The sequence below is a fragment of the Mytilus californianus genome, unplaced genomic scaffold (genome assembly GCF_021869535.1).
Source record: "Mytilus californianus isolate M0D057914Y unplaced genomic scaffold, xbMytCali1.0.p SCAF_11, whole genome shotgun sequence".
Classification (NCBI taxonomy): domain Eukaryota; kingdom Metazoa; phylum Mollusca; class Bivalvia; order Mytilida; family Mytilidae; genus Mytilus; species Mytilus californianus.
The window spans coordinates 71,991,030-72,063,118 of record NW_026262593.1 but is presented as its reverse complement, the minus strand read 5'-3'; the positions used below and the strand labels follow the sequence as shown (position 1 = coordinate 72,063,118).

The following is a 72,089-nucleotide window of genomic DNA, read 5'->3' as shown; positions in this document are numbered from 1 at the left end:
AGTCTATATATCTATCTTCATTTAATATTATTCATATAGACCCATCTACCAAGAAATTTGTTTTACATGCACACGTATAAAAATTGCGGTTTTTATCCAACGCGATTGCCAAATAAACGGATCGCTAGATGTAACAAAATGAATCTTAATTATTAATCTAATATCAAACAGAAAACAATAAACTTGCGGAAAAGATGGTATACCGCAAACATAAGGTGCAAAAATTGGTACACCATATCCGGATTTCGACAATTAATGTCTCTTCAGTGATGTTAGGAATCGAAACGGTATTTGGAAGGCCATATAAATTATCTCAAATTAGGATTGACTCTTGAATTTTGAAGAGTCGAAATAGGATGAACGGATTATATAAACCCGAAGGCAAATATAAAACAAGCCCAAACGAAAAAATATAAACAAGTCTAAATTGAAAACAACGTTCAAACCTATGATTGCGTTGGATAAAAACCGCAATTTTTATAAGTGTGCATGCAAAACAAATTTCTTGGTAGAGGGGTCTATATGAATAATATTAAATGAAGATAGATATATAGACTTAACCACAATTATGAATTAACTTTCATTAGGAACGTTCATACATGAAAATTTGAAACTCAAGGGTATACAGATACACGAATACGTGAGTAAGCTATATGACCAAAATGGAGTATAGATAAAAGCCAAATTTCTAACAATCGAATAATGTATACATTTGTTTTTATCAAAGTGTTAAATTTACTTCTGGTGTCTCTTTTGCAGAACATAAACATGAATATGTTAAGTTTATCCTATAATAATAAAAAAAAGATACTGGTCCTTTAACTGAAAGAATAAACCAAATTGATAGAACAGCTATCACATAGCATATTTCAGATGGTAAAATGTTCGGTAGATAAATGCTTTATATAGTGGTATACATAATTGATTCTAAGTTTCAAAGTAACTATATCAGTTGGTTTTAAGTGAGTGCTAAAACCAAAGCCTGGTTTTAAGTGAGTCTTAAAACCAACGCCATTGTCTTGCTTTAATGTATTCCCAATCACATGTGAGGAACAGCCTTTCTAATAAAAAGATAATTGCAAATTTATTGATGAATGCGATCTAAACATAAGTAAGCGTATCGTACTCTGGTTTTGTCATACGAAATTTTAGATATGATTTTAAAATCCAATGTTTGTTTTTGAATTGATATTATATATAGTTTATATTGTAGTGCTACCACTGTATACTTCACGAATCATTAAAAACTTTAAAAAAAAATCCTTCTGGTTGACACAAATAATTGAAAAATAATTGTTTCTTGTCAAGGTTGATATTTATTACATTATTACATACAGACCACACGATGGGGACTGCACTATAAGGTAAACATTGGTTATCTTATTCGAATTACGCCTTTTCTAATACATAACATACTATTACATAATTACTGAAAGTACACAGAATAACACCCCCCCACCCCCCCCCTTCCAAAAAAAGAATAAAAAAAACATTTGTATGTCAAAAAATATTCTAGTACTAATCAAAATTAATATTTAACAATGTATGCCATTTAGTTCATTGGCAGCGCTAACGATTCAGCGTAAGTATGAGACATGTAATATGTAATATGAACTCAGTATGACAGGTTCTTTTGATATAACATTTACATTACACTTATCCGTTTGAAAAGTTTAAATAAGCATTTCATATAAACTATTTAAAACATGATTTAAATCTATTTTAGTATACTTTGGTAATATCTAGTCATCCATGTTTTGAAGATGACGGGTTTAAGAAAAGACACGATTTAGTTTTCCGAGTAATTGCAGATACATTATGTAGTAAGTACATTTGTACATATTGCAAACACGTCAAACACAATGGAGTCTTTAAGTATTATAATTAATGTGTTGTTTACGCTAATAACAGGTTATAAAACCCATAAACCAAAAAGTCCTAATTCAACCCGAAAAAGAAAATACAAATAACAAGTTTTAGCTTTCTAAAAAGCATTGGGTTGCTTTGCTGTATCAAACTTGCAAGTAAGATGGTGTTAATGTGGTTGTTTACTTATGGAAAATATGTTATTTATCTCCTTCGTATCGTTCAGAATCTAGATCTCATAAGTGCTGTCGTAAATTCATGGAAAGTGTCCGTTGTTAATCTTCGATTTATATGTTGTAATGTACTATTATATTATTTATTTATGTTTATTTCCGTGGTGAGTGTTTTTGTGTGTGTTTGTACTGTATTCCTGTCACGCAGTATTGTAATTTTAGCGGTATTTGTTATGCCATATAAGCGGGAGGTTTGGCTAATTTAAAACCAGGTTCATCTCACCATTTTTTCTTAAAACGTCCTGTACCTAATCGGGAATATGGCAGTTGTTATCTTCAGTCCGTTTCTATTAATATGACGCCCATTTTCAATGAACTAATACACATTTTTATTTAGGGGCCAGCTCAAGCCCGCCTCCGGGTGCGAGATTTTCTCGCTGTGTTGAAGACCCATTGGTGGCCTTCGGCTGTTTTCTGCTCTTTGGTCGAGTTGTAGTCTCATTGACATGTTCCCCATTTCGATTTTCAATTTTACGTTGGCGTTTGTTTCTGTTGTAGTTCAATGCTTCTGTTGTTCTTTTTTTTTCTCTTATAGTTGGTGTGTTTCTCTCGGTTTTAGTTTGTTACCCGGATTAGTTTTTGCTTAATCGATTTATGACTATTGAACAGCGGTATACAACTGTTGCCTTTATTTTGTATTGTGTGCATGTCGTTGATTTGACGTATTATGGTATACGTGTACTGCAGTTTGTCAGTGAGAACTCTCAAATTTGTTAGAGTAAATTCCCACAAAAGTTAAACGAACCATTTGTTTTGATAGAAAAACAAGCTTCCTTTTGATTGTAAAATTCTTTGAAGGCGTCATTCCAGAGATACTGTTCGATGTGAACATTTCTGATTTCTTATCCCGCAGTTATGACCCTTTGGCAGTCAAATAAATAACCGGTACTAGTTTACATGCGATGCACTAGAGCTAGTCTGCTTGGATCAATTTTCTTTAAATTACAGTGTTGTTGGTATTTGTAAATCTAGACTTACTTTGGATTTTTGGACTTCAAACAGTCATTATTACGCGATATTCAATTACATATGTATATCTTCATTCCTGTTTAATACAGACATTTTACTAACGTATTAGTATGTGGTCTTGATGGATCAGTTTATATATATATCATTTGGTTTGATAACATAGAATACAAAATTCTTGAAAATCAGCAGTGACATATATCTTAAGTGTGTATGTTTATGTAAAAAAGTAGATGTATTATGATTGCCAATGGAACAACTATTGAACTAAGTTTAAATGAAGTGGATGGAAACAATCATAGACAACCGTACGGGTTTAAACAATGAAAAAAACCCATACTGTATAGTTGGTTATAAAAGGCACTGACATAAAAAATATGAAACTTCAATTGAAAAAACTAACGGCCTAGTTTAAACCAAAGAATTTACGAAAAACAAATATGACAGACATGAACCAACAACAAACACTGATTAGTAGGCTTCTGACTTCGGACAGGCACATACAGAATGTTGCAGGGTTAAACATGTTTGTGAGCGCTCAACCATTATCCTAACATTAGACAGTTGTGTTACAGAACATGATAAGAACATACTATAACAATCAGTTGAAAAAGGCTTAATTCCTCAGATCGGTACAAAACAGAAAAACATCTAACAAGAACACAGACCGGACGTGGTAGGGTATTTATACATCCTTAACAACAAAAAAGACACAAAATACAGATATGAAAGTACTCGCAGGAACTGACAAGTAGTTTAAAGCCAATATAAACTTATGGTTAAAAAATAATTATTCATTTGTATTTAGTGTAAGGACGTCAGTAGTAGTCAGAGAAGACAATGACCTTGTGCAATGTCAAAATATAGGTATCGATTATAGATTATAGTACCGTGGTGTGCATAAGTGTATATCAATAATATGTAGTATGGTTTTAATTTACTGATAACAAAATAAATATTTATACCAATCAAACAAATAATCAAAATCTAATTACAGTGTTGAATTTGTAACCTTTAAAAATACAGTTATTTAAAGGATTAATAAGTTTACCCGAATCGTATCTAATTTTCCGGGCTTTGTAAACAAAATTCCCATAAAAATTAGATGTGCTATTCCGTTTGAAATAAGAGTTTTACAAGTACAGCCAAACTTGTTATCCTAATCTTTGTATCTATGAAAGAATTTATGAAAAAGTTTGAAGTAACTTGTGGTAACGAAATCCCTGACTTTATAATTTACCAGTAATACATAGATTACGCTTATTGAAATACAAACATCACTACACATACTGGCACAGAGAACGTGTTGGTATATATAAACACCGTAAGATGTTGCCAACGAACCATCATCTTCCAAAAAAATAAATTAACAATAGAGATAAAAAAAAAAACGTCCATTTATTTTATTGAAAGATGTACTCTCCAGCGTTTCACATTGATACGTGTCCTTTAAACCCTTATTTCGATACTCTCAATGTACTACAAGCTTGGTTATTATTACTGCGATCCTTGAACGAAAATTTGGACTTTGATTTTTCTTTAAATTCAGTGTTATACAACGTATACACTAACCTATTCTTTCTTTTATGGGAATCTAACATATCTAAGCGGGCAAATGCCACCACGCTTTACAAGTTTGTATATGTGGTCGTATAAATGGTCTTATAAAGATATGTAAGGTTTATTTTTAGATTTAAAACTTTTATTTTCGTAATCCGGTTAATTTGATGTCAATACCTGGATGATGGGGGTAGCAACGTGACGAGCAGTAATTGAAATGATTCAAAGTCAAGCTTTCTTTAAATTGAAATTATCCATAAAATTTTACAAACATACGAATACTTTAAATAAAGATAAATGGCTAAGCTAGCAATCAACGTATTTGATCGACAATCCTCGAATGAAATTTATCTTTGTCGATTTTGCATCATGGGTACATATAAAGAGAGGACTTATTTTTTTTAAATATACATTCAGTTGTTAAAAAAATTCTCAAACATTATTATTACCAGAAACTCGTATAATATGACCTGTGTATTAACATAATGTACCATGTCAAAATCGTTATTTTTAATAAAAACGACATGAATTGATCGATTTTTTTAAAATATTAACACATACTTTAAATAGAAACCTGATATCTATATAAGGTAAAACATTAAGTGCAAAATTGATATAAAAATAAATCAGATGAAGCGTTTTAAATGCCCTATTTGGATACACAAGAAAAAAGGTAATGTAATTTCAGTACATTAACTCACATCTACCCTGGTGGATATATGTTACTTAACTTAATACACTGATACTGGTAGTAATAATATTTATATTATTATCATAAAGTACATTCCTCTTTCTGTAAAGTTTTATTCTATATTTCGTCCGAAAAAAAATAGTTTAACTTACTTTTGGAACATATTATCATGTCATAATCTTTATGGATTAATGTTAAAATGTCATTGAATGTACGAAAGTATTATCCAAGGTTTAAGCATTGTGCATATCGATACTTGTATCTCTAGTATGTTGTGTTAGATTAGCATAGTTTTATGGAATGTCATTTCATTTTTAAAATTACCAGCAAATATTAGAAACATTGTCTTGTTTTATGGGGTCATTTACAGTTTGCAAAGTTAGGTTCAAGTAGTATGTTTTTATTTCTTGTTCACTGTTCAAATCAGAAAATTAATCAGATTGTAACCAAGTTGAGTCATTTTTCATAACCAATTACTATTTACTAAGCAATAAGACAGCAAATGCAGTAACATTTAAGACATATTGTGAGGCATGATAAGAATGTGAAGGCATGTCTTCTTTGAAAATTAACCGTTCTTTTCTTATCCCAACAATGCAATTTGAAGTGATAGTTGTTTGTGTTATAGTGATTAAGATCTTTACACATGTTGACATTTTTTTGCATTTATACCTATCATGTCCGTTTGTTTTGATCACACATTGTTGTCAATATAATGGGATTATATATGACTGTCATACAAGTGAGCGGTTTAGCTACCTATAAAACAAGGTTTAATCCACCAGTTTCTACATAAGGAAATGCTTATACCAAGTCAGGAATATGACAGTTGTTTTGCATTGGTTTGATGTGTTTGAGCTTTTGATTTTGCTATTTGATCAGGGACTTTTTGTTTAGAATTTTCTTTGGAGTTTGGTATTTTTGTTATTTTACTTTTTGCATAGAAGGTGAGGCAAAATTACAGGAGACGATCACCAGGTTGGTTCTTCATTCGCCGGTGTTTCCTAAATTTGTATTTCCTAAATGCATGTAATTACCAGATTTAAACATCGGTATACTACTGTTGTATCTATGTAAAGCCAGTGTCTTTCAGATATTATACAAGAATACAACTTTTCATGTGTCTTGCTTAGCATATGTAGATAAAAATTGTTAAAAAAATGCTAGAAACAGACTTAAAAATCGGAAATGATTGCAAGTAGTTAAAAACATTAACGGTATCCCGTGTAAAACTCAAATATCTAAATCTAGGAAAGACATTTATTACCGTTTGCGTTTGATTTATTTGAAGTAAATTCCTTTGGGTAAATTGCGGCACTATGTTTAAAAAATTCTGGATTATTAAACTAAAAAATATCATGAAGATAACGATAAGTGTTGTTGAATTTATCAATTACATGCAATTTAGACAGAACTTTTGCGGAGTTTGGTCTTAAACTGTGATTCATAACAGACCAAAAATAAGTCTGTTAGTAAAAGGGCACAATTGGTGCCCATAAAAATACCTATAACCTGTTGAAACACTTTATTGCCGAAACGTACATCAATGTTGTAAAGAAGAAAATAACAGTTTCAAATATCGCAGTCCCCAAGGAAGTTTTGGGAATAGAAATATAGTCACCATTGGTGTTCCTCCGACCGGCAGTAGAACCCTTGCCAAAGTGGGGCGTCCGTTTGGCTGTGTGGGATGTATCAAGTTTGCAGTACGTTCGGTCAGATTGGGGACGTGAAATCCGATGCTTCGTGTAGAGAGAGTGCCACGTTCTTTGCACGTTACAAACAACTCTTTGAGTGGTCCGTAGGTTGCACGTTACAAACAACTCTTTGAGTGGTCCGTAGGTGGCCTGTTGCAAGGCTAAATGTCTGTCCATATCCAATATACCATCATTTTTAGTGGCAGTCCAAATTTTCTCGACCTTCATCCCGGACGGCCTCTACTGTACAACCTACCTATTGTATTTATTGTTAACTTTTTCTCGTCCTGAACATGCATAAAATATTTGCCACTGGTCGTTAAGAAACCAACAATCAATCAATCAATCAAATATCTCAAATTACCTCCATTAAGTATATCTAGCATATCTACCTTTCACATTAGAGAAGAATGTTTTAAATGAGTTGCATCAAATATATTTGCAATAAGATTTTTGAAATTACCATTTATTCAAATAGGAAAACTTTCGTTTGAAAATATTGTGTGGAAGTGTAGTGTATAGAGTTAAAAAGTCTAAACTGTAAGCAAAATCATAAGTACCACCAAAAGCACGTATTTTATCTAAAAGATTCAAAGAATTCTACTATTTTCATGTGTTTTATTACAAAGGTTAACGATAAGTTTTTTGATAGTAGTTAAGGAACTTGTTAAAAGCTGTGACATATTTGTTGCAGAACACTTACTAGAGGTCGAGATGAAGCATGTTATATGTGCTTTTTGTGTAGTTTAGGTAAAAAATACATTGTAGGGACCAAATGTTCAGAAGACGCCTTAAGCTGTGATGTGGTTATGATATGATAGTTTGCTAAATGACTATCTGTGAAACGCACTGACCTTAATGTAGAAAATTAAATTTTGTAATCTCATTCTTATAATGTCTCAGAGTAACAAAAATAAATAATGAGTGATTACATTAACAATGCCGCACAATGAGAACTAATCTATGTTTAAAAAAAAAAGAAAAAAAAACACGGATCAAAGAGGACCTCTGTAATTAACTTGCATTCAGTAAAGTAGTGAGAATTGGTACTGTATATCATTGGGAATACAAAACGTTACATTCAACATACTTAGATTCATATTTTCAGTTTTATTTGTAGTAGAAATAGAACTTTATAGACACAAAATCCAACTATTAGATTTAACCATTACCACTATTTGTTTACCTTCTTTATAATTTTGTATAAATATGAACAAAATCGTGAAAGCTATACTTTTCTAAAACGATGCTCTACAAACAAAAAGTGAACCACACAATGACGACAATGCGATGCAAAATATAATTATATACCTCGTTATTGTCTCTCCTTAAGCTCTGTTTTTTTCTTTTGAAGCTCCCAAACAATCGGGATAAGCCTGTTCTGTTCAATAACACGCATGTAACACATTGGAGGCATGCGCTTAAATTACAAAAACAAGCAAAAAGAAATGCAAAAAACAAAAATCAAAAAGAAACACACGGACCACACATTTTAAAAAAAAAACAAAACAAAAAAAACAACAACAACAAAACCCACTAAAAAAACACGAACAAGCAAAAGCAAAAGCAAGCAAACTTTATTGCAGATATGCTATGTTTACTTTGACAAGGGGTATGTATAGACTGGACTACACTCTTTAACTTATTTCATATTTTAATATACACAAACTAATTATCTTTACGGAGAATTAAATATTCATTTATCAACATCGTTTTTTGTATCGTTTAAATTACGATGTCTTTTGCACATTGAACTGGAAACTTTAAATGCACAGTTTAAGATCCCCCTATATTTAGGTAGTGTTTATTGACAAATGTTTGTCCTTTCTTCATGTTTTCGCTTTTTACATGGTGCCTATTTCCATTTTTAAGAAGTTTCAAATGATATAATGGTATAATGTTGACACAAATGATACAAACATTTATATTTCTCCTTTAAAATCTGGACAATATCGTGTTTTAACCGAGTTCGCTTCCACTATAATACATTCCTTTAGTCCTATTAAATCTGATTTCGGGTTTTTTTTTCAAAACTTTGAGGATGATGTTTTATTGAAATACAAAGTCATATATGATATATGTCCTAAACTTAGACCTCGGGTACATGTTTCTCCTTTACGTTAATATTTCAATCTTTTTATTTCTATTTTGATTAATCTGATAAAATAAAAAAAAAATGTGTTTGAGGATACGAATCCCCCGCTCAAGCTTCGAACAAACAAAAATAGGACAGACGGACGACAGAACGGAAAGACAAAAGAACGGAGTTCATGGTTAACACTTAACGCCCCCGCCGCCGACGGTGAAGCATAAAAACGTAGAATATGCAAAGTCACATGTTATAGGGCCCCTGGAATGTAAAAAAAAACGGAACAGAAACGAAACATAACACTTTCCGTCTTGACTTCAACCGTGGCTTAATACGAGACATCAACTACCAAAAGTCATTTATTTTTGTAATTTTTATAATGAATAGGTAAGGAATCGTGTGCTATGTTTTATGGGAAGTAAACAATACAAATATATTTTGTGGTGGAATTTTAAACAATAATAACTCAAGATATCAAATAGTTTTGAATTCAATACAACATTTAACTCCAGTATAAAAAAGGTGAAAAAGTCTATTTGTCATTTTCAGTTTGAACCTGTGCCTTAGCATATGTATAGTATTCCAATCGTTTGAGAAAATATCAAAGCATCGGATTCCAATGTCAACAACACAAGTATTAGAAAGTATATTCAAACAGTTGTCATTGTTTAAACACATTTTGTAGAAAACGATCGCGGACAATTTTAGATAACATCACATTAGGTAAAGCAGTATTTTGATCAACTAAGTGTAACTCTGTTCAGGTCGGGTAAACGTCGAATTATATAATATTGTCTAAGGTCTTCTTGTTTTTATACAATCTTTAAAAAGCGGTGTGTATCCGATCAAATGACAAATAAAGGATTAATACAGAGAAGTTTTACACAGGTAAGTAATGATTTGTCAAAGTACTTTTTTCTATTTGTTCCGTTGTGTGACTTTTTAAAAAAAAAAAAAAAAAAAAGGAAAAATTTGCTCTCTCTATTTCAGATGTTCTTACATCTACAATTGGCTAAATAGTATTTATGATAGTAACACAATATAATTTACTGTTGTTCTGTTAACAAAAATATCAGACACACCACCAATAACTTCTTTAAGACTAAAAGGCAAAACAAAAATGTCATTATTGTTAGTCCTTCACGGATAGTCACATTTTGTACCAAAAAAAAAAAAAAAAAAAAAAAAGATAAAGCAATTGGTGTTTTTATCTTAATTCGAAAAGTTCTCCTCAGATAAAGTTATATTTGTTTGTCATTCTATTTAAAATCATGATCAATAGTAATTATAAACGACCTGAAAGAACAGGTTCCAGCCTCTGTTAGGGAGACATCAAATAATAAAATTTAAGTTTGATTTTCTAGCATTTTATATAATTATATGTTCAAGTATTTATATACTGTCTACTTATACATGTGATTCTTCATGTTCATGTCTTCAAATAAAATGTTCAGTTTTAGCCTTTATAATGAGCTTTCGATATTTGTAAAAGGTTTGAATTTTCAAATGAGTTTGCCTGATAATCATGGAAGAGATATTGTTTGTATTAATGGTCACCGGTGCAGTATAATTGATAACATAATAATATGACTACCACTGAACTGGTACTGTATGAACTATTGATTGTATATTGTTGGTTTAGTGCGTTGTTGGTTGGTGGGACTTATTGACCATATTCATGAATTATTGATTGTATTCGGTTGGTGTGGCTTATAGACTGTATTCTATTGGCGTGACTTATATATTGTAATTTGCAATTATGAACTATTGACTGTCTACTGTTGGTCTGAATTTTGCAAGGTTTTGTTGATGTGAATTATTGATTGTCTTCTGTTGGTGTGACTAATTGACTGTATTCTGTTCGTGCGACTTATTGATTGTATTCTGTTTGTATGACTAATCGACTGTATTCTGTGTTGATGTAACTTATTCATTGTATTCTGTTGGTGCAACTTGTTATGAGTGTGCATTTTTTTCAACTCCTTGCATTATAACCATTTCTTAAATGTCCTTTGATAATTTATACTTTTGCAACAGGCAAACATTCCTTTATCTTCTTATTGATTATCAACTTCGCCCTATAAGAAAAATGAAGCATAGGACAATTTTTGCTGTTTGAAGGTCAAGTTATTTTGACTCTACAACTCAAAAGTTTAAGACGTCAAAATTTTGTTAAAAAATACTTGGTCAAGAAATCAAATAGTAAAGAACTGTTCTAGGGGTCTTAATTCAACTCAATGTGTTAGAATCCACAAATGCCCTTGATTGCTGTGAAGTACCTTAACCATTCCTGGTTCCTGACAATTCATATGAAGAATCAGGTCCGACATCTATGAGGGTCTGGATTGGGTTTAATAATAGCCTAGAGAATAATGGACAAAACATGCAGAATAAATGGCAAAAAGTAAAGAAATAGAGAATAATGGGGTGCTCAAATATAAAGAAAAGAGAATAACAGGTAAAATTTATAAAGAATAGAGAAAAATGAATTAAAATATTATCTTCATATTTGCAAATCCAAGAACCATTACTTCCTGATAAGGACATCTGCAACAAAACTAAAAGTTGATCTGTTTGCACAACTGCTTGGATATCAGAGATATAAAAGTTACACTAAATGCATCATGAAGTGATAGGAGCATAAAAAACAAGGTCTTCTGTCAATTACCTGGTTACAAGGAAGAAGAAACTGGGATATTCTGAAAACTTATGACCATTACACCTTTAATTAAAAGGTCCCCATTTAAAAACAAACAACACTCTTTACCCAACAAGCTTTCCAAATTATCAATATTATGTATGGCAGTTATGGTGTCACTCAGAGCTTGATCAAATTAAAAATTTAGATCCCAAAGCATGCTTAGACTTGTAACCGGTATTTACTTTGTTCTGCTTTTAGAATAAATGAATAAATTTTTTTTTAAATTGGCCTTAAAAAAAATGTACACTTGTAATCTCTACCTTAGATTGAGATTGTACTAGTTCAGAAAAATTTAGATTTCTTTGGTTTCCTTTTTTCAATTTTTGCTTTTAAACAAATATCGTTTTTTTAGAGATATTGGTTCTCAAAAATTGTGCAGAATTAAAGAACATACTTTTTTTCCCCAAGGGCCACTTACTTAATGTCATGGTGATAAGTGGTGCTGTATTAAAGTGTGTATTGTTGTTTTTGGTATAACCTGACGAAATCAGATTTATTTGTAATAGTGTTATCTGTACTTGCAAGAGCTGTGCATATATTCATGTTATAAATTACACTGCCAGTTTTAGATTAACATATGGAAGTTTTTAGTTTGTTCGATTTTTTTATGCAATTCTATTATTCCATGAACCAACTATCATTTTCTTTTTTAACTGAAAGTGTTTTGTTTTGGTTTTTGCAAGAAATACTTTTGTTGTGCAACAAGTCTGCATTGAAGTACTGTTAATGTCTTTGACAACAAAATTTGTGCATTTGAGTATATTTCTGGAATTTTATTGATATATCTTTGTATATTGGAGGGGTTTTTTTGTGTACAATTTTGTTAAAAGAATCTGATGCTTTTCAAGCAAAGGATGCACTTTTTAATTCTGTGTGCTTCGTCCTTTTGGTTTATTTTCTTGCGTTTTTTCTTGCAACGGGTAAATACATTGTTTTAAATAGTCTTTTTGTTTGATTTGAGGTACTGTAGATTATTGCTGTATACATATCCTCTGCTGGGTTATTTAGATCTAGTGTCAAAAATTGATATTTTTCGATTGCTTAGACTTGTCATCTGGTTGTGTTTGTTTTTCAGGCATTTCCCAAATTTGGAATGGTGTTCGTCGTTTATTTCTGATCTGTTTTCGTCGATTTCTTTAGTGAAGTTTCAAATGCTGTTTTTTTTTTTGGTAGCCTGCATTGCTTTAATTTAAATCTGTAATGTTTTGACTGGTTTATTGCACCAATCTGACCTACCTGTTACAACCTAACTGGTTGGTTGCTATGGTAACCAGAAAAAAATTGGCCCTGAACCAACCAATTAAATTGCTGCATATTCAAAGCATCATAATTTCCTTCTTGAAATATTAAAAACAAAACTCTTTGTTCTATTGACTTATTTTTCATAAAAACTATTTGACTTTGATGAAAATATATACGTGTTACATAAATCAACTCAATTCTGATACTTTGAAATGCTTGAAAACTGCAACACAGATCTGTGACTCTGAAGACTAGTTTATGGACATCTGCACTATGCCATCAGCCATTCTTCTTTCTCTCAGTTTTTCATCAGTGGATCTGCCAAATTCAGTCAGGTGGATTGCTGTAGGCTTCTGTCGTCATGAGGTATGATTTTCAGTACAACTTCCTCCATAAACACTTTTTCCCAAAAGATAATAATGGGATAATTATTATGGACACAGCCAATGTGTTGTGTAATATGAATTGCCCCTATACCTCAAGGAGCAGTGGGGCATAATTCTGTTACAAAGCACGTCAGCCAAAATGACAAACAATGTCAATGATTAATTGATTGTTGTTTGCTTGTTTAATGTCCAACGGCAAATATGTCATGCATGTTCAGGACAACAAGACAACTGAATATTGAAATCTTAACCCCCTATCAGAAAAATAAACTCAAACAAACAAAAAAAGAAATGGAGAATGTGTCCATTGGACACAGATGATGCCCCCGCTTGCATATAACGTTATAATGCATAACTCAAGAATGGTAAAAGTGACACCACCCATATTCAAATTTAATCTGTGTTTTGTGGTATTAAGCATTGTGTATTAGGTTCATAACATTTGGTTGAGGCAAACTAAAGTAAGAGAACGGAAACCAATTTTCGGATATATGTACGTACGGACATATAGACAGACAAACGGACAAGGGTAACACTAAATGCCCCTCCGGTGACGTGGGGGCATAAAAATTATTTGAAAGTCAATGAATCATGAAAATATTAAATATTTATCTTAACAAGACCCATATTTGATTATAGAATATTGTTTATTATTGAAGATTGTATTGTGACCTATATGTAATTTTTCTAGATTTTTTATGTATTGAGATCAACTAATAAACTACTGTAGAATAATTAATATTCATGTGATACCATTTTTCGTGGATTAAGTGGGTACAAGTGAATCACAAATTCAAATTTTCAACAAATTACAAATTTTCTATAGTCTTGTATGCAGACTTTGGCAAAACAACGAAATTGAATATCCACGAAAATGTAAGTTTTCCTAAATCCACGAAAATTGGTACCTACGAAAATCAATCCACAGTATATAAACACCTGTTTATTGTTGAAGATCACATGTTGACGTCTGGTGTCTTTCTGTTATAGTCCTCATATTACTGTCCAAATAATATATACCCAAATCCTTTTTATTATATTCAGCAGTCAGAATTCGTCAATATGAATTCCTTAAATGACAACTTCGGCATGAAGAATATCTTAATAAGTGCATTTTAAGTAGCAATCTGACTAAGAATCAGAGAGTGGTGAAAACACGACAAACAAAACCCCACTCACTTTTACATTTATTTAAGTTCGAAATGTACAATGGTGCACGAATGTATTAAAATTGAGAATGGAAATGGGGAATATGTCAAAGAGACAACAACCCGACTTAAGAGCAGACAACAGCCAAAGGCCACCAACGTGTCTTCAACGCAGCGAGAAAATCCCGCACCCGGAGGTGGTCCTCAGCTGGCCCCTAAATAAAATTGTGTACTAGTTCAGTGAAAATGGACGTCACACTCAACTCCAAAACATATAAATGAACTAAAATTAAAAAACATACACATTTGTTTCATTGTCCTGTTCTGGTATTTCAAGATATAATTTGGTTGAAATGCACTAGAAATTAAAAACTAAGGGGAGCTAACTCGGTAATTTGCTATCATTCTAACCAAAAGTTACCTACAGATTTTTCAAATTACCAGACACGCAGAAAGGAAAGACCTACCATTTCTAACTCAGGATGAGGGTATAACTTCAAAATAGGATGTTTAGGTCGGCAGGTTTATTCTGCTATGTTATGAAATTCTTTTTAATTGCCGGATTCTTACAAAGACTTGACACTTAACATGATAATGTGTGGTATATGGAATTTCATAAAATGCCTAATATTCTAAAATTTGGCATTACTTTTACTGATACTTCAATGTTTTATCTGACCTACATTCTTCTAACATAAATTCAATTTGGTTTTCATGGCATACATCAGAGTGTTGTTTCTGCTTCCCTTTCAAGGCAGAAAGTAGATTTCTAGCTTTACAAACATTACCAAGATGTGCAGTCAAAACCAAGTGATAGGTAAACATGTAGCTGTTTTATTCTAATCTTAAACCCTTCAACTTTAAGATGAAGGAGGGGACTATCTAAGTTGTGATAACTTGTGTCTGATCCTTTTTGGTATATTTAATAGCAAATAAAACATTTTCAAATAAAAATGAACCCTTCAACTAATTAATTATACCCCTTTTCTGCAAAAATATTTCGTCAGTTTAGTTTTCCCTCTTAGATAATGTAATCCACCAACCTCCATGCTTTAAATGTTTAAACAAATGTAATATAAAAATTAACTAAAGAAGTAGTTATCTGGGATAGATAATGTAATCCACCAACCTCCATGCTTTAAATGTTTAAACAAATGTAATATAAAAATGAACTAAAGAAGTAGTTATCTGGGAAAGTTTTGTTTGTTGACCTGTCAGTTAGTATTGACTGTACAACACAATAATCTGCCCAAAGCCAATTGACACATTTGTGATGCTTATAAAATGGTCCAATTTTTATTGAACATTGTTTTCCAGAACGGGTATTTAAAATAAATGCAGCCTTATTCATAACTACTATTCACGCTTCATAGTATGTTTTTAGGGCTTTTAAAAAACCAAATGTATCTGAATTCATTTCATTTTAGGACATTCTGATGCAATGAACATCATTAAAATTTTGAAGCTTATAAGAATTTGTCCAAAATACTCTCCAAGAAACAAAAGTTGATGAAGGACAACAAGAACCCCAATTTTCACAGAAATAAGTTGGACATCAACAAAAACAAACGTCACCCCAGACAAACTATTTCCTTTAACCATTTCATTAGAGTTCAAATAAAATGATTCAAGATTTTATAATGCAACTAAAGCCAACAAACCAATTCCATGACCTTATAAACACAAATAAATGTAAAGATCATATGTAACGCCTTACTTTCTTTCATTCATTATTTGTAACTGTGCATTTGAAAATTTGTTAATGTCTCCTGATGACAAGCTTAGGTAATGCCCCCTCCAAGTAAGCCATAAACTTTTGTTTTGAACACTAAAGCATTGAAAATTCTGAAAATCCTTTTTTTTTTTCACTTCTTTTTATATTTAAACTAATTAGCAGTAATCTAAACAAAAGGTGTTTCAGCATAAATCACATGAGAATTTAGATAAAAGCATCCACTAGTGAAGACTTTTTTTTGCATCTTTTTTGTTATTCTCAATTTCTTTGTACAAAGTACTTAGTTACATATAACAATGTTTTTCTATGCAGCTTCAATAGAGAATAACATTAAAAGAAAAGTAAATAAAGAATAAGTTATCACTGTTATTTGATCTTGTTTTCTCCTTAATCCACATGCTTATGAAACTTGAAATTTCTGAGACATGGTTGAAGAGATTTTAAGTGTTCTAAATTTATCTCCCTTTAACAATTTTGTTTCAATCCATCGAACTATGATCTCATGGGCACAACAATTATAATCAAGCTTGTTCAATTGTATGAAACTTTAAAAATCTGTTCACTTTCATTTTTTCGTGATTTTGAAAATATCCCACCTTTCATTTTAAAATCAGCAGCAGACTATCACAAATTTGCAGATGTTCTGTTATGTTTATGTTCAAAACTTTTCCATGAGAACTTATGAAACAGAACTAAAAAAGATCGGTGAATTATTCGTTTATGTATACTAGCTTTCAATCATGTTACACATTAAATACAAAGTACAAACCATTTTATCAATAAACAATGTGTTTATTTCTGAAAAAGAGAATAAATAATTAACATACATACATGTACAATATATAAATACAAAGCAATTAAATGTAAATTTTTTAAAAAATTCAAAGTTCAAAATGCTTTGTTGAAGTATAGGATTTTTCTGAACAAAATTGTTTTATAAAAAATTAAAACTTCAGATGTATACTTACCTGCACATGTTTCGAGTCATAATCACTGAGAGTAAAATAGAACTTGTATGCTTTGCTATGGCTATTCCATTAAAATGAACGTAGGGAAGAATAACGGAATTTAAAAAAATTCCCCACAAACCAACATATCTCGGTGGAAAGTTGTCTCAATAGCAATCATACCAGATCTCCTTATTATTTTTATATCATATCTTTACCAACTTATTTATATACATGATAATTGACCCAATCCCCATGTCCAAAAATAAAACTTCCCAATCCACCTTCATTTTAATTGAATGGTCCTAAATGAATTATGATATCAATCTATTTATACTCCAAAAATTAACTAGTAAGTAACGAGTAAAGCTTGGGATACAGTTCTGGATCTTTACGCAGGAAATCTTTGTACATTTCATTGCATGTTGTGTTGAAATCGTAGATGTTGGTTTGTCTAAAGATGGACCTGGTAACTTAACCTGGTTTCTTGTTCCAAATGACCTCACTCTGTATCCCCTTTTACAGAAAAAAATATAAAATAATGAAACAAATTGATCAAGGCTTTCTATCAAGAGTTATTGACATATGATATACTTTTTTACATGCTGATTTTGATATTTTTAAACCTTCATGCCCCATCTATTTTAATAGTCCCCACTTCAAAAAAATGGAGAATGTGTCTAATAGGCCTCATATGCCCCCGCTTGTAAATATGCATGAGTCAACTTCCACATACAGATGCAGGATTCACGTATTTAAGACCGTTTTGTGATTATAAGCATTGTGTATAAGTTTCATAACATTTGGTTTAGGCAAACTAAAGTTAGAGAACGGAAACCAAATTTGGGGACGTACGGACGGGACGGACAAGGGTAACACTTAATGCCCCCTCCACTACGGCATGGACATAAAAACAACTTATGAGAGTGTTTGGAATACACAACTAAACAAAGGATAATTTACAATAAGCATGGAAAAAGAAACCTAGTGCAGAAGTTCCTCCGGTAATTATAAACTAGTGTAAATTGTTATCTGGAAAAAATACACTGGTGGAAGGAATACAGTTATATAAACACTAGTTTCAAAAATTGACAGACTCCACCAAATCTCTTTTTCTATACACATCTATCCTGACATGATATGAAATTTTCAATCAAAGGCCTACTGCTCACTAATTATACCCCTGCTATAAGTATAACTAATATATAAGTATACAGTAAACAGAAAGTTGATAAGCATAGGATAGGATGTGGAAATATATATATATATGACAATAATTTAATTTTGGATGCAACATGTCTTCTGATTGGCTGAAAGTTTTTTTGTCTATCAGCGTATAGACATAATTTTGTCATGTGACTGTTAAGTCATAAATGTTTTTTCATGATTTACTCCTTAAAAATGGAATTTAGAATTAAATCCTAAGGAATGATTAATATTTTTTCTGTCTATTTGAAATAACCTCAAAAATGTTGTGCACACTTTTAAATAACCCGCTACGCTGGTTATTCAGTGTGCCCACATTTTTGATGTTATTTCTTCATAGACAGAAAAAAATATTACAGTCATTCCTGAAAGGTAAATCATACTCAAAGGAAGCTATGTGCCAAATTTCAGGAAGCTATAAATCATTCATAGCTCCAAAGAAAAATGTGACAACAATTTTGGGAAATCAATCTATGCATGTATACAATCAGTCTTTAGTTTTCTATGATGTGTTTTGAGTACTGATGTTTGTCTTTTTGTCTTTTTCTTTTTTTGCCATGGCATTGTCAGTTTTTTTTTATTTGTGAGTTTGAATGTCCCTTTGGTATATATCTTTCGACTCTTTTATATATAGGAGTTAAGTGTGTGATATGCGCAAAATTTACATTAATCTGTCGGACTGTTACAAGTCCTTCAACTTCGGAATTACACTATTAAAATTTTTGTTAAATCAAAAGGAAGAATTCTTCATTTCAATTTACAAAAATTTTGATTGTGTAATTCCAAAGGGAGAATTCTTTCTATGAATTAACATATATCATACAATTAACTTTTTTTAGTTTCATGATGTTTGGTCAAAGAATTCTCTAATTTTTGTTTGACAGGTAAATGGACAGATAACAGTATATATCATGTATATATGTCATAATATGTCCTGTCACTGATGGGCATATAATTAAACACTACGGTAATACTCTTTAGATGCCCTTTAGATAGCAGCATCTGTGTTCATGAATTCATCTGCTGTGATAAATTAAATAAACAATTCGGAAATAGTATTTAGATACAACTTTTTTTTTGTTTTATTTAAGAATTGAATGCTTCTATTTATAATTTTATTCAGGTGTAAAAGCCTTGACTGAAGCACACTTTGTATGAAGCACGGTCAACAGTTTTACAAACCTATAAAATTATAAAAAGAAGCATTCAACTCTTAGAATTACATTTGTATGCTAAATCAATGAAATCAAGAGTTATATTCAAGCTTTTAGTTTGCTTTTTCTATGCATTGTTTTAACATTGTCAGGTTAGCACGTGCAATCATATAACTGTTGTTTTTTATACAGAAATAAAATGATTTTGGAGTGGCTCATGATTGTTGTCACCAAATCATAATTATGGATTCTTATGAAGTAAATTAATTATTTCTGAGAACAGTTGATCCCTTTGCCAACCAGCCTTTTGCTAAAGACTTGTACGGACTTTGCTTCGGAAAATATAAAAGAATGTTTCAGCAAATAGAAATGAAATGCTCTGCTGGGCACAGCTTGATATGAACACAAGACTATAGACTTTGGTGCACAAATTGTCAAAAAATATCATAAGGACCTATGAGCTACGGTTACTTAGCTACCTTTTTCCTAGAAACGGTTCTAGGGCCATAACCCCCAAAATCAATCCCAACTTTCCTTTTTTGGTATGGAACCTTATGGTACAATATCATAGAGATCCATAGATATATACACAAGTTATTGTCCTGAAACAAGAAAAATGCTTGTTAAGACAATAACCCCCAAAATCAATCCCAACCTTCCTCTGGTGGTATGGAACCTTGTGGTACAATTTTATAGAGATCCATACACTACTCTAGTGATGGTATGGAAACCAAATGTCTGTGTACGACAACGTCATACATGTACCATTATACGGAAATTTTTGCGGTCGTATAAAAACTATTATAATTTCTGGCTAGTTTAATTTGTCACAACAGTTTTTGCTGTAGACTGGGAGAAGACGGTCTGCATTTTCATTTGTAAAATAAAACTGGTATATGAGGATCTACCTCAACTTTTCAATTGATTTTAATTCAGTTAGTATTTCCCTTTCTTGCCCTTTTTGAGGACATCAGTGTTCTAGAAAACTGGCTGACCTCTCAGTCCTAACCACCAAAAATCAGGTGCAAATGTAGGTCAGCCAATTTTTAGTGTAGCGGTTGTCCTGATGTCCAACTTAAAGTTTGTGGTGATGTTATTCTTTTTTTTTTTTTGGGGGGGGGGGGGGGGGGGGGCTCTGGTATTGAGTAACGCTCCTGATTACAATGTAGTACAACAATATTTGATATGATGTAAACAATTGTATATTTGATAAACAAAAAAATATATGAATGGGTAATGATTTTGTCATGGAATATATTTATGGGTCATGATTTTTAAAAGATTTTAATATACGAAAGAGGGTGTTTTGAAATCCCAGCTGTAAGTACACAAAATCCCATGTTAAAACACCTTCCCTCTGTGTGTAAACACTGCTATATTTGTCAATTCTTTTAAATGAACCTTTATTTTAACTGGTTTATACAGGGGAATTCCAAAACACTCAAATTAAATAGTGGTTGTTAAAAATGACAACAAAATATAAAGAGTAGGTACTAAAAATTATGGTACATGTAGAATCACCAATGTAGGTAGGATTCAAAGTATTTTTTATTAGGCCTTAGTCAAATAAAATTCCAAAAAAATTGTCCTCAACAAAGTAGTCAAGGGAAATAAAATGTAACTCCAACTAAAAATAGGTCTATACAATGGACTTTTTTTTTTACATACAAGTAACAACAGTGGCTACCTCCTTTCCTATATATATTTGCTGACAATAACACAAAAACAAAGGGGGAGGGGGCTAATTTTCATGTTAAAATAACTGATAATGTACTTAATTATATTTTCGATAGCATAATTCTTCTATTAAATCTTATAGTTTAGTTCACTGTAAATAAATTTTTTGTGAGTTATCTATAAAAATATTTTTGAAAGCATAATTCTTCTATTAACTCTCATAACTCACAGTGATTAAATTTTTTGCGAATTATCTTTAAAAATATATAGGTGAACTCTTATAGTTCACAGTAAATAATTTTTTTTTTTGCAAATTATCTTTAAAATATATAGGTGAATTTTTCTAATCCGTATAAATATACTAAATTTAAAATCAGAAGACCTAAAACTTTAAACTTTCCAATGTAAGAAGTCATAAAAACTTTAAACTTCCCATGTAAAAAGTCACAAAATCTTTAAACTTCCCATATAAAAAGTCATAAAAACTTTAAACTTCCCATGTAAAAAGTCATAAAAACTGTAAACTTCCCATGTAAAAAGTCATAAAAACTTTAAACTTCCCGATGTAAATAGTGGGTATAATGTTTTTGTGTTGTGATTTTTAATATTCATTATTTTGTATATTTTTGGTGGTGGAACTGTTCGACATACGAAAGTATGGTTACCCTATAAAGGGTTTAAGATCCAGAGAAGAAGAAGCTGGGTCCCTTTCTTAACGAATTTCATTCCAAAATTATGACTGAACAGACTGCTTGGATCTTGATATTAACAACAGAACGAATAACCTCCCTTTCACTTATGACCTTCACCCCGAATTGTCAACAATACCCCCTCCCCCTTTATTTGCAGGTTAAAACAGTGAATATTTAGTGTTTATTATAATCCACTTTCTATCGCTTCTCACCCTAAGAAACTATGAGCTTCCATACGCCTGTTCTGATTACTCGAACAGACAACAACGACTTTCATTTCTACGCCCATCGTTTATTTCCTTCGGCTTATCTCGCTAAAACTATGAGTATTACGAGAAATCAGAATATAAGTATATGAGCTATGAAAGTGAACGAAATCAAGAAACCTAAGAGATAGAATTAACCCTAAAAATGTGCAGATTACTGTTGATTGAATACGAGAGATTTTTCATCAAATGTTCCGTTTATTCAAACCGGATGTCGGATGTAGGCATAATTTTTCGGATTTCAATGTGCTAAACGAATTCTTGCTCAAATCAAAAGTGGGAAAAAATGCCACGATTTGTACATTATTTGTTGGGAAATCACCGATCCTCTTTTTTTAATAATTTCTTTCATTTTTTGTTCTATTTGTTCTGCTTTGTATTAATGCCAAGTATTTATTTAATAACATATAAATTTAGTACAGATAGAACGAAGTAATTTTTTTCTCATTTGCAAATGATTTGTGACATATATTGTTTTTCACTATTTGAAATATAACATCATTGTATGCTGGAAAACTAATAATAAAACGTTGTTCATCATCAACATGTTCAAGCAAATCATTTAGAACTAGTATTTGTTTACCAAGCCTTGATCTGACCTCTTTCTATATATCAGTAAAGTTGTATTAAATATATTTGTCTCTTTTTATTTCGATATTATTGGCACCGATTCTCATTTTACATTAAGCGCTTCTTACCAGAAAATTGTTTAAAAGAAATAAGTAACTTGCGTATTTACCTCTTTTTATCAGTTTTTTTTTTTTCTGTTCCAAAATGTTTTACAAGTATTTGCGTGTAACTGATTTGATACAACAATTAAACGTTTAAACGTCTGTACATTTTGTATAAATTATATATATATATGTTAGATCGAGCTTTTGGAAAACTAAATGTTCATTATGATCCTTCTTTGCTCCAAATAAGTTTTGGGGACTTAATGGAGATAAAATAAGATCATGATTCGTTGACTGTACAGAAAAGCAAAAATGAAGATCAGCGAAAAATTTAAATTTGAACTAGCTTTCAGTAATTGCGAGTACTCTTATATCTTCAGTGGGGGCACTCCGATCTTTTTGTGGTAGTGGTGAGTAGCTAAAACATCCAGTACCCCACAGAGGCGGTTTAATGGAGCATTCATATATGATAAATGCATAGACTTTTTACAAGTATCACTCCAAACGTTGGTTTGCCATCCCCTTTTAAAATCCTGGATCCGCACCTGCTTTACTCTTTTCTCATATTTTGAATAACAAAAAATTCATATCCTATTATATATTTTTTACAAAAGATATACCTATATATAACTATCATACTTAGCCTATTTCATAGAGAGATAAATAGTTTTGACAAATAACGAAGAATTTATAACAGAGGTTTTAATTGCATCTGTAAAAAAATCATCATCTGATTATAGTCACAAGTTAAGATATTTGTGATTTAATCAGCAGCCTTATCAGATATTTTTCCTTAATTTTTCGACTTTAACATATATCATGAAACTGAAAATATCATGAGTGACCTGTTCCAGCGACTCATCCCATACCACTCAGAAAGTGCCCCCCCCCCCCCCCCCCCCATACCCAATTCACCCGCGCCCTCACACACGAGCTTATTACATATTGGTGCATGTTTTGTATACATTTTGTATACATTTTGACTATTGTTTTGTTTTAAGTTAGTTGGGTTTTTTTTTTGTGTGCTTCGTACCGATCTATTGAGTGAAGCCATCAGTTACAACTGATTATTTTACAATAGAAAAACAAAGGATATTTACAGTTTGTTTTAATGTTGTGCTGTTACGTACTCAAATCTCAGGTTATGGGGATTGAGCGGCGCTCACAAACATGTTTTACTCCGTCACATTCTTTATGTTACGCCTGTCCGAAGTGAGGAGTCTGTTAATAGTTTATGTATACAAATTATATAACGACTGTTCCTTTTTGCTATGTATGTATAACATTTTCCTTCCGGCTAAAATGAATGACTAAAATATGGGTTACTAGTATTTGACTTTCTAAATGTCTTTTTTTATACTTTTGATCTGTATGTATAGCATTGTATATATTATTTTAATTTTAAGAGGTTTGCAGTTCATCTATAGATAGACTAAGCTATGTAAAAATAAGGAGATGTGGTATGATTGCCATTGAGACTGGATCAGACAGCACAATTAAGAGATTAAACCATTCCTCTCCAAAACGATTGTCATGATTACTTCAAGAAAACATCGAAGCAGTTAAACAACGGGAGAATGACTGGCTCATGTCATTCCACCAGGACAAATGTAACTTCCTTATATATAGTCAAAACATAGAAAAAACAAAAACATTTCTATTACAATATGGCCGTGATGGCCATATCCTAGAACAAGACCAATCATCAAAATATCTAGGCATTACACTTTCTTCAAATCTCAAATGGAACAAACATATACAACAATCAGCAGCAAAGGCAAATCAATCCTTATCATTTATCAGACGAAATCTAAAAATTAACTCAAAATTAGCTATAGTACTTTTTGAAGGAAAGAGCTTATCAAACTATAGTAAGACCAAAATTAGAATATTGATACACAGTTTGGGATCCACACACCACAGAAAATACATATAGACTGGAACAACACAGGCACTTGTCCTTGAAATATGTTTTCCCTATATACCTTAATATAATGAAGGTATATCAATCAATTAGAACTAGCTAGTACTGTACCAAGACGTTGGAAAGAACACAAATTAGCGCTATAAAAATTCAAATTTAGTTGTTTAAATCAGAATATTGAAATCCGGTCAGTTTATAAGAGGGGCGTAAGGGGGGGTATCTGCACGGAAGAACGCGAAATAAAATTGCCATTTCACGATGAACGAACAATCAAAAATTTCTTGCACGTTGATCTTTTTACCGATTTCACGAAACACGGTGAATAACGAACCTTTTTCACGGCTGCACGTGAAATAAAAATGGCAAAACACGTTGCACGAAAATAACCCTTTACCACTCTTTTATAATTCAACTGATCTGTTCATTAATTTTCACTTCGCAAAAAAATATTTCAAATTTCGAATGTAATTTTAATATCAAGTTCTGCGCAGGCGTACGCACATTGGTCGCCATTTGTATGAAACGTGCAAAGGAAGACAACGATGTGATAGAAGATCTTTGTTGTTGTTTGACAATAAACATTTTGCCTGAATAAATAATAAAGCAAATCAAACACATACATATCCATAGGCATAACTGTAAGTCTGGTAGTAGCGCGTTGTTTAGGTTAAACGCACTTAAAAGTTCGTGTCAAAATAATCTTCCTTGCTTGTGCTACTAAATGTGAGCCTTTGAAAGCTCCCCCTTTTCAGATAGGCTGTTTAAAAAAAAAACTCAGGAAAATTGACATTATGTGAAACCAATTATTTTACGACAGATATGACATGCAGGTTAAAAGCTGCTAGAATAGGCACCAGCCATTCATCTTTTCTGGTGGAAACGTGACAAAAAGGGAGGATATATTTTGTCTTAATTTTTTGATAAAAAAATGTATCAGAAGGGAAGTGAAAAAAATATTGTTACTATTTAGAATTAAGAAACAACGATTTCTTGAAAAAAAAATTCGGATTTTTTATTTTTTTTTTTTTTTTTTAATTTAAAAATGTTTGTTTTGATACTGATAGTTGTTTCAAATTTATTTGGCAATCATACCACATCTCTTTATTTTATATATTTGGAGGAGAAAAATAACCATGTTCCTTCAAAACATAAGTGGTTTGTGCAGCAAATTTAGGCTTCACCACATATCCTGAACCAGTCCATCAGATCAGCAATAGATTTCCATTATTTGTTAACTTTTGTTTAAATTTAAATCAACAAAGCTTGGTGTTTTAATCAGAATTCCATAATCATTTTAGTGCACCATTTCATATTGCATGCCAATACACAGAATATGGCTATCAGTAGACCATGTTTTTAAACTTTCTAAATTTAGTGTTGCAATCCTCAATCCTCTATCTTAAGGCCTGTTGGCATGAATTTTCCCAATGTGCTAGTTTTCTTTTTGGTGCGTTTTTCTCGGCGTATTTTCTTCTCTGTGCTTAATTAGTATGCAGAATTGTTTTTTGACAGTAATGAGGTTAATTATTTGTTTACAAATGTATCCGAACCTCTGAATTTAAATGAATTAGATTGGGAACAATAGATCAAATAGCATAAAACTAACCGTAAATCCATAGATATAGAAATAAGGAGATGTGGTATGATTGCCTAGGACACAAACTATCCACCAAAGTTCAATTGACTAAGATAAGCAATGAGAAAAAAAACATCGCTTTAGTCAGCTACAAAAGACCCTGAACAATTCAAACTAGAAAACTGTCAGCCTGAATGAAAAATGTAAAACAATTCAAACAAGAAAACTATCAGCCTAATTAATATCAATATAATTCGGTTTTATCGTACATGAGGTAGTTGGTGCAATAAAGGGTGGGGGTGGGGGTGGGGGTGGGGGAGTGGTGATTTACCGTAGATTATATTTAAACTACATTACATTGCTTTAAAGATATCATTACTTAATTAACCAGTTATTATTGAGAAATTATTTTTAACTTAACAGGAAATGATTATAATAGGGAATATTACAGGGTTTGCCAAAAATTCAGTGCAACCGACTACTTCATTTAACAATATTAGTCTACTCTTAAAAACAAACTTACAAACAACACACGAGTGAAGTAGCCTGGCATAGTACAGACACAATATGTGGTGTGGGTTAAACCAGTTATACCTGTTCACAAACCTTCCTTATAAGCATATCTATAACTTATGCTGTAAAATAGAATTTCACAATAAAAAATCTACATACTGCAGCTAGCTTAAATGTGTTTGTTTGCCAGAAAAATGTTATCAAAAATTGTACAAGTCATGTCAAGTGTCTTAGGCATGTATAATGTATTTAAGTATTGTTTATACCATCACCTGCATAAATCTAAGAGTGTGGATTGCAATTCAGTTTATTATACTTCATGTTAAAATGCCAGATTTTGATTGGTTAATACAAGGGAGATAATTTACTCTATCCCATTGCAAATACTATATTACCCTTTACAGAGACGCTTGATCACTTGTGTGCTTTATTAAATATGTATGGTTGCTATGTACAAGACATCATAGTTTATTATTTGGAATTTAAAATTTAAAATTTGATAGACAGTAATTTACAAAACATTCAGTATGACAAATTAAATAACATGTACAGATTGAGCAGATTGTTATCCTTTGAAAATCTATTAACCTTAGCTTTGCCTGGGTTGACAATGTTTTCTCGGGGTAACAATCTGCTTTATCACCCTCCTACCGACGAAGTCGAAGGGGACTTTAGGTTTGCACTCCGCCCGTCTGTCTGTCTATCCATCCGTCAGTCCGGCAAATTGTTAACATACATTTACAGACATTTTATAATTATCTGTAAATGAACTTTCAAAGATATGATTTCATCTGTTTGTTATTGGAGAACAAATTTTTAAACATCCGCAAATCACAAATTGAAAAAATTATGTGACATTTCTGGAAATAAAAAATATCAAAGGAAAACATCTGCAGGTCTTTTAAGGTAACACGAATGACGTTACGCCACGAGTTATCGTTCCTGACGTTATCGAATAACGTTCACACATACAAGCCAATGCAGCAGGTTCTGCAATCACAAAGTGATTATTTAAAATAATAAAAAAAATATTTTTGGTAATTCATTATGTGACACTTTTAACGGTAACTTTCCCTAGATGTAGAGTGCTGAGAGTTTTGATGCAATACGTAACGGTTAACTTATTTGACATAGATTGCTTTATCGTATTCCGGCAATTCTTCTGCTCATTGTTAACCTTTAAAAATGTATTACTTTACTTTTAAATATTGTGTTTCTTTAATATTTAAGCATCTGCACGATTTATCTTATATATGTTTTTATGCATAACAGACTGAGTTTTAACACTTTATTTTATTCTTGGTTTATTTTTGCAATAAATACTTATTCATGATGCGCGCCGTATCGCCATGAAATTTTGTTTTGAAAGTCGAAATCTAATCTATACACTTGGGATGATGTGTGAAAAAACAACTATTAATTCGTGTTAAAATGGTCGTCAAAAACACCGCTCGGGCAAAATGGAACAAGGAAATTTATCGGAATGAGAATACGGATAGAATTAGGCGAAAAAGCACAATATAAGCAGACTTTGATACTCATACAGAAAATAGTTTGTTAGTATGGAATGTAAAAAACGTGGTTTAACTTGGTTATTTTGCCGAATAACTTTCCCTATGTTCCAAGTGTAAACAGTCTCTGAAAATCATTGGTTTGTACAGAGTAAATCCGATATAGTTTCGGAAACATTTTAAAAGTAAAGTGCTAGCTTTGTAACCCTATAGACCAAGTCTACACAGGGCAGACAGCAACATCGGAATGAGGCCTGAGAAAGTTAACGTAGGCTGAGAAATACATGGGAACTTGTATCGGCAAAAATAAAATAAAAAAAATTCAGGTCCCGTTACAATCTGATTAAAGCCAGCTTCAAGTATCCACTTGCGTCTATAAACGCAAGTTGATAGTTCGGACTGGCTCTAGTCAGACTGGTTCAGTTACAATTTTTTTCTCTCGAAATTTACAAGCAAACGACTGACTAATTATTTTTCAAACGGCAGAAAGAGACTGAAATAGCTTGATCTTGAAATCATTTAGATTTTTAATCGTGTTAATTTACGCTTGCATGGGTATTCGGTTGTAGTGTGGTTTTTTTGGTTTGATTTGAGTTGGAAATAATTTACATTTACAAGTTCGGAGACAAAACGACTGAAAGAGAATAAACATAGTTGCCTTTTGAGGCCCTGAGGGACATATTGCTCACATACTAGGCGTCAGGAAAAGCCCGAGGAGTTTCACAGTCTTAAAAGGAGTTTTTAGAACAAGTATAAAAGTATATCTATATACATGTAAAAAAGAAGTGTTTTTATTTCTTTGTTTGGATAAATATACTATATAAATATATGTACATTGTAATATAAAATGTATGCTTTAGAAACACGATGAAAAGCGAGACTCGCCGACCTTTCCACTTGTTTCGTAGTGAGTACAAATACATTGAATTTTATATTTCTGACAATGTACATAATTTTTATATTTTGTTTTTATTCTACAATTTACACCCCAAGGATGACTAGGAAATAGAAATATGGTCACTTGGTCTTCTTCCGACCTGCAGTCAGAAAATGCTTCCAAAGTGGGGCGTCCATTTGGCTGTGCGGGATGTACTAGTATCAAGTTTGCACCCACGTCCGGTCAGAATGGGGACGTTAAATCCGATGCCTCGTGTAAAGAGAGTTCTACGCTCTTTGAACATTAAGAACCCTTGAAACAACTCTTTGAGAGGTCTGTAGGTGGCCTGTTGCGAAACAAAATGTCTGTCCCTATCCAATATACCCTCAGTGTCAGTCCAAATTTTCTCGACCATCATCCCAGATGGCCTCTATTACAAAACCTAGCTATTGTATTTATTGTTAACTTGTTCTCGTCCTAAACATGCATGAACTATTTGCCACTGGACGTTAAGCAACCTACAATCAATCCTACAATTTACACCCGTCACTTATAACTTTAATTGTTAAAATTTAAATCATTGCCTCTAATTTTTTCAAAGCAATCGACCGCTTGCTCATTATGGAAGTGGGGTAACATGAGACTTTATTTGTAAAAGGACAAGTACAAATAAAACAAAAAAATATATCGTACATGTTTTTTGTACAAAAGTTGGCTGTTACAAGGATAAATGGAGATATGGGATATGCAATTTATAAGATAGCAACATCTGGACATTTAACGACATCAAAACTAAAGACCTCAAGAAAATTGTGACTAATGCTAATTGGACGAGTATCTTTTTATTTCTAATTTGTAGTTTTAGTAAATGCTGGTCCCCTAAATTGGAAAGTATGTGTAGTATAATTATCACAGTAACATTTCAGTCTCTTAGTACATATTTGTTAAGTCTTAAAACTTTTGTTCTTCTTGAGAAAATTCAAACCATAATGAAATAAGGAGATGCGGTAAGATTGCCAATTAATCAACTTTCCACCAAAGACAAAATGACGGAAATGGTAGCTTTCTTACATTGCTTACATTGCTACTTCATTTTAGATCTCCAAATTACCATTCCATTATATGAACTGCATATTCAAAAATATGTTTTGTCACCAAAATTCCAATAGAGCACATATCATCATATTGTTTCACCCGTGTCCGTTCGACCGTCAATCCCGCACTTGACATATATACATAGGGATTATACATACGGCTAATTATTTAGGACTACAGTCTTTTTGCTTCAGGTTTAAATTATTTACCTGGTGTTACTACTCATATTAAAGGTACGCATGTCGTCTGGATTTTCTTTCTAATTTTTTGTTCATGACAGGTTGCTGGATTAGGCATTTTGATAACATATAAAAGGAACGCAGTGTACAGACTCCGGCTTACATCTCCTACATGTGGAATTTCAAGCTGGAACTTTTATATTTCGCGGTTTGCTTTACTTATAAAGAATAAATATATGATCTCAAGATTTGTTTTGTAAATAATTTTCCACAAATGACAGACTGTTGAACTTTGTGAAATTTTGCATACAGTTTGCAAGGTTTGTCCGACTTGCTCAACCAACCAACTCACACATTTACACCACGTAGAGTACACTACACTAATGTATGTACCAAGTCAAGAATAAGATTTACGTGGAACCAACCAGTTCAAGCAAGTTTCAAGTATATGCTCGTTTGGTGTGAAATTCAGACGAGATTAATGTTAATTCATGTGAGTGAAATTTCCATGTGCAGGACGAAATAAATTTATATCAGTAGAATTTCATATTGCATAACTAGGAAATTTACGAAACCCGACAGGGGAAATGAAAATAAATAAACAACATTCAGATCCTGACACATATTTTGTTTTCCATATCTCTGAGTAGGAATAACGTTATATTCTGTATTCAATAACGTCATACGTTTTCGGTCAAATTCTAGGCATATCGATCAACTTTGAAGCCATTTATCTCAAAAACAAGGATGGTGACATATGAGTTTTTTTACGTGTATGGATTCAGTATGCAATCCTGGATATTATGTTAGTTTTTTGTTTTTCTCCGTATATATGAACATATCCATCCATTGGAAAATCTAAAAAGGAAAGCCGAAAAAAAGCCATTTCTCCTATATACCTATGTAAATTTGTCGCCAAAATTGACGTATTCCTATCAAAATATCAAGAAAACAAAAATGGTGACCCCCATTTTTTATTACATATTCCGATGTAATTCGATTCAAAGAACACGTGTGTCAAAAAGTTTGGAAATCGGGAGATATGCCATTCGGTATCGTGTTACCTTAACAAAAATCATTCCAGACAAAATGCTAAATTGTCAAAAACATTTCTGTAGAACTTCAATCAATTTTATTCGTTTGGTTTTTGTCCAGCCTGCAACATTTTGTGGCATACACCTACATTCTGTAGCATTAACATTTTAGTTTCAGTCTGTGGTTAATTTGTTTTCATGATCAATAACAAATGTCAAACTGTGTATTTTACGAAGTTGGACAGAAGCTGTTTTATGGTCAAAAGACAGTATCCAGAGCAGAGTTTTGAAAATATTTTTTTGTTCTTTCTATATATTACTGACTTTTACCAGTTAACATTTAGTTGTAAAAAGATTCTGAATTTTACTGATAAATGGACTTTACAATTGATCATAAATGTAAATCAATATTATACATATTGACAATTATTGAATATGATTGGATACATTGATAATTCAGACAATTACGATAGTAAAACTATTTATATAAATTTCAGATCCAACAATGACTTAGAGGGCTTTACAATCAACAGCTATGGTGGATGGTGGTGTTGCCACAATGCCCATGGGAAGGCCATTCCCGCCAGAAAATTGGATGAGAAAAGCCGTACACAGGAAAACAGTTGATTATAATTCTGCAGTAATTAAATATATAGAGGTATATATTACTGAATTAATGATATCTCTAATATTGATATAATAATAAGATAAGGTATGATCGCCAATGAGAACTTTCCAACATAGACCAAATGATGTTAAAGTTAGCAACTAACATGACTATAGGTCAGCATACAGCCTTCAACAATGAGCAAAACTCATATGGCAAAGCAAGCTATTAAAGACCTGGACATCACAAATGTAAAACAATTCAAATGAGTAGACTTACTAAACCCATTATCATAGAAAAGAGAAAACTTTCTCACATGTATGTATATCATTGACAAATATTAGCATTATTATGATTTAGTTGAAAATCCCTCATAGTGGCACTGTGAACATTGTGAAACCGTATCACAGGTGACTGAATATACATAGAATACATTTTAAGTCCCCTACCGACAAAGTCGAAGGGGCTTTAGGTTTGCACTCCGTCTGTCTGTCTGTCTGTCCGTCAGTCTGGCAAATCAGTTTTCCACACTTTTTCTCTTCATGTTTGAAGATATTGATTTGAAATTTGGTATATAGTTTCATCATGACAAGTTACAGATCAAGTTCGAATCATGTTCCGGTCTGATGATTTTGTGCAAAGTTATGGTCCTTGGACTTAGAAAATTCACTCAAATAATCAGTTTTCCACACTTTTTTTTGTTATGCTTGAAGATATTGATTTAATAATTGGTATATAGTTTTATCATGACAAGTTACAGATCAAGTTCGAATTTTGTTCTGGTTTGATGATGTTGTGCAGAGTTATGGTCCTTGGACTTAGAAAATTCACTTAAATAGTCAGTTTTCAACACTTTTTTTCGTCATGCTTGAAGATATTGACTTGATATTTGTTATATAGTTTACACCATGACAAGTTATAGATCAAGTTAGCATTTTGTTCCAGTGCAATGAATTCTTAACCGGTAGGGGACTATGTATTGCTTGTTTAATCTGAAAATACAGCTAAATGTTTTTCAGGATCCTAAGGAAATAAAAAGAATATATATGGGAAATATAAATTTTAGTTGATAATTTCATTTAGCTACGACGATCATGGCCGATGGATGATTTTCTAAACCCTCCAACAATTCAATTTTTATTAGTACCTTTTGACCTTCAATTATGCCTAAAAAAATTATATTTAGAAAAGCCCTAATATATACATACTCTATTGTAGAATCGGTGTTGGCAGAGAGATGATAGAGATGTGAGGGCTGTTATGCCAGATTCTTTGTATCAGATAGATGTAAGTGTAGTCTTTATTGCAACAGATATTACAGAGATGATACCATTACATTCATTTGGTTAGGGCTATTACATTAAAAGCATACATGGGACCCAGGGATGGCTCCTTGAAATATCAACTATGTGTGGGTGTCATCATAGTCAATTAAATTTCTACTTAATAAATAATTAAAAAAAATATTGTATGTAGTAAAGTATAGGCATGATATATATTTTTTATTAAAACATTTATGGATAGAAATTCAAGTAACGTGATGTCATATACTTTTTGTGTACAGTGAAAATGTAAATGGAATTCTAAAATTGCATCTATGGGAAGTAACCCAAATTTCAAAGTGCCTTCCCTGGGTACCAAGTTTGATTAAATGGAAAAGCCCTAAGGTTAAATCAAAATACAAACTTCAAAGAGCTGCATGGATTCATGAGTTATAAGAAAATTTCACTAGATACAAATGGCTTTTCAGTAGGTACTTTACTTTGCGATTACATTGGGTTCAAAGTACATGCATACCTATCTTTACTGTTAAAAGGTGTATATAAAAAATCATTTTCTAAGTCAAAGTTAGCATATGGGTTTGTCCATGTAGGCTTAAGTTAATTAGACAAATCCAATTATCATGTAGTTACTAGTAGAGCTTCTTTTAACTATTTGTAAAAAACCTTGGGGATTTCATTTGAACCATATACCCATTAAAAATCAGTAGACCTCTGAATTATATATTTGCAATCTGGTTTCACACACTTTCGTCCACTGAAATGATGAATATTTAGTGGCCGGAATGGCCACTGAATGTCGTAGACATGATGAAGACATGATGAATCACTGGCAAAAAGTTTTATATAAAAAGAATGGATAGATATATGTGAGGGCTCTTCCAGGTAAAAAGTTTCTTAAATAGATGGGTAATTTTAGCATACAGTATACAAGAAAAAAAATTCTAATGGTGATGGGGCATACATGTATAAAAACAATGAACCATTTTCTAAAACAAATAAGAATGTATATAAAGGCATATTTTAACTTTGTTAGGTCAAACATGTGTATGAAATTTTACAATCAAGATCATTGGACACACTTATATTTTTTTTACCATACCACTTAATTTCGAAAATGTTATTACTTTTCAGCTAACTCCACCATCGAGTATGAAAACTAATCCAATGAACTGTGTGACGAAAAAGTTTATACGAACATCAAATAATACATTCAGATGTCCAATATTCTGTCTTGCTGTAAGTTTATAAATATTTATCGTAATTCCCTTCGCCTATATTACCATGATGTAGCTCGAGAGTTCTCAGATAACAGCTTTGAAACATGAGCAGGACAAATCAGATTTGTCTCAATGTTTAAGAAGTTATCAGCAAAACCATTAAGTGTGAGGAGACTTATCAAGGTTACTTTAGACAAGCGCAAAACTGTCGAAAGGAGGGAAACACAACCAGAAATAGCATGATAAACAGATTATCAGGTTTTCTGCATGAAGATATAAAGCAAGCAAAGTCGCTTTGAAGTCTTTTTGCTAGTAGGCTGTGTTCATTTGCCAAAAAGGATCACATAGTGGCTAGTGACTGATATTTTACGATATCAATGTGAAGAAAACCTTTTAAATTAGAAATCTTCCTTCTTGATAACTTTTGTGATTACATAGGAGGGTTTCTGTCTTTTTGAAGTGTACCCGAAATCTCTTTTATTTGCTTGTTTGTAGTGTCATATGAAAGTTTTTATACGACCGCAAAAAAATTTTGGGGTCGTATATTGCTATCATGTTGTCGTCGTCTGCATCGTCGTCGTCCGAAGACATTTGGTTTCCGGACAATAACTAGTTTAAGTGTATGGATCTCTATGAAATTTTACCAAAAGGTTCAATACCACTAAAGAAAGGTTGGGATTGTTTTTGGGGGGTGATGGTCCCAACCGTTTAGGAATTAGGGGCCAAAAAGGGGCCCAAAACAAGCATTTTTCTACTTTCAGGACAATAACTTGTGTATAAGTATATTGATTGCTCTGAAATTGTACCACAAGGTTCAATACCACAAGTCGAAGTTTGGGATTCATTAGGGGGTAATTGTCCAAACTGTTCAGGAATAAGGGGCCAAAAAGGGTTAAAAAAGAACCTATAATGTGTCAAATATTTAATTACAATCCAAATTCAGACCTATATCAAGCTTGAATATTGTGTCCATTTTTGCCCCAACTGTTCAGGGTTGGACCTCTGCGGTTGTATCCAGCTGCCCTTGGCGAAGCAGTTTATTCAAATTTGTAGGTAGTTAATGAATATTTAACCCCCCCCCCCTTAAATTTGCAGGGGGTTCAGATTTTACAGACTAGTAAAATGTTAAAAGTAGAACAGCAACTGAGTGTGAAAAGATCTGGAAGTATATTTAAATTCACTTGCCTTTTGGGGACATAAACATACATATACAAGAAAGGGGTTCAAAGGGAAGTCTTACCAACATGCAGTATTATAATTCATGTATGAATCCTACTTTACAATTAACCATCCTATCCTATGAAAGTTTCTATCTAGAATAAAAGGAAATTGCCACTCCTTGAAAACCAAGTGGAAAAAAAACATTATTCTTATCTTTATTCTGTCCTTATAGAAATTGTGATGTTAAAAAATGAAAAATGAAAAGAGTTTATATACATGATTAAAGAAATGAACTAATTATTCCAATTTCAGTGGACGCCTGAAGGAAGAAGACTTGTAACTGGGGCATCCAGTAGGGAATTCACTTTATGGAATGGTTTAACTTTTAACTTTGAAACTATTTTGCAAGTAAGTCTTGTCAGTTGTATAAAGTCTTTGTTATCTCAAAAGGGGCCCTGGTGGCCAAGTGGTTTTTTGGATTCCGGCTTCCTCCACAAAGAAAAACTGACCGCCAAGAAATAGCACAATAGTGTTGAAAGTGGCGTTAAACACCAATCAATCAATGTTATCTCTAAAATATATATTGAATCTTTTCTTTTTTGGCATAACAGGACCATGTTTACTGTAAAGAAATAATTGTTTGCGAAGGAAATATTTTGGCTTATTATGCTTTTAAGATAAAACCCGTTGTGTACAAATGTGAGAAAATTATGCAATTTTACAGAAGTTTGCAGTTAACAGAAAGAAATTAATATATTTAATAGAATAAACGTATTCTTAAGTTTTTTATAAGGGCTGTTCCATAAAAACATACATGGGACCCAGGGAAGGCAATTAAAATTTGCTACTATGGGTGGGTGCGAAACATTGTGTTGAACAGGTTTTAAATTACATGTATGCAGGACTCTAAAATCACTTCTATGGGTGGTCACTCTGTTTTTAAAAAGCCTTACCTGGGTACCAGAAATTTTCATAAGAGGGGCCCACTGACTGCCTAAAGAGGGGGCCCGCTCCAGTCATGCTTCAGTGATTCCCTATATAATCAACCAAATTTTTCCCACAAAAGAGGGCCTGCATTTTTTTACAATTATTATATAAAAAAGAAGATGAGCCCCTTTGTAATAGTTTTGCAAAAATAATTCAAATGTTATAAGAATAACACAAACAGTTTTGTTAGCTAGAAGTTGGTCTGGGCTTTAGAAATTGTTTTAAAAAGCATTAAAAATTCAAAGTTTAGTATTTGTCACAGTTTCATGCTTGTCTCCCTTTTCTTCATTCTTCATATGCCTTACAGAACTAAGGCAATTTCAGTATGCATTAGTTGTTACAGTGTTCTCCCGAATATTTTCAAATAAAGCCATGGGATTTGAAAAAGTAGTATATTTAAAATACTATAGGGTTATTACACAATATTGAGATATATTTTCCTTTAAGATAGCTGGCCATGGGGTGTACAAATATTCCGCGATAGATTTTTCTTAAACCACTGTAAAAGACTTCTTGGTCAATGTTCTTTGAAATTTCAATATATAAAATGGGAGTTACAGAACTTGTTGTTTGGTTAATAAAAGATATTATAGAACTTTATTTAAGAAAGGTTTCTATAGGGAAAACTAAATTTTTCCTTATTGGGGAAACATTAAACAAAGAATTGGTTAAAATTCGGTAAGAGAATTGCTTCGCAATCGGAAAATTCAAATATCAATAGGGCTCACTGGCTTCATTTTCTTGAAAAATCCCCAAAACACAAATTGTCCTATCAAATTCAATATAATTATCTACCCATGATTTTAAAAGGATTTTTCTAAAATATTTAAATTCAATTAACGATACTTAATTTTTAACCGGATTTTCGAAGGAAATATCGGTTATTAAAATGGGGATGTACGGCGGACGGCTGTGCGGGCCTACCGGCGGCTGCCAAACAGTGTCAGCACAATAACATGAAAACGCTTAACAATTTTTTTTTCAAATTTAAATATGTTGTTTCCTGGGACTTAATGAAGGTCTAGTTCAATTTTCAAGATATTAGTATATCTCCTTTGTGAGTTATCGCCATTTTTAATATCCAAAAGTGGAATTTTAAATATTTTACTCTTGTTATCTTTTTTATGACTTAGCATAATGTCTTATCTCACAATAAAAATTGGAGTGACAGATTTTTTTGAAAATTACCTATTTCCTAAATGGTAATGATTATAAGCTATATTATTAGACATTTTGAAGTTAATTACATTATTAATTATTAATAAGATCTGGGTTATATCTTGGCATATAATATCATTGGAGTGACAGATTTATTTGAAAATTTTCTGTTTCCTGATAAGATCTGTAGGACTGTATATATAAAGTTTGAAATTTACTAATAGGACTGTATAAATGAAATTTGAAATCTAATGTTCATTATTAGACATTTTGTAGATAATTAAGTCTCCCTAAACCATATATATTCTTACCCCCACCCCCTTTCAATTTGAGAATGTGCTTTTATCTTGTAAACGGTTGAGATCCCCACCCCTAAACCATATATATATATAAAACAAATCAATTGAAATATCTGGGGAGTCCCCGGGTTCACCCCCACCCCCATACTTTTCGAAAACTTGTAAACGGTCAAGATCCCAACCCTGAAACCATATATATTCTTGTATGTGACAACAAAACAAATCAAATGAAATAAAAGGCGAGTCCCCTAGGGTCACCCCCACCCCCTCCTGTTTGTGAACTTGTAAACGGTCGAGATCCCCACCCCTAAACCATAAATATTCTTGAATTGGACAATAAAACAAATAAAATGATATATAGGGGAAGTCCATGGGGTCACCCCCACCCCCCTTCTTTTTGAAAACTTGTAAACGGTCAAGATCCCCACCCCGAAACCATATATATTGTTGTATGGGACAATAAAACAGATCTAATGAAATAAAAGGCGAGTCCCCTGGGGTCACCCCACCCCATCCTGTTTAAGAACTTGTAAACCGTCGAGATCCCCACCCCTAAACCATAAATATTCTTGAATTGGACAATAAAACAAATAAAATGATATATAAGGGAAGTCCATGGGGGTCACCCCCAACCCCTTCTTTTTGATAACTTGTCAACAGTCGAGATCCCTACCCCTAAACCATATATTTTCTTGAATGGAACAATAAAACAAATCACATGAAATTGAGGGGGAGCCCCCTGGGGTCAACCCCAGCCCCTTTTTTTTTTGAAAACTTGTAAACGGTCAAAATCTCCACCTCGAAACCATATATATTCTTGTATGGGACAATAAAACAAATCAAATGTAATACAAGGCGAGTCCCCTGGGGTCACCCCCACCCCCTCATGTTTAAGAACTTGTAAACGGTCGAGATCCCACCCCTAAACCATATATATTCTTGTATGGGACAATAACACAAATCAAATGAAATATAGGGGAAGTCCATGGGGGTCACACCCACCCCCTTTCTTTTTGAAAACTTGTAAGCGGTCAAGATCCACACCCTGAAACTATATATATATTCTTGTATGGGACAAAAAAAACAAATCAAATAAAAAATAAAAGGCGAGTCCCCTGGGGTCACCCTAACCCCCTCCTGTTTGAGAACTTGTAAACGGTCGAGATCCCCCCCCCCTAAACCATATATATTCTTGTATGCAATAAAACAAATCAAATGAAATATAGGGGAAGTCCATGGGGGTCCCCCCACCCCACTTCTTTTTGATAACTTGTAAACGGTCTAGATCCCCACCCCTAAACCATATATGTTCTTGAATGGGACAATAAAACAAATCAAGTGAAATTAAGGGGAAATCCCCTGGGGTAACTCCCACCCCCGACCCCTCCCCCCTTTTTTTTGAAAACTTGTAAACGGTCAAGATCCCCATGCGGAAACCATATATATTATTGTATGGGACCATAAAACAAATCAAATGAAATATAAGGCGATTCCCTGGGGGTCACCCCCACCCCCTCCTGTTTAAGAACTTGTAAACGGTCGAGATCCCCACCCCTAAACCATATATATTCTTGTATGGGACAATAACACAAATCAAATGAAATATAGGGGAAGTCCATGGGGGTCACACCCACCCCCTTTCTTTTTGAAAACTTGTAAACGGTCGAGATCCCAACCCCTAAACCATATATATTCTTGTATGCAATAAAACAAATCAAATGAAATATAGTGGAAGTCCATGGGGGTCCCCCCCCCCCTTCTTTTTGATAACTTGTAAACGGTCTAGATCCCCACACCTAAACCATATATATTCTTGAATGGGACAATAAAACAAATCAAATGAAATTAAGGGGAAATCCCCTGGGGTAACCCCCCCCCCCCCCCTTCTTTTAGAAAACTTGTAAACGGTCAAGATCCCCATGCGGAAACCATATATATTAATGTATGGGACCATAAAACAAATCAAATGAAATATAAGGCGAGTTTCCTGTTTAAGAACTTGTAAACGGTCAAGATCCCTACCCCTAAACCATATATACTCTTGTACAGGACAAAAAAACAAATCATATGAAATAAAGGGAGAGTCCCCTGGGGATCAAGCGACAATTGGAATGACGAATTATTGGAGCTTTGTTTGGGAGACTTCGTAACAGCATTCTGTTACAATTATTTCTTATTACTGATAAGTTTTATAGATTTTGAAATGACATTGTATTAATGATAAATAAGATTTTGGATTTTTTTCTTCTTTTCTTTGGTAGAATTTTGTGGCAAGTTTGTTTGTTATTCTGTAAAAACTAATTTTCTGAATGCTATATATATATATTTTTTTTTTTTTTTTTTGATGAAGTAAACTCCTTTAAAAACTAAGCTTATATTGTCTATTAATAAACATATATTTAGATTTCTGATTTTGGGCCCAGTTTTCAAGTTGGTCCAAATTGGGGTCCAAAATTAAACTGTGTTTGATTTCAACATAAATTGAATATATATAGGGTTCTTTGAAATGCTAAATCTAAACCTGTATTTCTTTTCATTATTAATAAGATAATACCACATTGAGGTCCAAAGGGTCCTAAATTACACTTTTGATTAATTCCATCAAAAATTGAATTATTTGGTTCTTTGATATGCTGATTCTAGCAATGATTGAGTATTAAATAATATCTTATTTTAGAGAACTTAGTCATCACTGGTTGTTGTTATTATATTATTGATTATAATTTGAAAAATTGCATCATATCTTATTTTAGAGAACTATTTATCCAGTTTGAGTTCTTTCCCTTTGCACAGAAAATGTTATGGATAAAATTAACCTGTGTTTCATTTCAACATAAATTAAATATATATAGGGTTCTTTCAAATGCTGAATCTAAACCTGTATTTAAATATTATATTTTTGGGCCCAGTTTTCAAGTTGGTTCAAATCAGGGTCCAAAATTAAACTTTGTTTGATTCAACAAAAAAAAATATTTATGGGGTTCTTTGAAATGCTGAATCTAATCATGTATTAAGAGATTTTGGATTGTGGGCTCCTTTATCAAATTGGTCCACATTGAGGTCCAAAGGGTCTTAAATTAAACTTTTGTCTGATTTCATCAAAAATTGAATTCTTGAGGTTCTTTGATATGCTGATTCTAATATGTATTTAGACTTTTGATATTGGACCATAATAGGTATTTAAATGTCCAATTTCAAGTATTTCAGTTCTTAAACCACATTCATTTTGTGTCACAAACCTATGCTGTGTCAAATATTCAATCACAATCCAAATTCAGAGCTGTTTTAAGCTTAAATGTAGTGTCCATACTTGCTCAACTGTTCAGGGTTTGACCTCTGCAGGAAAATCCGGTTTGCTGTCACTCTGACAGCCTATTGTTTGATAGTTAAATCTTATCTTTAAACTTAAAAATTATTTTTGAAACATGCCCAGAAGGGATGCATAGAAAAAACTCCTGATCTATCTTAACAGCAGAATATCAAAATGCCTGTAGTAAGGAAACAAAGTCGGTTCTGGCATCTTGTTTATATCTCGTGGCTTGCATGCAAATATCGTTTTACTCAGAACCTCTCTAGTTTGTACCAAACTTTCAGGAGAAAGTAAAGAATGCAATATCGATCAAGATGCAAATTTCTAACTCATCGAAAATTTTCTTTTGTAATGCATATTTATAAAGGAAGACCAGTAAAAATATCTGCAAATGTTGCATATTTTGTTTTTGTACAAAAAAATCCATATGAAAGATTTGACACTATATTTAAATTCTATTATAAAATAGATTAAGTTAGCACTATGGTAAAATATATAACTTAGCACCGTGATAACATGGTGCTATATAGCTGAATTATAATGGAAAGGAAATATAAAAAAAAATTTCAGGCCCATGATACATCAGTTCGAGCAATGGTGTGGAGTAACAATGATTCTTGGATGATAACTGGAGATCATTCAGGATTTATCAAGTATTGGCAGTCCAATATGAACAATGTAAAGATGTTTCAAGGACATAAGGAGCCCGTTCGTGGGATCAGGCGGGATTTTGGACGTAAAGTAACCATGGCAACCATCCTCTTGATTAGGATTGAAGCCATTATTGTTTCTACGTTATATTATTACAGAATGTCCGCAGACATGTTGATTTGCTGTACTCTTGCATATGGGTTTCAAATAAAATCTGATATTTTACTAGAAAATCGGCCAAAAATACAAGAAATACTCTATGGGGAGGCAGTCACTTAGAATTTGTTTAATCTTTGGCGAGTTTTGAAATCTGTTTCTATTTGATAAAACATTTACCAGTGTTAACTCTGGATACAAGTGTAACAATTGGAAGAAATCTCATATGCAAGAGTTCAGTTGTTCAGTTTAAATATGAATATGTGAACATTGACAAATAGTTTGTCAGATCAGAAATGCACAAAATAAAGGCACAAGCCCTTAACAAGGAGGTATAATAGTTTGAAAATAAAGGCAGAAGCCCAAGTATTTATAGACAATCATGTATGTAGGGACTAAATAAAGGCATTGCCCACATTTCTTCAGTTTTTTGCATGCTTGTACATGTAATAATAAAATAAAGGTGTATTGCCCAGTTTGCCCAGAAAAATAAAGGCATATTGCCCTGTTTACCCATAGAAAATAAAGGCTTTTAGCCCATCTGCCCTATTTATTTAGAGTTTGTAATGTAGAATTGTGTAAAAAATAAAGACATATAGCCCATTGAATTATCATTTAAGTATATTTTGTAAAATTTGAAATTGTGTATTAACAAAAATTCTGTTAAATTTTTATTCTGTATTTGATTTGGCTTATTCAATAAAAATTTGAAAATCACAAACCTTTTTTTTTGGTCCTCAAAATCCGGTTAGATCCCATGCTTTAACATACATCAAAATTATTAATGGTTAGAAAAAATTACAAAAATGCCTTTCTGCAGGAGTATAATAACTGATCTGACTGACATGAAAGAGATCCATTGTGTTAGGTTTAGGCGAAGAAGAGATTTGGTGCAGCCCTCATATACATGTATTTATTTTGATTTGTAGGGGTTACTCAATAAAAAAATACAAATATGAAATATTTCAGAGAGAGACAAGGCCAGTAGCAGAAAACAAACAAACAAAAATAATAGAACAACACACCTTCACACACACACACATACACCAGGGAGAATTTAAAACATTTGTCCAGATATTTTGATGAATTAATTCAATGAATTAAGAATGCGTTTTGAAAAATATTTTGTTAGTGACAATGTATTTTTGAAGTTTTTACTCATCTCGTGTACCTATAATTCAAGTTTAAGATTGCTCTTGTGGCCATGATGGTTGTGTACAAATAAAAAAATGCACTTTCACTTTCACATTTCAAAACAAAGATTTAAAACTACAAATCATTTGAAAGACATGCATCCAGATGAATTCATAAACGAGTGTACAATTGCATAGGCTTAAATTATATGAGTGCCATGTGAAATGACAACATTGTCCTTACAAGTGTGACATTAGGGTTTTGATACATGTATGTTAGATTCACAGCACATACATGATAAAATAAATTTTCTTCAAAACTTGAGCAACTTAATTAGTTGGCTCGGAAAGTTTTTGAATACAATATATCCAGGACACCAGTGCTAGCTTACAAGGACTAGAAATTACATATAAATGTAGGCATCATTTCAATACAAAAAGTCTTATGAAAAAAATCAATTGTAAATGATGAATTATAAACTGATGATCATTTTTAGTCGTAGGAATCTTCGGGAACAGAGTTGGTCTTATTAACTGAACAGGTTTCTTTGTGCAGTACATAAATATTACTTTCCTTATGTATGTTTACACAGCAACCATTTATCAGTTCACTGTACTGCCTTCAACAAAGTAAGCAAGTAATTCTAATTAAGAGGCTGTTATTCAATAGAATGTTGGCAGGGGCGTTTCTAGCGAGGCGAAACATTTTTTGGACCTTTTTTTTGCTAAAAAAACAAAAAATAAGTGTGAAATATGATAAATTGCAATATTCAATACAATATAAGCAGATTACAATAGTTTTTTTTTGTTTTTTTTTAGGGGAGGGGGGGCGTACGCCCATTACGCCCTCACCTGGACCCGCCCCTGGTTGGTAACTTGACACACTTTTGTACTTACATCATATAGTTTCTTTCATTGGGCCTTTCAATTCTTGCTTTGCAGAATTTAATAGTTTTGCACAAATGAACAGGAATGACATAGTTGCAGATGATTATTATTCAATAAGGGAAAAGGGATAACGTAAATGTATATGAGACCGACAATGGTATGATGAAATTATTGCTGCTTTTATTGCTATTCTTCATTTTGTTTTCTGAATTCATTTTGTGGAAGAATGTTGTATTTTTAAATGCATCTAAGTTATCAAAATATTATGTGGTTACAGTTATGAACCTGAAATTGTGTGGGATCTGTCTGTTAGGGAATCCATCATTGAATAAGAAATTAAAATCAATTTAGTAAACGGACAGTTTTAGTCTTTTTGACTATGAATATTTAGGTGTATTCAGTAATTTTATTTGACTACCAAATGAAGAACAGCAATCAAAGCACTATGCTATGATATGTGTACATTGTTATTACCAGTGTCACTTGGGATTTTTGCCTCCTGATCATTTAAAGGAATTTTGTTTATTTGAATTAGTTAAGAGACAAGCTTACAAAAAATCACAATGTGCATCCAAACATGGGATCTGAAAAAAATATTCGATTGGTCTTTGTTTATATTTAGGGCTATTCCATTAAAATGTATGTGGGAGGGTAGGAAGAAACTTTCAAAATATCCCTACAACCAAGAACCATGTTTTAGATAATTTTGCATAATGGTAATAGAGACGCATACTGAAAAAAAGACTCATGACCCACATTCAATAATTAAACTTCCCTTCCTACCCTCCCACATACATTTTAATGGAATAGCCCTTATTTACATTTGAAAAAAAATAGTCAAACTGGTTAGTCTTATTACAAAAAATCTCTGTATCACTTTGTTTACTGTGAATTCAATTAGTTTTGTGAATTGATGAACATTTGTTTTTTCATGGATACTTGATTCCATGATTTTATAAAAACCAACAGAAATTTGTATTTTGATTAGCTCTTAAATTTGTGATTGACCCTTTTACATGAAATCTACGAACAAAAGTATCCCTTGAATCCTACAAATATACACTTCAAAAGTTAGAGATGGAACAAAATTCAGGACAATGGAATACTGTGCAAAATTTTCTTTATTACACCAACTAGAAAAAAAAGAAATTCAGTGAAAACAGAAAAGATAATAAATACAACGGGGGTGAAAACCAGCATTCAACACTCGTCAAACTAAAAGTGCAGGGAAATCATTGAAACAAAAGTACTCTACACATATAATCAACTAAATCTATTTTCTTGGGTCACGAGAAATGTATGAACAGAGATGGGAGTAAAGAATAAAAAAAAAGGAACGCATAGAAAAGAATTATTGTGATGGTTTACCAATTTTTTTTAAGTACCTTTTCTACTGTACTCATATCAATAAATTACTTGTAAAAGTTGCAGGCATATTTTTTAAGGATCAGTTTTGTTTCTGTGTGGTCTATTTATTTCTGATGTTGATCTCTTGAACGAGAATTCCGTTCAATTAAATGTTAGCAGTTTACTGTACAATAATCTCATTATTTCTTTTTCTCTGGTAGTTGATGATGAATTTGCCATAAAGTTTCTACCATGGATGATTCTTAAACAATAATATAACCATGCACATTGTTTTTTCCTCTTCCTCTACAGTTTTTCTCTATCTGACAATAAATTTACGACTTGTTCTGACGATGATACTGTACGAATCTGGGATTTCCAGAAATGCCAAGAAGAAAAGATTTTAAGAGGTATGTATTTCTTTTCAAAACTTCTGTCCTTGCTCAAATAGCACAAGGGTTCATAGCAAGCTTTGATCCAGAGATTATTTTTTATGCCCCCCCCCCGGAGCATTAAGTTTTACCCTTATCTGTCTGTACGTCCGTACATTTTTCCCAAAATTGGTTTCCGTTCTCTAATTTGAGTTTGCTTTAACCAAATGTTATAAAACTTTTACACAATGCTAATTACCTCGAACACAGATCATGGTTGAATTTGGGTGGGATCACTTTCACGGTCTTGGAGTTTGTCCATTTATAAATGGAAAAATTGCAAAATTAGCTGTTTCCACACATACTTTAGTTTGCCTCAACCAAATGTTATAAAACTTTTACACAATGCTGATTACCACCAAACACAGATCATAGTTGAAATTGGGTGGGATCACTTTCACGGTCTTGGAGTTTGTCCATTTATAAATGGAAAAATTGCAAAATTAGCTGTTTCCACACATACTTTAGTTTGCTTCAACCAAATGTTATAAAACTTATACACAATGCTTATAACTACTAAACAGAGATCAAGTTTGAATTTGAGTGGTGTCACTTTCACTGTTCTTGAATTATGTCCTTTGTAAATTGCAAATAGCAGAATTTCCCGTATATTTTTCAGTGGGGGCATCAGTGTACCATGGACACATTCTTCATTTATTTATCCTATTTAAATGTTTCACTAATTTAAAAAAAAAAGCAATTTTGATGGTAGCATAGAAATTAACTGTTTGACACTACATATTTATAAAAGTTGATATTTTACGCCTTTACAATGATAGTTAGAGCTAAGGGGCATTATGTTTTCCAGTGCATCTGTCTGTTAGTCTTTTTTAATATAAATCAGATTAAATACAATAACATTTTGGATTTCGGTTGTTGTTGACCATTAGTCATGGTCAAATCAACTTGAAATTTTAATAGTATATTAAGATGTGAACTTATGAAAATATATGCCACATTAGGGTTTTGAACCTTTGACTCATAATTCACAATTCAATTATAAAGTGATAGAGCAAGGGGGCACTGTTGATACATACTGTATGATATCCCCACTTTAGGAGGGGGCTTTATTGCATTCACCTTGGTTGGCAGTCCCTGTAGCTGCTTGTTTGTTCATTCGACATACATTTTTTTCACTTTTCTCAGCTTCTGCTGAACACAATTTTTTTTTGCCAATCACATTTAAATCTATGCAGTTCGAGGTGAAAATTTTTTGAAAACATAAATAACATCCTTATAAAGTTCAATATGAATTAAGCAGCCAAAAACAGGTTTTATTAGGTCCAATTTCAAAGATTTTCTTTTCAAGAACTGCTGAACCAACTGAAACAAAACTTGCCAATATGTTCTTCTGCAGATCCTTAAAAAGCTTTGTTACATTGATGCTGATTAGAAATTCAAAATGGCCACTAACTAAGGTCGAAGATTATATTGAAACCCTATGGGAAAATTTATTTGGGTTTTCTTTTGAAGAACAGAGCACACAAAATGACAACGAAATATTCAAAAATGTTCTTTAAATGATACTTACCAAGTGTTGTAACTTAAATTTAGTCCTGATGGCACAACCAATATGATATCAAGGGGCCAAACATTTGGGTCCATTGAATTGATCCAATTTTAAAGATGTTCTTTTCAAGCAACTATAAACCAATTGATACAAGTGTAATTACTTTAAAAAATTTGAAATGCTACAAATGGAGGTCAAATTTACATTGAAATGCTATGAGATTTGGACTATTGATTCAAACATCTTGTCTTGAGACGAATAAATAGATTTTAAAACTTGGTCTGAATGGTCTGTGTGGGTGTTCCGAACCAATTAATTTATATACCAATATTATCTGCTGTTAATAAAATCGATGTTAATAAAACATATCTATTAAATTGCTTATATATGATTCACATGCTTAATTGGGGCTCTGGACTGGGGGTTCTTCATTTCTTTATTCTTTAAATTTTTAGACCATTTTTCTTTTCTTCATCTATTTTGACCCTTATCCCTTATTCTTTATATTTAACACCCCATTGTTCTCTCACTATTTTTTTATTTTTACCCTTTATTCTGCACTTTTTGCCTATTATTCTCTATTCTCTAAACCCAATCCAGACCCTCATAATTATAATCAATGATCCTAAACCCTATTAAATGTACCTGCCATTGTTTCTCGAAGAAAAATCAATCGGTAAAAATCTACCATCATTTCATATAGGGAATGATACATATGTGGTCCCTTAAAAAACTTTATGAACATTGGTTATTTATATATGTCATCTAACTTAGCAACCAAAACACTATTAAGATATATGAAAAAAAACAGAAAATTAATGTTTATTATACATAGTATTTTGTTTTTTTGTTTTTTGAGGGGCTAAGGGGTATTTAAAAATCACACTGTCCATCTGTCCATTTGCCTTGTAATTGCAACAGCAACTCTTCCAAACATTACCCTAGGATGTGTATAAAGGAATATAATTCTGGTCCAAATTGTGAAAAGGGAATAAATCAAATTTACTTACTTCAGTATTATATCGATGATAGTATTGGGCGGAAGTTATGTTGATTATTCACTTGTTGAGATCTCAAAAGACTAGTTTATTTCTGCCCAAAATTTTGACGGGACATATTATGGTATACAAATGTCCGGCATCCGTCCGTCTGTCTGTCTGTCCGTCTGTCCAGCGTCCACATGTCGCACCGTAACTTGAGAACGACTTATCCAAATTTCATGAAACTTAACATAGTTGTATCTTATGATGGTCAAACGATCTGTATACTTTTTGGTGAAAATAAGATGAAAACCTTTTGAGTTACGGGACTTAAACAGGGGTGGGGGGGGGGGGGGTTCACATGTCGCGCTGTATCTCAAAAACGATTTATGATTATTGCTTAAAACTTTACACACTTCTTAATTATATTAATCTAAAGATCTGTATACTTTTTGGTGATGATTCAAAATTTTATTTTAGAGTTATTGATTTTTTTATAAAAAAGGGGGGTTTTCACATGTCGCGCCGTATCTCAGAAACGATTTATGATTATTGCTTAAAACTGTTCACACTTCTTAATTATATTAATCTAAAGATCTGTATACTTTTTCGTGATGATTCAAAATTTTAATTTAGAGTTATTGATTTTTTTATAAAAAAGGGGGGTTTTCACATGTCGCGCCGTATCTCAGAAACGATTTATGATTATTCCTTAAAACTGTACACACTTCTTAATTATATTAATCTAAAGATCTGTATACTTTTTGGTGATGATTCAAAATTTTGTTTTAGAGTTATTGAGTTTTTTGTAAAAAAAAAAAGGGGGGGGGGGGGGTCACATGTCGCGCCGCATCTCAAAAACGATTTATGATTATTGCTTAAAACTTTACACACTTCTTAATTATATTAATCTAAAGATCTGTATACTTTTTGGTGATGATTCAAAATATTATTTTAGAGTTATTGATTTTTTTATAAAAAAAAAGGGGGTTTCACATGTCGCGCCGTATCTCAGAAACGATTTATGATAATTGCATAAAACCTCACACACAAGACGACGGGCGTATCATGCGCTCGTGGCGCAGCTGTTTATTGTATTTTTGCATCAGATTTTCTGAGAGTTTCCGTAAACAGCTTAAATGATCAACAGTACATGATCTTCAAAAGGTGGAATGCTTGAAAATGATTAATTGACTCCTTTAAGTATGCCACAAATCACAACATTTACCCATTTTTGCTTTTTTGGCTGGTATATGTGCAAAACTGACTTTTATCATTTTTTGTTATTATTTGTGATAGCAAGTGTATTGGCGGGTGTGGAAAGAGGGTGCCTATTTTTTTTAATCAAGAAGTCCTAAAGTTTTCAACCCAGATCCTTGAAACTCCACAGAAAGATCGCACATATTGAAATTTGCCTATTTGGGCACCTGATATATTATGGAATTGTTTTAGGAATTAGTTCCCATATTCCAGACTTGGGAACTTGTCATTTGTCAGCAAATTTCCAAAAAGACAGTTCCAATATAGTTAATAAACTCCTTCAGTTTATAACCCATACCAATGAAACTTCACACATATTGCAGATGTGCACCTGCTATTATGGAACTGTTTGAGGAATTTCACCTCATTTTTCTGAAGTTGGGAACTTAGAGTACTCTTTGAGCAATTTCATAAAAGACAGTACACATTTTGTGTGTTCAACTCATTTTATAGTATGCAACCAAGATCCATGAAATTAAATATCTAGTGAAGAGCAAAAAAGATCAGCAATTAAGGTTCTACAATAAGGTCACATGACCAAAATCGTTAATTCACTGCTTATTAAAATCGTTGCCCTATAATAATAATTCTTCAAGAATGCTAGACCGTACTGTGACCTATAATGGTTTACTTTTATAAATTTTGACTTAGATGGAGAGTTGTCTCATTGGCACTCATACCACATCTTCTTATATCTAGTTTTTTATTCCCAACCTAAGGGCATTATGTTTTTTGGTCTGTGCATCCGTTGGTCCGTCCGTCCGTCTGTCCGTCTGTCCCGCTTCAGTTTAAAGTTTGCTTTATCTTTATAAAAAGTACTGTAAATTCAAAAAGTATTGCGAGGTTTTTATTAATGCGAATAATGCAACTGTGTGTGTATTGCAATAATAAGAACTCTCATTTTGATATCGGAAACATACATACATCTGTATGTACATTTTCCTGAAATCGCAATAATTAATCTCCCATTTTTTTCCATTCCTTAAAAAATCGCAATAATGAATGCACACAATAATTTCTGAATTTACAGTATTGACAAATGCAACTCCTCTTATATAATTATCTAATGCAAACCCTGATATATAATTATCAAAATTCATTGAACTGTCTAAGAATCTTAACCATATAATGCCATTGTGCGACTCTATTTTATCTGCTGATCTCAATTATAGTTATTGAGGTTTCCCTAAAGCAGATCAAAGTCTCTGCCATTTCTGGAGGAGGGGGTTTACTTGTTTGTTTGTTTAGGTTGATACTTAACAGTCTAATGTGTGACCTTTTCAATGAATTGCATGATATATCTTAAAAAGTTCTCATTTCTTCTGTCTTATCACATAAGTGGATAGCTAAAAGTCCTGTACTGTTGGATTGTGGCATGCTGTTTTTCGAAAAAATCTGTATGTCAAATAACCCCTGCAAAATCTCTTCAAGGGGTTTCATCTCAAGCATTTTGTCAAGTGTGGACTGAGACATAGAAATAATGTCACATGGAATCTCGGGGGGGTGGAGGTTGGGGCACTCCAATACTTAATTGATAGGGGGTGTTGCTGGGGTTCTCTTACCCCACACCTTTAATATAATTTAGATTTTAAAAATGTATACCTTTTCATATATTGCGTTGGTAAAATGTAACCTTTTCCCATATTGGTTGGGTTTCGTGTTGTGTGTTGGAAAAATGGAATACCAAAGTGTCAAAAGAGAGGAAATTTGTGGATAAAAACACAGCCATAAGGCCCATAATACCAAGAAAGTTACAGGGCTTTTCATATAACAAGTTATGAAAACTTTATTGACCTTGTCACATATTTCTTATAGTTTTCCCCACGTATTCACATATTTTCAAGCTGGAAAATGTGACCTATATACTTTGTATATAGAAAGTGGCCCCCTCGAGTATTATATTCTGTAGTAGAGTAGTGCCTTTATGATGCTTTGTTTAAATTGATCTTTGTCCATAATATAAATATTTCCCAGAAGGTGTTTAGGCTTTGTAATCATTCAGTTGAAGTGGTCTTTAAGTGGTTAATTAAAGGGTCAAGTTTCTGACCCTTAATAACAACCCCTCATTTTTAAGTAGGGGGAAGTAATTTCCAGACACCATCCAATGTGCCCACTTCTTGCAACCTAAATATATGGCTCCCGGTATGAATATGTTTGAAATATTTGCCACTTGATGTTGAACAAAGGACCAATCAGGCCTGTAGCTAGAATGACTCTGATGGGGTTACTTGTGGTCATAACTCTCTCAGTTAAATAGTCAAACTCCAATCTGAAGCTCTACTTGATTAATAGCATTTTTTTGTTTTCTGATGAACTCTCCAAACCCCCACTGATTTCATGTGTGTCAATGAATTGTTATACATAAAATGCAGATACTCATGTATTGTGGTCTGAATCTGAGCCAAATTGTTTTTGTGAATTAACCAGGACATGGTGCTGATTTGAAATGTGTTGGCTGGCATCCACTGAAAAGTCTGATAGCCTCAGGAAGAAGTAAAGATAACCAGCAACCATTGAAACTATGGGATGCTAAAACTGGATCCTGCCTAGCTACATTGTAAGTAAATATTATAATTTGGGCCAATCTGGACAATGTTAGTTTATAAAGTAAAGTTTAGATTTCAATTAAGCCTGAACTATAGACAGTGTATAGCCAAAATTTAAGTTACAGTAGAGGGGAAATGGATGTAATGATAGGCTAAAATTAGTTGTGTCTGGCAAAATTGTAATTAATGCTTTATGTTTGGCTAACAGAGACAATAAATTTATCAACATGATCAATCTATTGTCTGGAAAGAAATTATGATAGGTATATTTGGATAGTGTCTGGCATTATTATATGAAGTGACTATATTGTTGGTAAAAAAGGGGCAATGCTTTTAACAGCCTCCAGAAATTGTCCATGACTATTACTGTAGAACTTGATTTTTTTTTATCACACCCAATCATGAAAGCAAGCAGTGAAGGTCAATAATTGTGTGAAAAACAAATGCAATTATAAAGACTTTATAAAATTTTGGAGATGAATAGCAACATCTCTTATTTTTATTATTGCCAATGAGAGGAATAGCACATCTCTTATTTTTATGATTGCCAATGAGACAAATAACCACCAGCATGAACAGAGACTAAATGATGGGAATTTAATGAACTTAAGGTCACGATACAGCCCTCAGAGATAAACAAAACCCATATCTTGTTGTAAGCTATGAGAGATCTGAACAAGACAAAATAAAACAATCAAATCCACAGCCTGATTTGTGGGAACAGATTAATGATTGATATTTGCTTTACACCACATTCGCGCAAAAGAGGCTACATCGGGGAGATGTGGAAATCAGACTTTAGAGATTTTTCTTATTGTTTTTTAGGCATGCTCATAAAATGACAGTAATGCAACTCCAGTGGATAAAGAATGGTAACTGGTTACTGACAGCGTCACGTGATCATCTCATTAAACTGTTTGACATACGTAACATGAAGGAGAAAGTCCAGACATTTAAAGGACATAAAAAAGAAGCTACTGGTATGGTAAATTAAAAAAATAAATAAGTAGTCTTGAGGAGTATACCCAGAATAAAAGAAACATCGTTTGATTATTAGTCAGTCATATATTTGATGGTAGCAAGTTGATTCTGCACAATAGTTGGAATTGTGACCTAATATATCCCCCTTTTTGTGTTACATATAGTCCAAAATTAAACATAGGGGTTCAAGAGAGGGACTTTTTAAGGACCCCTTAGTAAGGGGCCCTTACACCATTCAAGGAAACATTTTCAACTTACTTACAATTTATAAAAAATATAAGGAAGTTGCAACCACCCATGTTTAATTAATGTTAGTGCCTCCATCCCCCCTCCACATGAATTTGGGGACAGCCTTTATTTAAATGAAAGTGACAATATTTGATTTCTTGAATATAACTCAAATTTCTATTTCAATATTCAATATCTGTCAGAGAGAATTCTTAAAAGGTCATCATGACCAATCTTTTAAGACATCAATGCAGTTTTGAGTACAGATTGGTTTGTTAGAATGATTGACTAGCAAAATTTTGAAATTAAAGATACCGGTTTGTAATTGAAGCTTTTATATATGATGAGCGTATTTTTAAAAAATCAAACTGCAACCTTAAGAAGATTGATGTTTTTATGCCCAACCTACAATAGTAGAAGGGCCTTACGTTTTTTGGTCTGTGCATCTGTTTGTTATTCCGTTCATCCTGTTTTAGGTTTATTATGGTTATTTACAATAAAGTTGTGGTCACATCAACTTGTAACTTATAAAAATAAGAAGATGTGGTATGATTGCCAATGAGACAACTCTCCCCAAGAGACCAAATGACACAGAAATTAACAACGTTAGGTCACCGAACAGCCTTCAATAATGAGTAGATTTATGTACAAAATAATGAACGAAAAACAAATATGATATAAAGCAACAAACGACAACCACTGAATTACAGGCTCCTGACTTGGGACAGGCACATACAGAATATAGAACATGTGTTATTATGATGTGAACTTTTAAAATATTATGTCAATTAAGGGGTTTTGGTCCGATTTCATGGCTACTGGACATGGTATTGTGATAGTGTGAAACCAGTACATTCTCTGGTTAAAGTAATTGGTTAAGCTTGATTACCATGACGTTTTGGTCACATCAGCTTGAAACTTTGTACATATGATCACTATGATGTGCATTTTAATAAAAACAATGTGGCAAATTACAGTTTTTACCCTGATTTTACATTTCATTGAACATGAATTTGGATAGTGAGAAACCAGTACATTTTCAGTTTTAAGTTTTTGTTTAAGGTAGTTGTGCTCATATCAACTTGAAATTTAGTAAGCATGTTCATTATAATGTGATCTTTTAGAATTATTTTTCAAATAAGAATTTTGACCTCATTTTAACAATTTACTGGACATATAAATGTATAGTAGTGCAAGCAGGGGATATGGTGTGGACACATAAAGAATCACTGTTAATGCTGGGAAATTGACTTTAATGTTGTAGACCATATGTTGACCTGCTTAATAGCCTATTTTAGTTTATTGTGTTATTCAGTTGTTGTCTCATTAATATTCTTGTAATTTTATTTACATCTGTAAAAAGCATGGAATATTTAAAAATATTTTAATGTTTTCCTTACAGAACAGACAGAGAATTAGGTGGAATGGAGATGGCCCATGAAGGCATGGTCTGGAGTTTGGCATGCCATCCACTTGGTCATATATTACCTTCTGGGTCTAATGATCATACAACGTAAGTCTGAAAACTCATGAACTGATAAAAGATATGTACAGCTTTGAAGAACTTGTGGTTATGAAAGATTTGTAGATTGTATGTAAGGTGTATATAAAAATAAGAAGATGTGGTATGATTGCCAGTGAGACAACTTTTCCCAGAGACTGAATGATGAAGAAGTTAGCAACTAAAGGTCACCGTACGGTCCTCAACAATGAGAAAACTTATACCGCATCGCAAGCTGCAGTATAAAAGGCCCTGAAATGACAAATATAAAACAATTTACCAACATTCTCTTCTTAATTTTCATTGTTTTGAGCAAAACACACATACATGTACTACAATGTATAAGAAAAGAAAGGTATCAGGAAGAGATTACTTTAGTTGTATTTTGCAAAACCTTTTGGAATTTTATGTCCTTAATGCTCGTCAACTTTGTACTTTATTAGACCTTTCAACTTTTTTGATTCAAGTGTCACTGATGAGTCTTTTGTAGACGAAAAGCAGGTCTGGTGTGCACATTTTTTTAGCCTGGTATCTGATGAGTTTATTTACGTTATTTTGTAGATTTAGACAACACAAACCCAATAGTGACAGCTGTGTCTACTATACCTGGTGTGAACGAGGGATCAACGGAAGATTTCAACAACATGGAAGGTTAGTCTTGTTGTATAAACTGAGCTGCGTCGGATAGAAATAGACCTTATGCAAGTCAGGAATATGACTGTTGTTTTCCATTTGTTTGATGTGTCTGAGCTTTTGATTTTGTGATTTGATAAGGGACTTTCTGATTTTAATTTTCCTTGGAGCTCTGTATTTTTGTTATTTTACTTTTTAATACATCTGTTAACTTTTTCAGGTTGAAAAATTGCTATGCAAAGTATGTAACTGTTTGAAAATTGAGTTGTTATTAGAACCCTACAAAACAGACAAAAATTCATCTTTTATTTCATATTTGAATATTCCAAAATCACTCAAAAGTCTTATACATGTACATGTATATATGCACTTGCATAAGTTCTTAACCTCAAATACTTGCCTGCGTTTACAAAAAAAATCTCACTTCTAAAATTGATCGTAAATATTCTGCATTGTTGATTACTTACGAGTAATTTTTGTTGTAAGACTTTTTTTGAAACAAAAGCATGGAGTGTATTAAATTTCTGTATTTTGAGAGTTTCTATCAGTAGAAAAGTGTGAAAATAATACCTTTAAACAGAAATGCAATTATTGGAGACTAATTGTCATGATGTTTTGGTACAAGTAAAAAAATGTAATATAATCTAACCCAATCTACCGTCCTCATTGGCAGCTTTATGCCAAAAACGACAGTGCTTAATGTTAGGTTGAAGTATATACATTTGTGAGTCAAACCGCAAGCTGGTTAATGATGGTGGGTGTCAAATTAATGAGAACTTATACAAAAATATGTACAAATTATAAATCTTACAAGACAAGAAATGCATATATACCAGGATTATAGATTTTTGATTTTTTTGTAGCCCTTAATTGTTGACTGTGTACTAATGAGGTCAATTAACATGTGACTTTACGAATTGTATTTCAATCAATCTATTTGAAAATTAAGACTGCAAAACAAACACACAAGGTTACCAAATATGAATATCTATAGGTCACCACACACCTTTCACAATGGCTACGTGCCAGTGGCATAGAGCAGGCCTAAAATTGCCTCTTAACTTCATTAAGTGTGGAGGTATTTAGAAGTAATGACAACAAAATCATTAAACCTCCCAACAAAGATTTTTACTGGTATTTTCTGTTATATAAGAATAAGGAGATGTTGTAAGATTGCCAAATGAGGCAACTATCCACCAGAGTTCGATAAAAGCAATTATAGGTCATTGTAAAACCATTAAATAAGAAAAACTCATACTGTATAGTTAGCTATAAAAGGCTCTGACATGTGAAAATGTGAAACAATTCAAACAACAAAACTTACAGCCTAATTAATACAATACAATTGATGAAAAAAATATAGGACAGACGTGAACCAATGACAGCAAATATATACAGGCTGCTGACTTGAGTCCGGCACATGAATAATATGTCTACTGTCAATTAAAAAAAAATGCTGCGTGCATTTATTATTGCGATGTTAAAGAATGGACAAAAGCATGAGATTAATTATTGCGATGTTAGAAAAATCTTCATATAGATATATGTATAAGATATCAAAATGTTCTTATTGTTGTGATACATACCCAGTTGCATTATTCGCATTAAAAAATACCTCACAGTAATTTCTTATTTTTAAGTCCTGATTGAATGTTAATTGTTAATTTGCTTTTTTATTACAGATAAGTCAGAAGAAGACATTTCAATACCAGGTTTAGACTGCAAAACAGATGCTCAATTCTTAAAGGATAGTCATAGAGAGCAGAATCAGAGACGCAAGATACCGTACTCTCGACCCATCGACAGAGACTTCGTCCATGCGTGGAGAAGTAATAAACAGCCACCAGCAATATCTGGGGAAAAAGTAGATGGTAAGGGTGATGAAAACAGTTAGGTCTTTTCCATTAAAATTGACAGGGGAGGGTAAGAAAAAGTTCTATTTTTTGGACATTGATCATTTATGTCCATTTGATATATGTGAACTAACCCCAAAGTGTGTTGGTTGTATAAGGAATTTGAAAGTCCTTTCCCTACCTTCCACATCCATTTAATTGGAATAGTCCTTAGAGAATATAGAGAATATAGCACCAAAAGAAATATCCTACCTATACCTTCCTTATTTGTTTAAATAAGGAAACCCATTCATATTCTTTTGTTTGACCTTATTCTAAATTTTTAATTGTGTTATTTCAAAACCAATTTCATTAAAAAAGAAAATTTTGTTTCATTTTGGCAGTTCTATGGTCAGAATTTTAAAGGAAGGACAATTTTCAATGTTTTATTAGCTTTCTTGGCTATGGGCCATGTTTAGCTTTTGCCACATGGAGTCCATTATCATCACCCTTCATTGTTAATGTTTTAAAAAATCCTCTCGTCTGACTAATGGACCAATTTCAAGCAAATTAGGGCTAAATGATCCTAAGGGTATCTAGTAGAAAGGTTGTCCTGTCCTAAGACCAATGCTTAGGGGTGTTCACTTGGATTTAAATATGCAATAACATTCTAAGTGGTATAGGGATGGTTGATATGATGCCTGTGTTGGAACAGTGACATGCTTTTTTATATATTAAGAACCCTTACAACCATTCTTTGATTAGTCTGTAATTAAGCTGTTACTTGACAAAACATCTGCCTTATCCAACATATAATATAAAAATAAGAGAATGTGATATGATTGCCAGAGACCAAATTACATAGAAGTAAACAACTATAAGTCACCATTCAGCCTTCAACAATGAGCAAAACCCATACCGCATAGTCAGCATGCATTCTTTTCCATTGGCAGTCAAAATGTCCCAATTAGTCAATTTTGTACTCTATAAGTCCAAGAGTACCAAATGCAAGTTTTATATCATTGGAAAAATATATTTTTGATTGGGAAAATAAAGTAACAAGATGCATTGTGATTGTAATTTTTATTCTCCCCTTCTATAGCATTTGGTATTCTACTCGACCTCTGTCTCCATTAACTACATTCTTAGTAAGCTTCTTAATATGTAGTACAAGCTTTATATTGGTAAAGAATAATGTGTTACCCATTTTCAGATCCGTCACTTATCAACTTGCGGTTTGCTTCATTCGTGTGTGTTATTTACACTGATGTATGTATAAGAAATTTTCGTTATGTTTTTCTCAAATATGTTGCATTTTTCTCACCAACAATGAAATGTTGCTTGAAAGTTGGTACCAAGTTAAATATTGGTATGGTAAACTGTGTGCTTATCTACTTGCTGTCGTCTGTTTCCACTTCCTTCAGTAATTGTAAGTTCAGAAATTATTGCGAGGTTTTTATTAATGCGAATAATTCGACTCCTTGAGTATTGCTATAATAAGAACATTCTGATATCTGGTGCATATATCTGTATGTAGCTTTTCCTAAGATGGCAATAATTAAACTCGCATTATGTTCATTCTTCAAAAGTCTCAATAATATATGAACGCAATAATTTCTGAACTTACAGTATAGCATTTCCTTTCAATCAAAAGCAAGAGCAGGGTATATATTAGTTCGTAGTAGCTAACATTACATCTTGTATATGGCAATATTTAGGAAATATAATTTATAGTAGCATTCATTACTGATTTTTATTTTTTTTTAATTCATGCAGAAAAACCCAAAGCGCCTTTGCCAAGTCTCCTGGAATTACCCTCTGTTAAACCAGCAGAAGATTTTAATTTGGAAACTTTGAAGGATGAAGAGGGTGACAGACATAGAAAACAGCTTAGACAAGGAAGAAATAAAGGTTAGAATTCAAGAAACAGGAAACTAATAACTGGACTTGAGAATGTTCCCTACTCTTTTTCAACATAACACGTTTTTTAAATTTTTAATGGCAATACATGGATAAAACCAGAGAATTATGAATATTTGACAAAAATTCAAAAAGAAGAGGAGCGAACATCCTTAAGTCCAAAGATCTCAGAGTTTGTGAAGGAAATCAGTCCATGGCCAATAGTCAAAACCAGTTATGTACTTGGTCACACCACTAGTATGCCTTTTTTCACTTGATTGATAGTCTGATAACTTGTATTGATAAAAATTATTGATTAGCCATTAAAATTTTCTTCCTACCAGAATTTAAGTAGATCATTTGCAATTTGACTTTAATTTTGTGTGAATAAGGTAAAGTTTTTAAATGGAAAGAACAGAGGAAAAAAAGAAAAATGACAAAAATGTTAGTTCTATGTAAGTATTATTTTATAAGTAGTCATAAATAAAATTTACTATATGATTTTACATAATTTTTATTGAAAAAGGTCATTAACCCTTGGCTCACAAAAAAGGGGTTAGGTGGGGTTTAACTGATTTATTTGTATCATACATGTATTTCGTCATGAAGTCTGGGGTGGGGGGCTTTTATAATTAACTTTATGGTACGGGGTTAAGTCATACACATAGAGTAAATGTCAATTTAAGTTAATTGAAATAATATGGCTTTGCATGACAAAATTCGTTATTAAATGTTTTTTTAAATGAAACTGGAATACAATTTCATGCAATGAATGCTATACAAAAGTTGAAACAGGTTCCTAATGCCTTCAATTTTCAGGTCCTCAAAAAATGACCATAATTGTATGAAAAAATATGTGTAACATTTGATCAAATTTTCAAGAATGTTTGTATGTACATTTTATCTGTACATACAAACAAAAAAAAACAGATAAAACGTACAACTAATTTTACATACATATTTGAATACTTTTTTTATTTTATAATGAATGAAAAGAACACTTTTAAGTTTGTTGGTTATAACACTTTTTCTGGAATTACCTTCATCAGAAAAGCTCAAATCCAAACATTTGAAAGGAAAAGATAAGATGTCTAAATAGCCTACTAATTTTTAACTTTACAAGGCACCTAAAATGAATAGCCAAATTCATCTAAGCTTTGCCTGAGGGAATTGGAACCTTAGTTTCTAACTAATTTCTGAATTTATCAACAGAGAATTTCATTTTGATAGCAGTATGTTAAAAATCTTGTCAGAACCCAAGCACTGACCACTAAGCTAATGATACCCTCTGAACCTGAAGTCTACCAGCAGTGGTATCAACCCATTGCTATTAAATCAAAATAACTCTTTAAAAAAATCAATGCTTCAGCAATATTTACATGTAGCATCTACTTCTATGGATGTTTAACTACCTTGACTACCAATAAGGGTCTGGGAATGATTGTAAGGTGTACTTGTCAGTCTAGCAGGTTTCATCTGACCTTGACTTCATTTCCATGTTTCATTGGTCAATGTTTAGTTTATGTGTTGTGGTTTGTTTTTCAAATACTATAAGCAAAAGATCAACTATATATTTGGTGTATGGAATAATTTTTAGTGTACAAGTATGTCTGGCAGGTATTATCTGTCCTTGACCTCATTTCCGTAATTGGTAATTGTTTATGTAGTTTAGTCCTCTTCTGAGATACTATAAGTGAAAGGTCAATTATATTTGGTTTATACATTGATTGTAAGATGTATATGTATGTCTGGCAGGGTCATCTGACCTTGATATCTTTTTCCATGTTTCATTGGTCAATGTAAGGTTTTTAGGTGGTTAAGTCTGTTTCATTAATATTACATAAATATAAGCAATAAGTCAACTTTATTTGAGGCACATAATCATTTTTGATGTATATGTCTGTCTGGCATGTACTGTGGATTCATTCATTTTTTCGTGGGTATCAATTTTCGTGGATAGAGAAAAAAAAGACGTTTCGTGGTATACGTAAATTCGTGGATCGCTGATTACAAAAAGGAAAAAAAAAATCAGATACGTAATTCGTGGATTTCTTTTTGATTTAGGAGATCATATACCCTCCTTGGTTTGATCAATAACAAAACAAACAAAAAAGAAGGAATTCATTGAAAAAGTTTTGAATCGTCAAAATCCACGCTTGGTCATTCAAGGTTAAAGTGTTCATTGAAAACTTCTATCACAATAATGGACAGAGACAACTAATTACTTGTTTGTTTTACAATTTATAAATTCTTGTCGGCATTTAATAAGGCATTCAAAACTCTATGATTGAAAGCTCGTTTCCCTAATCACGATATAATAAACAGTCATATAAGTAAAAGGTGTGAAAATAAATCTTCCTGTCATAAACAATATTACCTACGGGCAATATCCACGTACTTAATCCTATTGATTTTTAATCATCAGTAAACCACACTATGACACGGTAATTAACAACTTGCAGTTATTTTCCATGAACAGTTTCATTCAATTTTAAAAAGTAAATTATCTCTGATATTCGATATATTTATTATTGATTTAATCAAAATACTTGTATCTTCTTTCAATAAAAACACGTGTTATGTTACAATGTTTATCGCTAGTCAACACTATACTAGTACTGCAAAACATAACCGGAAATAAACCTCCGACTCCATACACATTTCTCGGGATTATTCTTTGTTGAATTCTTAAATTCGTGGTTTGCTGTGACCCACGAAACCCACGAAAATTGGTATACCACGAATAAAAATGAATCCACAGTATCACCTGACCATGCCTCATTTCCATTGTTATTTTTCTTGGTTACTATAAATAAAAGATCAACTTTACTTGGTGTATGCAATGATTGCAAGAGGTTCATTTCTATCTGGCATGACTTATTTGACCTTGACCTCATTCTCAGGGATCATTGTTTAAGTTAATAGATATAAGAAGATGTGGTATAAGTGCCAATGAGACAACTCTCCATCCTAGTCACAATTTGTAAAAGTAAACTATTATAGGTCAAAGTACGGCCTTCAACACGAACCCTTGGCTCACACCGAACAGCAAGCTATAACGGGCCCCAAAAATGACTAGTGTAAAACCATTCAAACAGGAAAACCAAAATTCTAATCTATATAAAAATGAGAAACGAGAAACACTCATGAACCACATCAACAAACAACAACCTCTGAATATCAGGTTCCTGACTTAGGAAAGGTGCAAACAAATGCAGCGGGTTTAAATGTTTTAATAGGCGCAAACCTTCATCCAACCTGAAACAATAGTGTAACATCACAACATAGAAAGACACACTATAAAATATCAATTGAAATGGCTTAACTCAATCAAAAGACATATTAACAAAAACAAGTGAACATACACTGAAAGAATAAATTTGATCTATGACACAATGTAAGTTTATATGATACTTGCTGTTAAACCTTTATCGTTAAGAATTTCAACATTAAATCAATCATTGTCAGTAAAGCAGACGAGAAATTTAAGCATATGCATTCTTTTCCATTTTTAAATTCATTATTCTGAACTAGTATACATAAATGTTAAGAGGACAGCTGAAGCCCACCTCAGGGTGCGGGATTTTCTAATTATGTTGAAGACCCATTGGTGGCCTTGGTCTATTGTCTGCTCTTTGTTTGAGTTGTTGTCCCTTTGACACATTTCCTCCTTCCATTTTCTATTCTATTGTTTATGTTTTTAAAGTTTGTCTTCAATTTATTTTTATCAGACTTTCAGAGTGATAAGAGAGGATTACCTGGTAGGGACAGAGATGATCAAGATGGTGATAGAGATGAAAGAGATTCCCGCTATGACAGATCCAGAAATGATTCTCAAAACATGGACGATTTTGATGAAAGAATTGCAGAGGAAAACTTGATTGAGCTGCAAGAGAGCATGGATAGGGGAGAGGACTTGAGGAATCATGAGATCATGGAACTACAAGACGGAATGATGGGAAATAGGAAAGGAATGCTGGGACCAGGGTGTACATTAAAATTTGATTTACTTCTATTAAAATGCAAAACTGTTGGTGATATATATCATGTATATGGAGTAGTCATTTTTAACACAACATTTACAATGCATGAACATTTCATTGTCCAACTAAATGCATTGTTCTTGGCTGAGAAATTTGAATAATGAACACAATGACAATTACACATCCTGACTAAGGCCTGAAGATGGGAAAAGAACAAAACATGAAAAAAAACCTGATATACCACACTTTTTCATGTTGATGAAAGAATAAATGTAAGTCATCAAGAACACATTTTAGCTTCTGCATTCAATGCAAGATCAATTTAGATTGACTTCTGCTTTACGTAAGAGTCTTAAGGATGTTTGCTCCTCTTTTCAAAATAACAAGCATTTTAAAAGACTTGTAAATTGGATGTATATAAATAACGAATTTTATAAAGTAGAAAAAAATAATAGGTCTGTGTTCTTGCTTTTTTAGATATAATCAATTGAAAATTTGGCAGGAAATATTTCTCTCTAGATTTTTCATATGTGTATTTAACCTTTTTTCTTTCAAAAACTATGAAAAAATAACAAAGAATTTATACGTTTGCAGAAATGGCTTTTTGAATTATATTTTATAAAATTATTAAAAGAAAAGTAGAGGTTAGCGGGCAAAATTTTTATTGGATCTACATGGATAAAACTAGAGGATTTTCGAAAAAGTCAAAAGCAAGGGTTAACATCCTTAAGATATGGAAGAATTTTTGACATCACCAAATGCAACTTGTCACCAAAATTTTGACTTGCCAACAGCAACATGAACAGTGCCACTATTTTTGATAGGTTGCTTGTTGCTTTGTCTTTTGTTTTCTCTGAGCTGTTTAGGAGTTTGATGTTATTACTGTTCATATTTTTCAGGTGGTCAGAGAATGCCATTACTCGGTCCTGCACCAGGAATGGGTAGCCAAGGAGGACCAAATAAGAACAGGCCTTATGATATGGACCAAAATTTTAAAGGTCCAAATCAAAATCAAGGCATTAATAGAGGAGGGGGTGGATTTAATGATACTGAATTTAGAAATTAAGACTCAGATTTTCGTCAAGATTCTGATTCCCGTGGCGACAGTGACCTGCGGCAAAGAAATCGAGATGATAGGGACAATAGATTTCAGGACAGGAATTAAAATTTTGATCAAGAAATGAAGCCACATTTTGATCAGGATAGGGGTAATAGATTTAACATGAATAAGGATCAGAATAGACAAGAAGAGATGATGTAATTTGATGACCGTGATTTAAGGCCAAGAGGCTTGGATGGTTCATTCATAATAGAAATCAACGTGAAAACTTTGGTGACCGAAATCAACGAGATAACTTAGGTGATAATAGAAATCAAAGAGATAATTTTGGAGACAATAGAAACAGAGGCAATTTTGGTGGCGGCAACAGGGACTGGAATGATCGGGGTTGACATAGGGGTGGTAGGGGTGGTGGTAGAGGAGGCAGGGGAGGATGGCGAGGAGGACGATAACCATGTATTGTTATCATGTCTCAAGACAACTACTCAGTGCTGAAAAAGAGGTTGAAAGTGTTTATGATCTCTATATTGTTTTAAATGAGTTGCAAAAGACTAAAATCTTCATTCAGAGATCACCAGAGTTAACACTTGAAGGGTCAAAGGTCACTCTCATGCAATGAGTGTTTTAGGCTGAACAATTCTTCAGATGTTGGAACCTCTTGTAACAATATCAACAGAATTATTTTTATGAAAAAAAGAAAAATATAAAGAAAGTAAATCGAAATTAACCCAATTAAGCTCCATTCTAAGAATAGACATGACCACAATTACTAAATATATTTTGAAAATCTTAGAACAGATCAAACAAATGACTTTATTAGTGCTGTTAATTGCTGCTGTGGCAAGCTCAGAGCATTTAGTGGCAAAAGGGATGGAATCAGAATAATAACTTAAATGTGTTGTGACACCCCCTAGGCCAATATCTATTCTCTGAACCAGTATGATTAAATTCAGCTCAGTTTGAAGTTCTGGTACAATAGATAGGTCATATTCTCATTACTTTTACATGTTCTCGTTGTGAATGGTGTTCACAGTTTATCATTTTGACATTAAGCATTCATTCATTCATTCATCCATTCATTAATTCATTTATCCATCCATTCATTCCATTGGACACTAGAAATAATTGTATAAATGGAGTTGTAAGTATCTGTGAGTGAATATAAAAAACAAAGCCGCCAAATTGATTGGCTGAACGTTTTCAAAACTGTTTACTGGAGAACTCTTATTGATATCTTCAATTCAACAAAAACAAATCGTCACTAAAATATTATTTTTTGGAAAAATGACTTCAATTAATTAACACGTATAACAAGTAGACTTTTCTGTAATTCTTATAGTTTAAGATACTTAAAGATACTTAAAGTACACACACATAAGCAAAAAATACATTCACATTATCTTTCCTATACCTTGCCTTTTTTTGGCCATTTCAATAAAACAAATTCAACACCTTATATAAATTGCTGAAGATACCATATAGTTGTAAAACTTGAGGAAATGTTTGTTCCACAAATTGCTAAATATTCTGTTATATATGTACTATATATGTCAAATTTTTATAATACTGGTGATGTTGAAGAAAAATCTCAACCATTAAAACATGTATGATGAAAGGCATTGGTATGCATTAAAATGTTATACTATTTATATTAAGCAGTCTGGTTATTTGTAAAAATATACAATTTCATGACAATTTCATGCTAAATGTCTAATTTGTAAATAAAATTGTCATACTTGGATGTAGTTTATTGTCTTGTCTGAGACTTCAATTGTAATTTACATAGCTGAGCATACTATACATACTGAATGAGAGACTTGGGAGTGTTAGTCTGGTGTTGTCGTCTATGACAAGGATGTCATTACCTGGTGCAGAAACCAGAAGAGATGAATACTAGTAATCAATATCTGATATGCAGATTATTGTTATCTAAATGTTCCCTCTGACACAAGTCTAGTGTCATTGACCTAATCTTAATTGTTTCAGTGCTTAATTAAAAAAAGAATAATTATCACATGACTTTTTCAGTCTTAAGTAATATGACAACTGCTTTTGGTATATAGAATAAATGAAGGATATACACATCCGCCAGACAGCGTTCCTTTTGTGTAGTAATTTTTAGTTCATCTGAATCGAAAGGGCATTATAAGCTACAGCAAAGTACTTGCCATTCATTATCAATCCCCTGAGAAAAAAAAGAGTAAATTCGCAAAAATAACGAACTCTAAGGAAAATTCAAAACGCAAAGTCCTTTACCAAATATCAAAATCAAAAGCTCAAACACATCAAACGAATGTAAAAATACTGTCATATTCCTATCTTGGTACATGCATTTCCTCATGTAGAAAATGATAAATCAAACCTGGTTTTATAGCTAGCTAAACCTCTCACTTGTATGACAGTCGCATATAATTCTATTATATTGACAAAAATGTGTGAGAAAAACAAACTGACATAATAGGCAAAATGGTAAAAAAATTGGGTACAGCAGTCAACATTGTGTCCTAATGTTAATCACTATAAAAACTAATAACTATTATAACAAAGAAAACAGAATGGCATATTGACACACTACAGACAAAGTACAGTAGCAAAAATTAAAGACGAGAATACAAGAAATGGCAATAGCAGAATAACACGATCGCGGATTGTATAAATACCGAGTGAACTAGACCAACCGAAACAAATTAGCAAACATCATCATTTGGGTATCTGGTTTCAACAGTTTATGCAATAATTCACAAACCAACCAGCATGATTATTGTAGTTAACATTTAATGTGGTGCAGTAAAATTGGTACCGTTAATGTTATATAAATGGCCATTAAACGGATAAAACGATTGCCCTAAAATTATTTACCGTATTGCCTTGTGAAGATAGGGAGATACAAGATAACGTGCATTTTGTTCAAGTTTACATACTTCTGCCTTTTAATTGATCAAATTCGTTGTGAATGATTGTATTAAGCCCTTGATACGATAGTCTAAGGGTATTATGTTTTCCGGTTTGTGCATCGCTCCAATTCAGGTTGAAGTTTCGATTCAATGTAGCTTCCCTATAATTTGTGGTCTTGTCAATTTTCAGCTTGGTACACATGTCCATATCAATGCACACTGAATAAAAATGTATGCCAAATCATGGTTTTTACCCTGATTTCGTGGTTCACTGAATTTGGAAATTTTATAGTACAATCGAGATATGATGTCGTATAGACACATTCTTGTCACCTTTGTCTTCCACCATCTTTTGATTTAATCTGGTAAATGGTGTGTAAAGCTAGTTAGAAATAACCAATGGATTATGCAGTTTGTTCTTGTTGGTCCATTTTTCACCTAACTAGGCTTGTTTGATTTCCAAAATTCAATGAAGTTCAAGATAGATTAATTCCCAAGCCTGAATGCAAACAGGCTTAGTAATTCAAGATACAAATGCGGATAAAACTGAAACCAAATAGTGGGGACATCATGCTTGTCTATTATCTTGAAAACTTTATTAATAAAGACAACATTGTATAAAATAAAATATTATCAGCAATAAACGATCTGAAAAAAATGAGTTTCATCACGCGGCTCCCCAGAGGAGTTATTGCCATTGGAAGAGGATTTGTAACAGTCTATACGAAAAAAAAAGTGTGGTATGATTGCCAATGATACAACTATCCACCAGATACCAAAATGAGGTGGATTTTAGCAAAGTTGTCTGTATTGGTTTGAAAAGTCTAAATGATAAAACAAAAACAGTAAACAGTAAAAGCAAACAATGCTGATATGACTGTAACCATCATTCGGCTCCTGATACAAGATATTATCTGACATTTTTTGACGATTTTTTTTTCTTTTTGATTATTATCTAAAAAACAAGAATAGACTAAGTGAAATCTATACACTGAATATTATCAGCAATTATAAGACCTGTAAAATGCTAATATGAGTGAAAACATCATTGTTATTGCCTTTAACGATTAATAACGACAAATTCTTGCATCCTTTTATTTTCTGTATATTCTAAATAAATAATACAGAAAACTTATCAAAAAATATGACCAATACAAGATCCTCAAAATACCAGATGAATTGCACCATAAATTTGCCCCTTAAAGTAAAATGAAAATAATCAGCAAATTAAAAATCTTCAAAACAACCAATGTAAAGAGAAGCCATAATTCGAATTATGCTAGGAGTTCTTGACCTTCAATGTCTTTTTTTAGCATTACAATATCTATTAAAATGCTGATATGACTTAAACCATCATTCGGCTCTTCATAAGACTTTGTGCCCTGAATCGACGATTATTGATGAGTTTTAGCATTGTCTACTATCTTAAAAACTAGTTAATAGACAGACACGTTAAACATTAAAAATGACCAACTGTACAAGATCTGCAAACATTCCTTATCATTGAAACCATAAATTGACTACTGATGGTCTATTATCCCACGATGTTATCACCAGGTCAGTAGCTCAGTACTTAAGTACGGGTATACATAAATTGATATTGTTTTATTGAAATTTACTGCTTTGATATTATTTAAAATTAAGGGATGTTTAACCTTGGTACCAAGCCTATGTATGATTTCTAGTCTCGAGATAGCTAATCTTTGTCTACTAGATTGAGACACCATCAAATGTGACTAATTTGCACTTACCATTACCAACACCAGGGGAGCCATTTGTGGAGCAGGATATGCTAACCATTACCATAGCACCTGAAATCGTCCCCAGTATTTGGTTGGGTTGGTGTTCATCTGTCTTTTCTTTTCTATGTAGTGTTTTGTTGTTGCTTTTCGTTTTTTTTGGCATGTTTTAATTGGCCTCTACGACTTGTGATTTTTTATTGTCCCTTTTGTATTTTCCGCCTTTTTCATCTATGATGAGTTTATTTAATCATTTACACCTTTATCTTCTAATCCGTGTTTCCATGTTATATATGTGGTGGTTCCGAGTATTTCTGAAGAGTAGTTATTTGTCGAAATACGTATTTGGCACAACATAATTAGTATCGTTACAGAAATAATTGGCCTTGCGTAAAGATTTTTGATGATTTTTTGTTCTTGATCTTGAAAACTATTATAGACAGAATATAACCAGCAATAAAAGATCTTAAAGATGCGTTAACAGAACGATTAACCGGTTAACCGGTAGTTTAGGAGATGCGTAAAGGCCTTATCTTCAGTACTTTACAAATGCACGGTTTTATGATACGATGAATTGAAGTTTATCTATGGGTATTTTAAGGCTCGGATTTGTGGATTCCCGGATAAGTTTTTCTTTTAAAAATCCAATAACAATATGACTACTATGGCGTTTGTATTAACTTTAGATTGAGAAAATGAAAATCTTCTTGTTCTTGGAGAATTGACAAAGTCTAGATCTGAAACCGAGGATTGTTTCATCTATTCTGGTGTCTCTGAAAAATCTGTGCAATGTTTCCATTTGAGATGATTAAGCGTGTTACTAGTACACCCAGCATACATTAATTCCAGTATGAGAAAGCCTAGGACAACGGAAATGTTATATTTACATGTTGGTCTACGTAAAATTACCTGTAATAAATCGAAGTGAAATAAATCGTAATATATTGTATCAGCTTATAACTGTTCAAATGCATGTATGCTAATTATGTTTACTTAAGAACTTGCCCCGAGCTGATAGACAAGTTTTCTGTGTGCTAATTAATTTTGTAAAATTGGAATCCGTTTTAGATCACCCATGTAAGAACAAAGGAGTTGGGATGTAAGTTAAAGTAAGTAGCACGACGATGATTTTAACTACGATTTTGTGAATACACCTTGTACCTACTTTTAATAATACATATCTGTATATTAAAACAATCAACACAAAGGTGATATTCATGTTGTATCAAGCGTACTTTATCAATAGAGATGCGGAAGATATCAAAGATATATACCTATTAAAAAAATTCTTCCTTTTAACTATATTCGTTTTGAAGATAACATCTCTCTCTTTTATGGTATAAACTTAAATAGTTGTGATAGCGCACATATTTTCATTTTAAATCAATAGGAAGGTTACAAGAAGTTTGCAAAACAAACAAGGTAAGAATTATATTGTATGGTTTGGAATTAAACAGAGAGATCTAATAACCTGAAAAAAAGTTCTATTTATCGTGTACTCTAATAGAACATTAGCACACAACTATCAAACAAGTTGAAGGTTATGCTAGCTATAAAACTAGCTTAAAATCATCATTGCCTGTACCATGTCATGAATATGAGTGATATTTTCCACTCGTTTCGTTGGATGAAATTGTCGAGGGTTAAGATTTGTAAGATTTTATGGACCCCCCTTTTTTAATTTACCTTGGAGTTTGTAAATACATTTTTGTTGTTTAAGATAGTGCTATCTCATGTTGTAAATAACATTTCAAAACTATTTCAACATGACGAAATGGTCATAAATATATAATTTTTAGAAAAAATATACCTATAAGATCTTTATTCTTTCAGTGTTTCTGGAACATGTTTCAATAGTAACCTTTTTGATATCGCAAAGAACGTCTAACCTCGAGTAAAAACTGAAAACAAAACCAATGATCCGTTCAATTATGTATAATTGTATGATGGAAATTGGTCATTATGATTTGAAAAACACTCGAAAAACTATATATCCAAAAGTATATATTACATCAATGAAAAGTCAATTCATCTAAGACCAACTATGCTGAGGTTGTTGGTATCCTAGTTTATAAATAATTTCTGAGAATTTATCAAAGGCAAATTCAAAAGTTATATTAAAAATGATGTGAGTACCAAAGCACTGACTACTGAGCTAATGATACCTTTTGGAACTAATAGTGATCAGCAGAGGTATTGATTCAGTGGTAGAATATGTAAATAATAATATATTAATTTGCTGAGTTGAAGCACGCTTTTCGATTTATCTTAATCAGGAGAGTTCAAACCTAAAAATAAATAAGCCAATGATGTTAACCAACTTATTTTCGCGGATACTTTATTTTGCGTTTAGCCTTTTCTATCCCAATTCGCGGCGATTTAATTTCGCAATTTTCAAATTTATTTAATGTAGTAAGACAAGGACATATCCAGGTTTTGCATATCTAAGATTAAATTATATACCACAGAGATAAAACGAATAGAAGTAGCAACAATTTTTAAAACGGTTGAATTAAAGATCAATCTGCTATTCTGGTATCTAAAGATCTAAGACTGCGAAAGCATGTCTCTAGTGAGTTGAGACACCGACATATAGTATCGGCCAACCAATTCGTTTTTCCTCATAACTCTGTTGCAACAATTTTTATCTTAACTCCTTCTTTAAAGTAAATATTGAATTTGTGAAGTTTTTGTATAATCAATCAAACGCTCAGGTCCGTCACAATCCTGATTGATCGTTAGGTGATTTTTGAATAATTGGTAACTGATCATTGATCAT

At 32.4% G+C, this 72,089-nt stretch overlaps 2 protein-coding genes across 2 annotated transcripts; both read left to right on the top strand.

The window, feature by feature from the left end:
- The first annotated feature begins 32,171 nt into the window (after positions 1 to 32,171).
- Positions 32,172 to 49,944, top strand: LOC127719301 (pre-mRNA 3' end processing protein WDR33-like). The gene is made up of 7 exons (XM_052225314.1): positions 32,172 to 32,294; positions 33,462 to 33,530; positions 34,658 to 34,762; positions 36,217 to 36,312; positions 42,229 to 42,380; positions 46,146 to 46,243; positions 49,922 to 49,944. The coding sequence occupies exons 1-7, from the start codon at positions 32,172 to 32,174 to the stop codon at positions 49,942 to 49,944; spliced, it is 666 nt and encodes a 221-aa protein (XP_052081274.1).
- A 5,663-nt stretch (positions 49,945 to 55,607) lies between these two features.
- Positions 55,608 to 59,651, top strand: LOC127719300 (pre-mRNA 3' end processing protein WDR33-like). Its single transcript, XM_052225313.1, has 4 exons — positions 55,608 to 55,650; positions 55,832 to 55,921; positions 57,586 to 57,774; positions 59,512 to 59,651. The coding sequence occupies exons 1-4, from the start codon at positions 55,608 to 55,610 to the stop codon at positions 59,649 to 59,651; spliced, it is 462 nt and encodes a 153-aa protein (XP_052081273.1).
- The last annotated feature ends 12,438 nt before the right edge of the window (positions 59,652 to 72,089 follow it).

Excerpts from the sequence above, each read along its gene's own strand:
- LOC127719300 (XM_052225313.1), top strand. The coding sequence starts at position 55,608 with ATGTATAAGAAAAGAAAGGTATCAGGAAGAGATTACTTTAGTT. Across the intron at positions 55,651-55,831 it reads AGGAAGAGATTACTTTAGTT|ATTTAGACAACACAAACCCA; the intron begins GTATTTTGCAAA and ends GTTATTTTGTAG. Across the intron at positions 57,775-59,511 it reads ATCTGGGGAAAAAGTAGATG|AAAAACCCAAAGCGCCTTTG; the intron begins GTAAGGGTGATG and ends TAATTCATGCAG.
- LOC127719301 (XM_052225314.1), top strand. The coding sequence starts at position 32,172 with ATGGTGGATGGTGGTGTTGCCACAATGCCCATGGGAAGGCCATTCCCG. Across the intron at positions 34,763-36,216 it reads GTCCAATATTCTGTCTTGCT|TGGACGCCTGAAGGAAGAAG; the intron begins GTAAGTTTATAA and ends TTCCAATTTCAG. Across the intron at positions 46,244-49,921 it reads AGAAGAAAAGATTTTAAGAG|GTGGAATGCTTGAAAATGAT; the intron begins GTATGTATTTCT and ends GATCTTCAAAAG.